Source organism: Stegostoma tigrinum, chromosome 28 (genome assembly GCF_030684315.1).
Source record: "Stegostoma tigrinum isolate sSteTig4 chromosome 28, sSteTig4.hap1, whole genome shotgun sequence".
In the NCBI taxonomy this organism is placed as follows: Eukaryota; Metazoa; Chordata; class Chondrichthyes; order Orectolobiformes; family Stegostomatidae; genus Stegostoma; species Stegostoma tigrinum.
This window is the reverse complement of record NC_081381.1, coordinates 35,805,023-35,876,785: the sequence shown is the minus strand read 5'-3', so window position 1 is coordinate 35,876,785 and position 71,763 is coordinate 35,805,023. Positions and strand designations below refer to the sequence as shown.

The 71,763-nt window shown below is 43.7% G+C and overlaps 2 protein-coding genes across 12 annotated transcripts; one reads left to right on the top strand and one right to left on the bottom strand.

Moving 5' to 3' along the window:
• Positions 1-19,154: 19,154 nt before the first annotated feature.
• On the top strand, positions 19,155-55,276 carry LOC125466676 (N-acetyllactosaminide alpha-1,3-galactosyltransferase-like). 11 transcript variants are annotated; one of them, XM_048561523.2, is made up of 5 exons: positions 19,157-19,351; positions 23,498-23,581; positions 33,823-33,918; positions 46,364-46,501; positions 51,543-55,276. In XM_048561523.2, the coding sequence occupies exons 2-5, from the start codon at positions 23,508-23,510 to the stop codon at positions 52,237-52,239; spliced, it is 1,005 nt and encodes a 334-aa protein (XP_048417480.1). In that variant the 5' UTR covers positions 19,157-19,351; positions 23,498-23,507; the 3' UTR covers positions 52,240-55,276. The 11 variants fall into 11 exon arrangements, with proteins under 11 accessions (XP_048417487.1, XP_048417481.1, XP_048417480.1 ...); XM_048561522.2 differs by having other exon boundaries at positions 19,157-19,457; XM_048561527.2 differs by having other exon boundaries at positions 19,158-19,351; positions 33,809-33,918.
• LOC125466640 (chymotrypsin-like elastase family member 2A) lies at positions 54,873-71,561 on the bottom strand. The gene is made up of 8 exons (XM_048561433.1): positions 71,522-71,561; positions 70,573-70,661; positions 66,901-66,998; positions 65,327-65,455; positions 64,341-64,477; positions 60,386-60,531; positions 60,140-60,289; positions 54,873-55,368 (listed from the first exon to the last, which is right to left on the bottom strand). The coding sequence occupies exons 1-8, from the start codon at positions 71,559-71,561 to the stop codon at positions 55,351-55,353; spliced, it is 807 nt and encodes a 268-aa protein (XP_048417390.1). The 3' UTR covers positions 54,873-55,350.
• Positions 71,562-71,763: the final 202 nt, after the last annotated feature.

The following is a 71,763-nucleotide window of genomic DNA, read 5'->3' as shown; positions in this document are numbered from 1 at the left end:
GATTTCTCTCCATAGATGCTGACAGACCTGCTGAAATTTTTCCAGCAATTTCTTGTTTTTTTCCTTAATTCTTTATATTCAGTGAGCAAGCATTGTTAAAATTATCTAAAATTATCAGGAAAACTGTGAAATAATTATTTTGGAAAGGAGACTCATTAAGGTTGAAATGACAGTATAACGTTTCTGATTAAAAGTGAGAAAATCAAAGGCAGAGACTTTTTAAACAAATATCAGTATTTTGAGGGTAGAGCTAATTTTTACTGTGCAACTGAATTTTTTTTAAAAAACATGAGTATTGTGGAGAAATCACTAAGATTACAAAGGGCTCTTGATCAGTTGGACTAATGGGCTTAGGAGTGCAAGATCGAGCTTAATTTTTCACAGAGGGCGGTTCATATTGGAATGAACTGCCCGAGGAAGTGGTAGATGCAGGTACAGTTACAATATTCAGAGTCATGACGTCAGAGAGATATAAGCACAGAAACAGACCCTTTGGGCTAACTCATCCAAGCTGAAAGGGCGGTATGGTGGCTCAGTGGTTAACCTGGGTTCAATTCCACCCTTGGGAGACTGTCTGTGTGGAGGTTGCACATTCTCCCTGTGTCTGCATAGGGGCGCTCTGGTTTCCTCCCACAGTCCAAAGATGAGCAGACTAGGTGCATTGGCCATGCTAAATTGCCCACAGTGTTCAGAGATGTGTAGATTAGGGAGATGGGTTGGGGTTGGATGCTCCAAGGATTGGTGCGGATTTGTTGGACCAAAGGGCCTGTTTCCAGACTGTAGGGATTCTATGATTCTGGCCAGATAGCCTAAATAAATCAAGTTGCATGTGGCCCATATCCCTCTAAACCCTTCCTATTCATATAACCATCCAGATGCCTTTTAAATAGTGTAATTGTATCAGTCTCCAACCCTTCCTCTGGCAGCTCATTCCATGCACACACCACCCCCTGCATGAAAAAGTTGCCCCTTAAGACCTTTTTAAATCTAGTTTTGGACTTCCCCATCCTGGGGAAAGTCCTTGACTATTCACCCTATCCTTGCCCCTCATGATTTTATAAACATCGGTAAGGTTACCCCTCAGGCTCTGATGCTCCAGGGAAAATAGCCCCAGTCTATTCAGCCTTTCCCAATTGCTTAAGCCCTTCAACCTTGGCAACATCCTTGTAAATCTTTTCTGAACCATTTCAAATTTCACAATATCCTTTGCATAACAAAGAGACCAGAATTGCATGCAGTATTCCAATAGTGGCCTGATCAATGCCCTGTACAGCTGCAACATGACCACCTAACTCCTGTACTCAATGCACTGACCCAATAAAGGCAAGCATAACAAATGTCTTCTTCACTATCCCATCTACCTGTGAACTTTACTTTGAAGGCACTATGAATTTGCATTCCAAAGTCTCTTTGTTCAACAACACTCCCCAGGACTCTACCATTAATTATGTAAGTCCTGCCCTGATTTGCCTTTCCAAAATACAGCACCTCACATTTATCTAAATTAATCTCCATTTGCTACTCCTCAGCCCATTGGTTCATCTGATCAAGATCCCGTTGTACTCTGAGATAGCCTTCTTGGCTGTCCATCACACCTCCAATTCTGATTTCTTCTGCAAACGTACTAGCTTTCTAACCATACCTCCTATGTTCATATCCAAACCGTTTATGTAAATGACAAAAAGCAGTGAACCCAGCACCAATCCTTATGGCACACCACTGGTCACAGACCTCCAGTCTGAAAAGCAACCCTCCATCACCACTTCTACTTACGAGCCAGATCTACATCAAATAACTATGTGATCTAATGTTGCTAACCAGTCTACCATAAGTAATCTGGTTGAATGCCTTACTGAAGTCTATATAGATCACGCCCACCGCTTTGGCCTTATCAATCTCATTGATACTTCTTTAAAAAACTCAATCAAGTTCAGGAGACATGATTTCCCACACACAAAACCATGTTGACTATCTCCAATAAGTCCTTGCCTTTCCAAATACATGCAAATCCTATCCCTCCAACAACTTGCCCCACTACTAATGTCAGGTTTATGGTCCATAGTTCCCTGGATTTTCTTTACCACCTTTCTTCAATAGTGGGACCACATTAGCCGACCTGACGCCCAACCTGCAGTCTTCTGGCACCTCACCTGTGGCTATCGATGATAAAAAATAACCCAGCAGAGGTCCTAGCAATCACTTCACTAGCTTCCCATAGTACTAGAGTATATCTGATCAGGTCCTGAGAATTTATCCACCTTTATACGTTTTAAAACATCCAGCACCTTCTCCTCTGTAGTATGGACATTTTTCAAGATGTTGCTAATTACTTCCCACTTTCTCTATATTTCATATCCTCCTCCACAGTAAACATGTAATAAAAATACTCATTTAGTATCTCCTGCAGTTCCACACAAAGGTGGCCTTGCTGATCATTAAGGAGCCCTGTTCTCTCCCCAGTTACCCTTTAGTCCTTAATGTATTTGTAGAATCCCTTTGGATTCTCCACAACCCTATTTGCCAAAGCTATTTCATGTCCAGTTTATGCCCTCCTGATTTCCCTCTTAAGTATACTTAGAGCATTCCGGATATACACCAAAACTGCAGCATTTCAGGGGGGCAGTTCACCACCACCTTCACAGGAGTAATTTAAGGATTGGAAATAAATGCTGGCCCATCTGATGATGCCTTCATTCTATGATTGAAGAAAATAAACCTAAGTGGGTTACAGAGTCAATGTTATCAATACATTTGGAAAGGGCAATAAATTGAATTGGAGGCTAGTTGCTCTATCACACTGAGCAGATACTGGTCTCAGACTTTCAAACTGCACATAGTTCATTCTTGGTCAAATGACCTCAAATGAAATTAATGTGACTCTGTGGTTATGACACCTCTGCTATGAGGCCTGTGGTATCCAGTGAGTAGCATCTAATGTAGAACAACAATTTCAAGGAAGTAGATCAGGTACATAAAATGTGAGAGCTGCAAGCATGTTATGAGCAACAGAAGAGGGAACAAGGGGTTCTTCAAGCTGAATCAGCAATCTCTGAGAAGTAGTCACGTGGATCTCATTAACTGTGGCAAGGGGTTGGAGCAGACACTAGAAGTAAGGGAAGAGCTATTGCCGAGCTGGACATCATGGTTATCATCACTTTAGGCCTAAAAGGTACAACCTGTTTCTGATAACACACTGCGGTGCTTCAGTCATTTCAAAACCTTGAACAACTGGGCAAAATGGCCTCCATAAAACACAGCACCTGAATACAATTGGCCTGATCTCTAGATGTCATTTTGGAAGAGAGCCACGTGCACTATCATTCCTCTGAGAGTTGAGCTGTGATGTAAAGCTGAATGTTTGTTTTTCTTGATTTGTTTTATGTTAACTCTTGTAACGGAGGATAGCCACAGTGTGGTTTGACAGTGTTCAAAATGCAGTTGCCCAGGATTTAAGGGGCGGTGATGGCATAGTGATATTGTAGGAATCCAGAGACACAGTTTATTTCACAGGAACCAAGGTTTGAAAGTCTAATGATAGCCAAAGAAATCATTGTTGTGAAAATGCATCTGGTTTGCTAATGCTTTTGAAGGAAGGAAAGCTGCTGACCCACATATGACTCCAGGCCCACAGCAATCTGCCCTCTGAAGTGGCTTAACTAGTTTGCTAAGCCCTCTGTAAGCCCCTCAACAAATGAGCTTGATTTTTCTAAACTATATTAAACCTTCTGACTTTTCTTAAACTGCAAAGGGGCATTACAGCTCAAAATTCTGGTTGAAGTTAAGTTTCAGGTATCTCTTTAAAATTCTTTTCAGAAAACAGATTCTGAATTTCCTGCTTAGGTATCCCGTTTAGCCTCAACTGAACTCTTCCTTCATGAAATTGTATTTCTACAATGGCGTAGGCTCTGTCATATCAATGCACAGAACAAAATAAGTCATAATTAACTAACTAAAAGGATTATTTGGGTCTAAATCAATCAATTACAAACTCATCGAATAAGGAAGATAAAACAAGCCAAATATAATTTAAAATGGAGTGGAAGTGAAGAAAATTCTGGGAGTTTTTGTGTCCTTATTTCTGACCCTGATTTGATTAGGATTTACCCACAGACAGTTGGATCTCTTCCGCTCTGGAGATTTGTGGAGAGGGGCCTTTTGATAAGAACCCATCCAGGGGTCTATATACTCAGTGGTGAAGAGAATCTGCATAGAAATCATATTGTTTTCATTAGCAGTCAGGGTGACTTGTTCAGTGATATAATTGTCCCACAGTACGCTTTGGCAGCTCCTGTATATGAGAAAATTGTGGGTTAAGGTGGCAGTTGATTAGAGTGCCAGGTAGGTAGGGTGGAACAAGGATTCCAGGTAGGTAAGGTGCCCCATAGGTAGGGTGCCAGGTAAATAATGGAGTATGTAGGATAAGGCAGGATTGGGTGTTTGGTGTCAGATTTAGTGGCAGATTGCAGGGCAAAATGTGTCAGGTCTGGTGGGGGGGGGCAAAGTCATGGGTGTGGCAGGAGTGGCCGAGTCAGTGAGGTAGGGGCAGTTGGTTCTGGAGCCATCAAGGCAGTGCCCAAGAAAGTTTGGGTTTGGGAATTGTGGTGGAGTGGGGAGGTGAGGGAACGTTAGGCCAATGGCCAGTGACCAAGAGTGTGTCAGAGCAGGGTGTCAACCCAGGACTGGGGGCAGGTGGGCGGTGTTGAATTCAGGGGTTGGTGGAATAGTATGCTGGCTGTGGGAGGTGTTGTTGCCTAGGGGCATGGGAATTTATTGGATGCGTTGCTGAAAGGGTGAATAGTGAGGAACAGGAAAGTCGATGTTTCGGGTTGGGACCCTTCATCATGACTGGGGAGGGGGAAGGGAGCTGGGAAATAAATAGATGGGGGAGGGGCGGGGCTGAAGTAGATAGGTGGGATGGTGATCGGTGGATGCAGGTAGGAGGAAGGGGTGATTGGTCAGTGGCAAGGATGGGGCAGATAGGTGGAGAAAAAATGGACAGGTTGTGTCAGGCCAAGGAGGCAGGGATGAGGGGGACGTTTTGACGTGGGATGAGGCTGGGGTGGGGACATTTTTAAACTGGTGAACTCTATGTTCAGGCCATTAGGTTGAATATATGGTGTTGCCAGTTTGCATGTGGAATCATTGTGGCACTGGCGGAGGCCCAGGATGGACATGTCATCAAGGGAGTAGGAGGGAGAGTTAAAATGGTTGGTAACTGGAAAATGTTGTTGATTATCACATACAGAGTGCAGGTGCTCTACAAAATGGTCCCTGAGTCTCTGCTTGGTCTCACTGATGTAGAGGTAGCACATTGGGAGCAATAGATACAATAGACCAGGCTGGAGGATGTACCACTGTTGGATTCGGACAGTTTATTTTGGGCAATGGATGGAGGTGAAGGGGGAGGTGTAGGGTTAGGGGTAGCACTTCCTGCGGATGCAGGGGAAGGTGCCGGGGTTGGTGGGATTGGTGGAAGTGAGGAGCAGACAAGGGAGTCATGGAGTGAGCAATCCCTACGAAAGGCAGATAGGGGTGGGGACAGAAATATCTCTTTGGTGGTGGGGTCGGATTGCAGGTGGCGGAAGTGGCGGAGAATGATAACGTTGAATCTGGAGGTTAGTGGGATAGTATGAGAGGACCACGCAGTCACCTTGGTCGCTGCCACTGACGCCCTTGATCACAACTCTTTCTCAGCCAAGATAACTTTCTATCCATCATCGAGGGCTTGTCTATTGTCACCTAATTCCTGTCTAACTTTCTTAACCATTAACACCTACCATGATAGACAATACTTGTACTCCTATCACAGGGTGCAGGCTGTATATATTTTTAAGCTTTTCCAATTCATTCCAAATTTTCATGCCTCCCTTTTTCATGGGAGGCAGTTCTTTGGACCATCTTTCTACCAGTTTGGGATTGGGAAACTTGTGGGCTTCCCATTGTTTATATTCAATTTTAACTATTCCCTTGTCATCCTTTATTTCTTTCCGCTTATGGGTCCTGGCCATAAATTAAATGGTTGGTCCTCTTCTTCAGACTCACTAGAACTGGGTCCAGGCCGTTCGCTTCCATTTCTCAGAACTCACACTTTACCCAGGACTTGGGGTGTCCCATAGCCAGCGTTCCAGTGTCTCATAGCCAGCATATAGGGGAATACTTGGCTATAGTGAAGGTGAACGATTTTTCATTACTGGAATTTTCTCCTTCTCAGCCAGTTTTTGCTTTGTCGTTTTAAGTTCTTTGCAAACGGCTTTCAATTGTTCCTTCACGATCATTAGATTTGTCTATGATTTCTTGTGACTGTATAAATTGTTGCATTGCACTTGGAGACCAACAGATGCATCTTTTATCTTTTAATCAGGTGGTTTTACCCCAAATGCTTTTAGTATCATCCATGGACCATTGTCCCATGGAGGTTCCATACTTCTGATGGTTTTCTGTCAAAGTTTTTGAGAGGTCAAGTTCTTGCTCAATGTATTTCTTTAATTTGCGGAGAACATCATGTTCAGAAAGGAGGGTCTGCCCTCATTTCACTGTAGAAGGTAATTTGGACTTAGACATTATGCTTGGATATTTATATGGACTTGGAGCCAATGGGACTCAATGACCAGTAGGCCAGAGATCCTACTCTCTTCCTGCCAATTACAGACATCTGTACCAACAATGGGCTCAAGGCGGAGATTGCAGACAGGTTACAGATCGTGTTAGACAAAGTGGGTCTGAGCTTTCACTATCTCCTGAGGACTTTTAGAATCGAGGAGCCCTTATCTCTCCAATGGGGTGTCGGGAGTCTTCAGTTTGCCAAAATTCATTCTTGTGGTCCTTTCGACTGTGCCAAGTTGTTTGGTTCCTAAGAAATAAGTGAGGAACGAGTCCGCGATCTTTTTAAATACAGTCTGCTCTGATATAACGCGTGTTTCTTCAGCGCAAATTGATTTTAATGAGGTTGAAGAATTGTAGAGCGTGATTTGTAGGACCCAAACTTTCCCTACCTGCATTGGCTACAACACGATTCCATCCCCATTGCTTTAAATGTCACAGTTATTGCACAATTTTCGTATAACCTGAGATTGCACAAGAACAGAAGTATTGTGTTATTTCAGAACCAATTGTATCCAGTTTTATTTCTCATTTGATGTCAATCAGTTGGTTACATGTTGCAAGCACTCCCACAACAGCTCTTTCTGTGTTTTTTTTATGCACTTTTTTTAGTCCATTGAGTGGTTAGCTGTTCATCACATCCTAACCATTAGGTTTAAGCCACAGTCTGCTATTGTGCTATATGCTCATATCTTGTTCAATCTGATTTCAGCTGGACTTGCAAGTTCTGTTTTTGTATTAGTATTTGCAATCTAACCCTTGTTACGCTGTAGCTTAATCACACAAATTTCGATATACCCCACAGCAGAGCAGTTGCTGTAATGCTCCCAGACAATACACCTTCTATGGTGCTTCTGTTAAAGTTGATGAAAGTCCTTATAGACATGCCAAATTTCCTGAGGAAGGAGAGGGGTAGTTGTGCCTTCTTGACTGTAGCATTTATGTGGGAAGTCCAGGACAGGTTGTCAGTTATCGTCACTCTTAGAAACTTGAGGCTCTCAACCCTCTCAACTTCCACTCCATTGATGTAGATGGGGGTGTGTTCTCCTCCTTTCTTTCTGAAGTCAACGACCAGCTCTTTAGTTTTGCCGACATTGAGGGAGAGGCTGTTTTCATCGCGCCACATCACCAAAATCATGCCTTTCTCTATTCTGAGGGGAGATAAAGGACTTGGTGATGTGGTGGACTAGATTCAAATTCCAGCTGTATTTATTTTGAAATACATCAAAATAAACAACAAAAAAAACTTTCAAGTAACTAAACAAAGAGGTGCCAATCACCCATAAATGACCACAATCTGTGGGCTCAAGGGATTTGCTATGTGCAACACAATGCATTTACCGCTTCCTTAAATGTCTTTAATGTTTATATCAGTATCACTTGTCCATTATAACTGGTAATAATTGTGCATGAACACTTCCTAAAGTTTTGACCCGAAGTTTACGGTTTAAAATTTGAATCCTTTATCCAATTGCCACTATTTTTCTGAGTGAAATTTATTTCTATTACATTTGCTTTCCTATATATCTTGGGGGAAGGCCAATAATATTAGGCAGGACCTGGGAAATGTGCATTGGCAGAGTGTCTGAGAGTAAACTCACATCTTTCATGTGGGAATTTTTTAAAAGCCAGTTGATTAGAGTTCAGGATCAGCTTGTTCCCGTGCAAATGAAGGACAAGGACGGCAAAGATTTGGGAATCTTGGTGAACAAAGAAATTGTGTGTTTAGTCAAAAAGTGAAAGGAGGCTGATATAATATTTAGGAAACTGAAGACACAGAAAGTCCTTGAAGAGCATAAAGATCACAGGCGAGAACTGAAACAATTAGTTAGGAGAGCTAAAAGGGGCCATGAAAGGTTCTTGGCAAACAGGATTAAGGAAAATCTGAGAGGATTTTCTAGGCAAATAAGGAGCAATAGTGTAGCTAGGAAGCGGGTATGTCCACTCAAGAACAAAGGAGGGAACTTATGTGAGGAGCAGGAGGAAGTTGGTGAAATACTTTTCATCTGTATTTGCAAAGGAGAAGGAGAAGGTGAGCCTAGAGATGGGTATTGTGATATTCTAGGGCAAGTTGATATAAAAATGGTATAGGGTGTTTTGAAAAGCATTAAGGCAGTCAAGTCCTCAGGACCTGATGGGATCTATCCCAGAATGCCGAGGGAGGCAAGGAAGGAAATTGTTGGGACCTTCTAGAAAATCTTTGTATCTTCTTTACGAGAGCGATCCCAGTAGCTAACATGTTCTGAGCATGAGTCTCTGAGACTGACCCATTACATCCTCTTGCCTGGTGTCATCTATAAGGGCAGGGTATGCCAGATCTGAGGCGAGCTGCTGGAACTGTGTAAAACTTTGGTTGGACCACAGCTGGGAAGATGGGATTGGATTCGAGGGGGTTCGTGGGAAATTTACGCTGGTGTTGCTGAAACTGGAGAATTTTTGTGACGAGGAGGAACAGAAAGACCGAATTAATTTTCTTCAGAACACGGGAGGTGGAAGGGAGATTTAATTGCAGAGTATAAAATTACAAAGGGGTCTGGAAATATTTTCACTTGGTTGCGGCACGCATAACAAAGGGCCAAAAAGGAAGAAGGTTTTGAAGGAATTTGAGGAGAAATGTGGTGATGCAGGTCTGAAACTCACTACCTGAAAATGAGGTAGAAGCACAGCTCCCCACAATCATTAATACATTTTGGAGACACACTTAAAATGCTGAAACTTAAATGGCTACAGACCAAGAGTTTTGGTCTGAATGGCTGCCTGTTGGCCAATGGGCAAAATGGCCTGTCTGAGTGCTGTAGAAGTTCCAAGATTATTGGTCAAATAAACCATACCTGCTCAGGCAAGATTTAAGTATATCCTCTCTCTTAAGGTCTGACTAATATAGACAGAGAACAGACTCAAACCTTCTGAGCGTAGAAGGGTCTGACAATATCAGTGCCTCCCCCACTCCAATTGTTCACACTGACCCTCCCTCCTTCTCTCACTTTGACCTCCAACCCCCTTCACGCTGCCACCTGCCAATCACTCATGCTAACACTCAAATCACACACTGACTCTTCCCCTCACATTGACCACCCTCTCACACTGACAGCCCACCGCACTGATGCCTTGCTAATCACTCTCATTTGACCTGCCAATCACACACTGACCCTCACTCTTCACAGTGACCCCGGTTAGAGCTGCCCATGGCTGAAGCTAACAAAAAAATGGCTGAAAGTGTACTTCCGTTGACTTAAAATGGCGGAGGAAAAGTTTTAGCTGAAACAGCACCTTACACGGTAAGCTGTTTCAAGTGAAGCTGTTAGTTAGAGTAATTAGGTGTCTTCAGAGAGGGAGTAAATCCAAGGTAAAGATAATACAAAAAAGGTCCTGTGAAAAAAATGCAGTGAGCTCCGATAAATAGAAACAAGATGCAGCTGCTGTTCGCTTTGATGAGGACCATCATGAGAAAAGCTTTTAGAAGCCTCCATTTTGGCAAATTCAAAGTCTGGTATTGGTCACTAGATGAAGAAAAGGACGTGACCTATATCATTTAAGGCCCCCAGGTAATTGTAGCCACAGGTGATATATATATTAAATGGAGTTTTAAGTAATGGATATAGATTCCTGTGTAGATATTTCGTCTAAGGTAGGTTGAAGACCCCTTGTTTTTGACAGGGGAGTACTGAATAACTGGCACAGAAGGTGAACCTTGGAATGTAATTGAATCAGATCTATTGTGAAGGCTGGCGGATAAGTGATAAGATGATGTAGAATTTGTTAGGTGCAATCGGGAAGATTTATTGGAACGTGTAGACAGTCCAACTGGGAAGGGACTGTATTAGACCATGTGTTGGGGAATGAGCCGGGCCAGATGATTGAAATTTCAGTGAGGGAACATTGTGGGAACAGTAATCATAATTCCTAAGTTTTAAGATAGTTATGGATAAGCATAAGACTTGTCCTCAAGTGAAAGTGCTAAAATTGGGTGAAGGCTAGTTACAAGAGTATTCGGCAGGAACTGCAGAAATTAGATTGGGGGTAAATCCACATCTGACATGTGGAAGTCTTTTAAAGGCCAGTAGATCAGAACTCTGGACCAGCATGTCCCTGTGAGGATGAAAGATAGGCAAGATCTAGGAACCCTGGATGATATGAGATATCAAAAGTTTAATTAAAAAGAAGAAAGAAGCATATGTAAGGCTTAGGAAACTGAAATTAGATGAGACCCTTGAGGAGTATAAAGAAGTTTACTAGGGAATAAGAAGGGGTAAAAGGGGCCATGAAGTGTCCTTGACAAGTAGGATTCAGGAGAATCCCAAGGTATTATATACATATATTAGGAGCCTGAAGGTAGTTAGAGAAAGATTAGGTCCACTTAAGGACAAAGGAGGAAATTTATATGTGGAGCCAGAGGAAGTGGGTGAAGTACTTAACTTTACAATAGTATTCACTAAGGAGAAGGATGTGGAAGAGGGTAAGATTAAGGAGTAACATGTTGATATTCCAGGACATGTGCCTATTAAGAAGGAAGAAGTCTTGGGTGTTTTGAAAAACCTTACAAGCACCTGAAGGGATATATCCCAGGATAGTGAAGGAAGAAAGCGAAGAGATTGTTGTGGCCTTGACGGAGATCTTTGTATCCGCTTTAGCCACAGGTGAGGTTCTATAAGACTGCAAAACAGCCAATGTTATTCCTTTGTTCAAGAACTGCAACAAGGATAATGCAGGAAATTGCAGACTGGTGAGCCTTACATCAACGATAGGAAAATTATTGGCAAAGATTCTCAGGGACAGGGTTTACTCACATTTGGAGAAGAGTGGTCTTGTTAGGGATTGTCAGCATGGCTTTGTAGGATAAAGTCTTCTCTTACAAATAGGCTTGAGTCTTTTTTGAGGAACTGATTAAGGTGATGGAGGGTATGGCAATGGATGTTGGCTATATGGACTTTACTGATGCATTTAACAAGATCCCTCATGGTAGTGTGGCTCAGAAGGCTAAGTCACATGGAAACCACAGTGAATTGGTAAGTTGGGTACAAAATTGGCTCAATTGTAGAAGACAGACGGTAGTTACGGAGGGGTGTTTTTCTGATTGGAGGTCTGTGACCAGTGATGTTCCTTAATGATCAATGTTGGGGTCTCTGTAAATTGTAATATGCATAAATGGTTTTGATGAATATATAAGTGGTCTGATTAGATAAGTAAGTTTGCAGACGACATGAAAATTGGTGGACAGTGCTGAAGATTGTCAAATTACAGCAGTATAGGTTAGTTGGAAAGTTGGGCAAAGAAACAGCAGATGGGGTTTAATCTCGATGAGTGTGGAGTGATGCATTTTGAGAAGTCAAATGCAAGGGGAAAGTAAAAAGTAAATGGCAGGATCCTTAGGAGTATTGATTGACAGAGTGATCTTGGGGTGCAAGTCCATGGATCACTGAAAGTGGCAACGCAAGTGGATAACGTGGTAAAGAAGGTGTCTGGCATGCTTGCCTTCATTGGTTGGGGCATTGAGCATTAAAGTTGGCCAGTCGTGTTGCATATGTACAAAATTTTAGCTGGAGTATTGTGTGCAATTCTAGTCACCACAGTGTAGGAAGGATGTGGAGGCTTTGGAGAGAATGCAAAAGATGTTTATGTGGATGTTGCCTGGATTGAAGTGTATTAGCTACAAGGAGAGGTTGGACAAACTTGGATTGTTTTTGCCAGAGCATTGGAGGCTGGGGGGGGGGGGGGGGGGGCGTGACCTGATAAAAGCCTATAAAATTATGAGATTCATTAATAGGGTGGACAGTAAGAATCTTTCTCCCAGAGTGGAAGTGTCAAATATTAGAGGATGTGGGTTTCAGGAAAAAGGGAGAAGGTTTAAAGGAGATATGCACGGCAGGTATGTTAGACAGGGAGAGGTGGGTGCCTGGAATGCATGGCCACGGTAGGTTGTGGATGCAGAAAGCATAGTAGACATTTAAGAGGCATTTAGGCAGGCGCATGAACAGGCAGGGTTGGAGGGATATGGACCATGTGCAGGCAGATGGGATTAGTTTAGAACAGAATCATGTTCAGCACAGACATGATGGGCCAAAGGGCCTGTTCTTGCGCTGTACTTTTCTATATCCTGCAGTAAGAAGGGAGGATAGCTTGGAAGTGTTGTCAAATGAGGCTGAGTGTGATGAGGTTAGGAAGAAAAAGGTGAAGTTGCATAGTAAGGAATATATTACAGGACCCCAAACTGTCAGCAGATATGTAGCCAATTTATTAAGGTAAATAAAAAGAAAAATAGGGTAATTATACTAGGTGATTTCACCTTCCTCAGTATCAAACAAAACAATCATAATAAGACTACATCTGTGTGGGTTTCCTCTGGGTGTTTTGGTTTCCTCCCACAGTCCAAAGAGGTGCAGGTTAGACAGATTGGCCATGCTAAATTACTCATAATGTCGAGAGGCATGCAGGCTAGCTAGGTTAGCCATGGGATATGCAAGGGTGCAGGGATCGGGTAGGGAGCTGGGTCTGGGTGGGATGCTATTTGTAGGGTCAGTGTGGACTCGATAGACCGAACAGCCTGCTTCGACACTGTAGGGAACCTATGATTCTAACTCAGAAGGGTTTAGCCGGTGCAGATTTCTTGAACTGAATGCAGGAGAGTTTCTTTTCCATTGACATGTAGATGGTCCAGGAAGGAGCAATGCAGTGCTGAACCTAAGTCTGGTGAACGAAACTGGACAGATGTTCAAAGTGACAGTGAGAGAGCATTTCAGTGGTCATGACCACATCACTATGCATTTTAAGTTTGTAATGAAAGAAGGTAAAGGCAGTTTGCAGAAAAACATTGTCTTGGATTTCGATGTGGTAGATTTTATTAAAATAAGGCAGGATCTTGCCAAAGTAGACTGGAAATAGCTACTTGAGATTGAACATGTTGCAGTTCAAAGAGTTATACGGAAGTACTCAGTGGTCTACAGTGAGTCTATTGTCAATGACAGGGAAATGATTGGAGAAAATAGTGAAGGAGAAAATAAATCACCATTTAGACAGGCAAGGTTTGAACAGGAATAGTCAGCATAGTTTTGTCAGAAGGGGGTCACGCCTAATAAATCTCATGGAATTTTCCATCGAGGTGACCAAGTGTTTAGTTGGGGGTAGGGCAATTGATGTAGTTTATATGGATTTCAGCAAGGCTTTTGACAAGTTCCCATGCGGGAAACTGATAAAGAAAGTAAAACCAATGTGATACAAGGGAACTTAACAAAACGGATTTAAAATTATTTTAGTAACAAGAGATAGGGGGTTGTGATCGAAAGCTGTTTGTGTGACTGGGACCCAGTGTACAGTGGTATACCTCAGGGATCAGTGCTGGTTCCCTCATTGCTTGTGATATTCATCAATGATGTTAATCAGAATGTTGAAGGGATGTGTGGTTGACAGTGAGAAGGAAGGTCATAGATTACAAAATGATGAAAACAATTTGGTCAACTGGACAGATCAGTGGCAGATGGAATTTATCCCTGGTAAATGTGAGACATTCTCCCAAGTGCATCACCTCAATGAATGGCAGGACACAAGGAAGCTCAGTGGAACAAAGGGATCTTGTGCTGCTTGTCCACAGATCCCCAAAGGTGGGAGGACAGGTTAATGGGTAGTTAAGAAAGCAGATGGGACGTTTGTCTTTATTAGTTGTAGCAATGATTATAAGAGCAGGGAGGTTATGTTGGAGTGGTACAGAACTTGCATTAGGCCGCACCTGGAGTATTGTATGTATTTTTGGTCTGCACAGCACAGGAACGATGTGGTTGCTGACTTGCTCGCTGAGCTGCTAAGTTTGTTTGCAAACATTTCGTCCCCGCGTTAGTTAACATCATCAGTGTGCCTCTGCTGAAGTGTCAGGGCTCTGTCTCACTCACTATTTATGTGTCTCGGTTTGCTAGGGTGGGTGGCATCACTTCCGTGTTTGTTTCTTAGTGTTTGGTATCGGGTGTCCAGCTCTACATGTTAGTTAACGGAGTTCCGGTTTGAGTGCCAGGCCTCTTGGCATTCTTGTGTGTGTCTTTGGTTGGTTTATCCTATGATGGCTACATTGTCCCAGTCCCTCTCTGTCCCTGTGTTCTGAAATGAGTGATAGTTGGTCATGTCTCTTGCTAGCTGTTTGGTGCTCATGAATCCTGATGGCTAGTTTTCTTTCAGTTTTCCCCATGTAATGTTTCTGGCAGTCCTTGCATGGTATCTTGTAAAATAACTTTGGTTCTGCCACCTGTGGTTGTCAGATCCTTTATTTTTGTTGGCAGCTGTTGTAGTGTAGCTGTCGAATGGTGGACTACCATGATTCCTTGGGTAGGGGTGGTGGATGTGGGTATTGGGATGATTGCTACTGTAACTAGGTACCTGACCCGCATGGGTGGCCCTACTGTGTATGCTGGTCTGAAGCTCACCATTTGCCATTACATCCAGGAAGGGGAAGGATGTGATTGCACTGGAGGAGATGCAGGAGAGATTCACCAGGATGTTGCCTGGGATGGAGCATTTTAGTGATGAAGGAGAGACTGGTGAAGTTTGGGGTGCTTTCTTCAGGGCAGAAAAGACTGAAGTGGCACCCAATAAAGACACTTCAGAGGAACAGATCCAATGAAAAATGGAACCATAATGTCCTGTAGTTGGAGAGGCTAATTTCACATCAGCAGAAACCACATCATATGAATTATTCTCAAGATTGTACATAATGTGAAGTAGAAGAAAGCAGCTCTGTGAAAAAGATATATTTTGTTTTCCAGTTCCAAAACCACGCAAGAGATGGGATTTAAAAACAACTGCACCAAGGTGGTGGAGTGCTTAGCTGTAGTTCTAGTTCTATGGAGCTGGTGTGTGTCCTGACAGTCACAGGTGAAGAATGTCCACTGGGTACTCACAAATTTGAAGATAAAAGACAAAGTCACATTGATTGATGGAGCCAAGTCGCAAGTCATTGAATTCACTATTAAAAAGAAAATACAACAACTCAGTTTGGCCAACTTGCAGACCTACAAACTCTAGATCAACGGTGGCTAGGGCTGGGTGGCCTTGAGAAATGCAGCGTTGTAGGTATATGTTGGGAGGTGCGTCTGGATGGGATGCTTTTCATTGTAAACTCAATGGGCCAAATGGCTTCCACACAGTAGGGATTCTATGATTCCATACCTCTATAATAACCACTAGATACCCGTTTCCAGATATGAAAAGACAAAGTCTTCTTTCAAAATTTGGGCCATCTTTAGCAGCTACCTAACGGAACTGAAAGGGTCCACATTTATGATGATAAGGGCTGCTTTTATTCCCCAAAAATATGCCTGTTTCATAAAATTTCTAAAAGTACTTTTTGTGACTTGAATTTTCACAGAACAGAAGGTAGAAAATGTGTCAGTTTCTTCCCATTCTTTACGTTAATCATTGTATTTACAATTATAATTAACATTTACAATGTCCATTATGCATGGTCAAGTGAACTTGTGCCCAAATTTGGACATTCTAAATTGATCCATAGCTGGAGAAATCGACCCCAAAAGAAAAGTGGCCAAACAAAATTAAACAGCAGCCAGCTACTGTCAGCCACAGAGAGTAGTGGAAACTAAGACTTAAAGAAAGATTCGGGGGAACCAGCTACAACCAGCCCGAAGGTTGTGTGTTGGTCAGTGTCATTCAGACTTTCTGGCATCTTGACTGCCTGAGCATGTGCACTTTGCATCTCCCTGACCTGGTAACAGTAAAGGCTGTTGGCACAAATACCATTGGATAAGTTGAACTCTCCTCATGACCCCATTGGCCAAAAGCCACAGGTCACTCAGGAAAATTAGGAATGAGGGGGATAAAAACATACACCTGGAAGTCCACACCACAGTGAAGACGCAAGTCAAGACCCTCGTTGGAAGACCATGTGGCAACTCAAGAAGTTCCAGGAGAAGCATGCCTTAAACCTCAGCAAGGCTAGTGGTAGGCAGCCACACAGAGCAGCTGAGAGGTAGAGAATGGGAGAAGGTGAAGCAGGAACCAGAGAAGGGAGAGACAAAGGAGCAGAGGGACCAGGTGAATGTGATACATTTAGGACAGTTTCAGCCCCACAGTGACAGAGTCTACCAGGAGACACAGTGAGCAGTCAGTGATGGGGATGTGGAGCAAAAAGTTGTAGATGAACTGACTGAGAAATACAAAACCCTACAGGCTGCGCTCAGAGTTCTGTTGCAGGTAAAGAAAACAGAGCATGCCCGTGGACCATTCGCAGTGCCAGTGCAAGATTGAAAATTTAAAGTCCCAATTCTGTGCAAATGGAGTAGTGGGAACTGAAGATGCTGGAGAATTTGAGATAACAAGGTGTAGAACTGGATGAACACAGCGGGCCAAGCAACATGAGAGGAGCAGGAAAGCTGACGTGTTGGGCCTAGACCCTTCTTCAAAAATGGAGGAGGGGAAGGTGGTTCTGAAATAAATAAGGAGAAGGGGGAGGCGACAGAAGATGGAGAGAGGAAAGATTGATGGAGAGGAGACAGGCAGGTCAAAGAGGCAGGGATGCAGCCAGTAAAAGTGAGTGTAGGTGGGGAGGTAGGGAGGGGATAGGTCAGTCAAGGCAGGAAGGACAGGTCAAGGGGACGGGATAAGGCCAGTAGGTAGGGGATGGGGGTGGGGCTTGAGTTGGAAGGAGAGGACAGGTGGGAAGAAGGACAGGTTAGGGAGGCAGGGACAAGCTGGGCTGGTTTGGGATGCAGTGGGGGGAGGGAAGATTTTGAAGCTTGTGAAGTCCACATTGATACCATTGGGCTGCAGGGTTCCCAAGCGGAATATGAGTTGCCGTTCCTGAACCTTTGATGGCATCATTGTGGCACTGCAGGAGGCCCAGGATGGACATGTTGTCTAAGGAATGCGAGCGGGTGTTGAAATGGTTCGTGACTGGGAGGTGCAGTTGTTTATTGTAAACTGAGGGGTTCCGCTTGATTTCCCTGATGTAGGGAAGGCCACAATGGGCACAGCGGATGCAGTATACCACATTGGCGGATGTGCAGGTGAACAGCTGCTTGATGTGGAAAGTCTTCTTGGGGCCTGAGATGCGGATGAGTGGGGAGGTGGAGGGGCAGGTGTAGTGCTTCCTGCAGTCGCAGAGAAAAGTGCCGGGTGTTGTGGGGCTGGAGGGGGTGTGTGGAGCAGACAGGAAGTCCCAGAGAGAGTGGTCCCTCCAGAAAGCAGATAAGGATGGGGAGGGAAAAATGTCTTTGGTGGTGGGGTCGGATTGCAAATGACGGAAGTGTCGGAGGATGATGCATTGGATCCGGAGGTTGGTGGGGTGGTACGTGAGGATGAGGGAAGTTCTGTTTTGTTGTTATTGCGGGGAAGGTGTGTGAGGGATGAGTTGCAGGAAATGCGGGAGACACGGTCGAGGGTGTTCTCAATCACTGCCGGGGGGGAAGTTGCAGTCCTTGAAAAATGAGGACATCTGAGATGTACTGGAGTGGAATGCCTCATCGTGGGAGCAGGTGTGGTGGATGTGAAGGAATTGGGCACAGGGGATGGCATTTTTGCAGGAAGATTGGGAAGAGGTGTATTCTAGGTAGCTGTGGGAAAGCGAGCCAACTCCCCAAAGGCTGGCCCTATGCCTTTGTGCAGGGCTTCCCAAAACAGCGATTGAGGGTCAAAGTGGGAGTGCCAACTTCAACAACTGACTCCAATCATCCTCATTGAGGGGTTGTTGACAATTTCTAAGCCTTGAAACGGGGTCATAGATGGTAAAGGCCCAAAAAGCACTGCTTTAGTTTGTTCCCCAATAGTCGTTCTGGACCTAGGAATCAATCAGTCTGTGATTCTCAGATGTGGAAAACTCTTTGCACTAGAAGACCAGCAGATTTTGGGCCTTAAGCAATGGGACAATTAGAATCCGGGAGATTGGTGTAAAGGATGAATGGATTAAGCTCTGAGGTGAAGTTTAAATCATTTCTGGTGCTGGTGAACAGCCATACTGGACTGGACGCATTAAATATTTTTCTCTGCACTAGATCTGTTGAGTTTCTTCAGCACTTTGTTTTTATTTCAAATACCTCCACACACATACACATACCTGAGCCAGCTGACAGAACCTGAAACAGGTATACATAACAACGTAGATAATAAAGTGTGAGGCTGGATGAACACAGCAGGCCAAGCAGCATCTTAGCAGCACAAAAGCTGGTGTTTCGGGCCAAGACCCTTTTTCTGATGAAGGGTCTAGGCCCGAAACGTCAGCTTTTCTCCTAAGATGCTGCTTGGCCTGCTGTGTTCATCCAGCTCCACGCTTTGTTATCTCGGATTCTCCAGCATCTGCAGTTCCCATTATCTCTCATACATAACAACGTAGTTACTTTTAACAATAGTTAGAATTGGGGTGAAATTTACCAGACGTAACTTTATTTTTCAATCACGATGTCGACGTTTTTATAGACGAACAAAACTCCAAAAAAACACTTTTTCTGAAGAAGGGTCCAGGCCCGAAATGTCAGCTTTCCTGCTTCTCTGATGCTGCTTCGCCTGCTGTGTTCATCCAGCCTCACACCGTGTTAAACTCACAACATAATCCTTTCTTTAAAAAAAACTAGACTTCGTTGCTGATCTGTATTCGCTGTTGTTAGTTCCTTCCACAAAGATTGAACCATCTGGTCGTAACAGCCGTAGGCTGAACAGTGTATCTAACAGGTCGGTGAGGTTTTGTTTTGATTAGCTCTCCGAGGTGGACGAGCTCGCAATACAACTTCCACTTCAAGCCCGCATGATTGGCGCTATCAGTTCAGTAAGTAGAGCGGCTGCAAGGAAGACAGTTCTCATACCAAGAGACATCTGTATTTTTGTTAAATAAAACTCCCATTAATGGCACTAAGGTGGTTCTCCTGTGTAAAGTGAGTATTTTGTTTTGAATTTTTTTTAAGCTTTTTGGAATGAAGAACTGATTAAAAAAGACTAATTTTTGTCTGTGTATCACGATATGTGTCATTGTTTTAAAGATTACGCTGAAAATTAACTTTAAACATGTTACAAGAGGGACTGAGCATTTTATTTCAAAAGTATAGGAGAAATTAGTTTTGTGAATTTTCTGCAGGGTATAATTTTTTTTTCCTTGCAAATATCGAGTAGTTTGGGAGGAATCAGAAGGAAGGACACTGGCTATTTTTTTAAACTAAGGTTCGGTGTTGGAATGATTAAAAATTTGCTTTGATGGCACTAACATTCATTGCTTGTCGTCACATTCTTCTCTACTGAAAGTCTTTTTTTTAACAAAAAGACTATCAAGTTACACAGGTATCTGACCGGACTGACTCCTTTTTTTCCTGGTAGGAGAGTATAATATAAAGTGAACTGTGTACCCGCCATTGATGAAATGAAGGTTGCTGTTCATAATTTGCAGTAAATCGAGTTTATCAATCCTGTTTCTTTGTTAAACTGTTTTAGTTAATTTGGATCACAGTGGTGGAGAACTATTTCATATATGGGATTTTGGATGTTTCAAAAACTCTCCCCTTTTTAACATCTGTGAAAGAGTTATTCTCACCATCTTACAACGCACATTTTATTTTGCCGCTTTGCCTAACTCACACACCAACACCTACTTCCCTTAATTGTCCCAGCTTTGTTCGTGCTGTGTCGTTTTTGTTATCTGTGAATTCATGCAAGGCATTGCGCTTGAGGTTTTCTACTTGTTGCATTTTGGTGCAACAAACAAGGGTAACGCTTATAAAATTAGTGGTAGGGCCTTTGGTAGTGTTGTTGAATAGAGGGACCTGGGGAGCAAGTACATAATTCTTTTAAGTTTGTGGTCACATATGGACAGGGTGTTTGAAAAGGCCTTTGGCATTCTCACCTTCATTGCTCAGTCCTTTGAGTGTAGGAGTTGGGACATCACATTGAAGTTGTACAGGATGTTGGTGAGGCCTCATCTGGAGTACTGTGTCCAGTTCTGGTCTCGCAGTTACAGGGAGGATATTATTAAGCTGGAGAAGGCTCAGAAACAATTTACTAGGATGTTGCCAGGTATGGAAGGCTTGAGTTATAAGGATGGGCTGGGACTTTTTTTCACTGGAACATAGGAAGTTGAGAGGAGACCTGATAGAAATTTATAAAATCATGAGACATAGGTAGAGTTGATAGAAGTTGTCTTTTTCCCTAAGTTGAGGAATTTCAAGACCAGGGAACACATTTTTAAGGTGAGAAGAAAGAGATTTTAAAGAAGACATGAGGCATTCTTTTTACACAGAAGGCAGTATGCTTGTGGAATGAACTTGCTGAGGTAATGGTTGTTGTGGGTATAATTACTGGCCTTGAAAGGTTTTATTAGTAGGTCCTACATTGAAATTTGCAATTACTGAGGTAGTTGGAGAACTTTACTTCAGTTTGAATTATTCTCTTCAATTTGTAATTGAAATGAGCAACGGTTGGCTTTTACCTCTGCTTTATGCTCAAGGAAAGTTTTCAAAGAATAGTTACCAAAACCTGAAAAGAAATTGTTGAGTATCACTGCTGTTAGCAGATTGAGGCTTTAGACTGCATTTTCTCAATTCTGGTGTTGAATCCATGAGTTTGAAATCTGGTAAAGCACCTTTTCCAGTTACAGCACTTGATGAGTGGCAGCTCTGTGATAGGAGAGACCCAGAAAATTGGAAGGAGATCCTTGGCAGCACTCATTTGCAGTTCTTGACTAAAGAATGGACTTTTACTTTTTCCAGAGGGAGGCTGAATTTTTCCTAAAGCTGCTTGACAAAACAAAACCTGCTAAATGTTCTGTGACTGATGGCCGTTGCTAGTTGAACCTCCACCTCCGCCATTGTCATGCAATGAACTTACTGCCCACTACAGAGGGATCTCAAATTGAAAGTAGTGTATGGAGTGTTCTGGAGGATAGGGAGACGTGATCCAAGTCTGGCATCAAATTCTAACCATACTGCCTGACTAGCTCCAATTATTTACTGCTTTGATTTTTCTGCTAACTTTTGTTTTTCGAAAAGAATCTTGTTTTTTGGTGTTCATGTGAAAATTGTGAGGCTGCATTTTTGTCCCCAGTTACTGTTGAGGATTTTCAGAGTTGCTGTTTTTTATGTTGCCACGGTAATTGGTCTGTTGGGGGTGGCCCTTGTACTGCTTTGTTCAAAAGGCTTCTACATAAGTAGTGCAGTGACTCACTGATTTACTCAGAGATTCATTAACCTTTTATATCTCTGGTACCTGCCAAGTAAGTTCGGTCTCTGGGACCAGTTTTTTTGTTTGTTTATAAATCCCTCCCATTTATGAAGATAGTAAACACCAGTAGAGCGACAGTCCAAAGTTACAATGTGAACATGTCAGTCTAATAATTAATTCCATGCAACTGAATTGTTTGTGCCAGAACTTATGTTCTATGGGAAAGTGATCATGTCTTTTATGCCTCAGATATCAATGGTAGAGGTGGAATCCTTCATCTTCAGCCAAAGGGTCTATAGAAATAGTGATAGCTGTTCACACCCTTCCTTTGCTATTCCAAAGTATGGTCTATGAGCACAGCCAGGTGCCCTCAATTGCCAATGGAGACTTATCACAGCTCTCCCTATTTCTAACGTCTGTTTGTGTGTGCATTGCTCCTCTTGGTCCACCATTTGTGATATTTGATAGAGTGGAAACTTTTTTTCGGGAGCTTTGTTTTCGTTTTCAGAGGTTCCGCTTTTCTTTTCATTTTTACAAACTCACTTGTTAGCTGTTGTAGTCAGGTAATGTTTTAGTGTTGATGAGGGGAATTTGGACAGAAGCAGAATTAGAAGAATTCATCAATATCCTCAATTACCAATTCTCTATTCAACTTCAAGCCACAGCTCACCTGGAAACTGCTAATTTTCTATGCACTATGATATTTCATTTTAATACAGAACAACAGGCATACACTTTTCTCAGAATAACTAACATACGTAACTAAGCCATTACTCTAAACATACATTTTTCAGACTCCAATCACAGTTGTGGAGTGTTGGACCTTTTATAGAGGTTTATAAAATCGTGAGGGGCATAGATAGGGTGAATAGTCAAGGCGTTTTTCCCCTAAGCTGAGGGAGTCTAAAACTCGCGGGCATAGGTTTAAGGTGTGAGGAGAAAGATTTGAAAGGGACCGAAGGAGCAACATTTTCACGCAGAGGGTGAAATAAACTGCCAGAAGAGGTGTTGGAGGCTGGTACATTGGCAACATTTAAAAGGCATCTGGATGGGTAGATGAATATGAAGGGTTTAGAGCGATATGAGCCAATTGCTGGCAAATAGAACTAGATTAATTTAGGATATCTGGTCGACGTGGACAATTTAGACTGAAGGGTCTGTTTCCATGCTCTATATCTCGAGAGCTCTATGACTCCATCTGCCGTGTCCAGGCTTCCATTGGCCACTTCATGTAATTAAAAAGTGTGTTGCAGGAATTAATCAAAGTCCAACTATGATTACCCTTAGCAGAGGACATCTTCATATAGTATACCAGGTCATGTGTGGGCTCATGAGATTCTGACTGGGATCTAAAAATGGAACCAGAAACCACTCCCCCTGAAAGTACACCACCACAAAACAGCAAAATGCTGTCACTTCGCTTTTCTAGCAACAGCTGTGGACTCTCCCATTCAGCCTCCGTTGCAGTGGCCCAGTACAAGCCTAGGCTGTTTTGGGGGCTGGTGAATGCATCAGTGCAGATAAAGGATGCGATGTGAGCCACCTGATGAGTCTGCTGTGAGGATAATAGCTGGCGCAGACATAATGGGCTTGTTCTGTCCGGTAACTTTTCCATGGTTCAATGATTCTGCCTTGGTTCAATATCTAGAGTAAATAGATTTTAGATGGCATGATTTGTGGGGAAGACAGCAGCAAAGGTGGGATACGCTGAAGAAGCTGTGCCTAAGACTCACGTAGATCTCTGACTCTGGCTGTTTTATTTATTCAGGTACCTGGTGATGAAATGGAAATTCATTTTGTTATTCTTCATGATCTTCATCATCAATCCAGAATTGGGCCTTATATTCTTCAGGTAGTCTCTTCCTCCTCCTGTGCCAGGAGTGCTGTGTTAATAGCTTGTGAACCGAAAAAGAATCTAACTTTTTGATATTTTTCCACTATGATCAGAAGGCGGTAGAGGTGTTCTTTCTGGGCCTTTGCACTCCTGGGTTAGGGTAATAGTTTTTGTGACTCTTCTAATCACTATTCAGTGACAGCTTTTGGAAAATACTGTTAAGACTGGTGTCAGCTGAGATTCTGTCACTGTAAAATCAATCATTTGATATTTGCTTCATATGAGCAGGTAAGTGGGCAAATGGTCTCATTTTGTAGCAAAGTCTACCAAAGAAAAGTAATACATTGTTAACTTATTTCAAATAATTTTTCTCTCGCATGCTCAATCATTCTTGAAGAAATAATCAGGTGCATTCAAATGCCAAAAATATATCGTGGACTATTTCTAATAGAAGCAATTAGAACATAGAACAGTATAGCACAATAAAGGCCCTTTAGTTCATGATGATGTGCTGACCTATTATCCTGCTCTAAGATCAAACGAACCTGCGTACCCTTTATTTTGCTATTGTCCAGTTGCCTACCTAAGAGACACTTAAATGTCCCTAATGTGTCTGACTCTACTACCACTGCTGGCAGAGCATTCCATGAACCCACCACTCTGTGTAAAGAACCTACCTCTGACATCTTCCCTAGACCTTCCTCCAATTAAAATTGTGCCCCCTTGTAATGGTCACTTCCGCCCTGGGAAGAAGTCTCTGGCCACTCTATCTATGCCTCTTGTCAGCTTGTATGCCTCTACCAAGTCACCTCTCATCCTTCTTATCTCCAATGTGAAAAGCCCTAGCTCCCTCAACCTTTCCTCATAAGACTTGCCCTCCAGTCCAGGCAGCATCCTGGTAAATCTCCTCTGCACACTCTCTAAAGCTTCCACATTCTTCCTGTAATGCGACGACCAGAACTGAACACAATATTCCAGTGTGGTCTAACCAGTGTTTAATAGAGCTGCAGCATAACCTCATGGCTCTTTAACTCAGTTCCCCAGCCAATGAAAGCCAACACACCATATGCCTTCTTTATAAACTTATCAACTTAGGTGGCAACTTTCAGGGATCTATTGACGTGGACCCCAAGATCCCTCTGTTCCTCTACACTGCCAAGAATTCTGCCATTAACCCTGTATTCTGCATTCAAATTTGACCTTCCAAAATGAATCACTTCATATTTTTCCGGGTTGAATTCCATCTCCCACTTCTTTGTCCAGCTCTGAGTCCCATCAATGACCTCTTGCAACCTACAACAGTCCTTCACGCTGTCCACAACTCCGCAAACCCTTCCACTTCCTCATCCAAGTCATTTATAAAGATCACAAAGAGCAAGGGTCCCAGATCATCACGGTCACTGAGTCAGGCAAAATACGTTCATCTACTGTCATCCTCTGTCTTCTATTGGTTAGCCAATTCCTGTATCCAGACAGCCAAACTTCCAACATTCACTGCTTGACCTTCTTCAATGTGTTTTGTCACATCCTCAAAGACTTCAGTCAGACTTATGAGGCATGAACTACCCCTCATAAAACCATGCTCGCTATCTCTAATCAAACTATGCTTTTCCAAATAATCATAAATACTATCTGTCGGAATCCTTTCCAATAACTTGCCCATGACAGAAGAAAGACTGACCAGTCAGTAATTCCCAGAATTAGCCCTATTCCCTTTCTTGACCAAGGAAATAACATTTGCCACCCTCCAATCATCTGGTACTACTCCAGTGGACAGTGAGGATGCAAAGGTCATTGCCCAAGGTGCAGCAATCTTTTCCCTTGCTTCCCGTAGAACCATGGGTATATCACATCTGGCCCAGGGGACTAATCTGTTCTCATGTTTTTCAAAATTTCTAGCACGTTCTGCTTCCTAAGATCAACCTGTTTGAGCATATCTGCCTATTTCAAGCTGTCCTCACAAACGTCGAGGTCCCTCTCACTGATGAATGCTGAAGCAAAGTATTCATTAAGGACCTCCCCTACCACCTCCGATTCCAGGCACAAATTCCCTCCACTACCCCTAACTAGCCCTACCCTTATTCTGGCTATCCTCTTGTTCCTGACATAGGTATAGAACGCCTTGGGGTTTTCCTTAATCCTACCCATCAAACTTTCTCATGCCCACTTCTAGCTCTCCTAAGTCCATTCTTCAATTCCTTCCTGGCTACCTTGCAACCCTCGAGAGACCTGTCCGATCCTTGCTTCCTCGACCTTAAGTAAGCTTCCTCTTCCTCTTGACTAAATGTTCCACATGTCTTGTCATCCAAGGTTCCTTCACCTTACCAGCTCTTTCCTTGCCTCAGTGAGACAAACCTATCCTGCACTTGCAGCAAGTGCTGTCTAAACAACTTTCACATTTCTGCCGTGCATTTCCTTGAGAACATCTCTTCCTAGTTTATGCTCCATAGGTCTTGCCTAATAGCTTTGTAATTTCCCCTCCTCCAATTAAATACTTTCCCATACTGTCTGCTTCTATCCCTCTCCATGACTATAGTAAAGGTCAGGGAGTTGTGATCACTATCACTGAATTGCTTTGCTGCCGAGAGATCTGACACCTGGCCTGGTTCGTTGCCGAGCACCAAATCCAATATGCACCCCCCTGTAGTTGGATCATCTACACACTGAGTCAGGAATCCTTCTTGGACACACCTGACAAAATCTGCTCCATCCAAACTACTTGCACTAAGGAGATTCCAATCTATATGAGGGCAGTTGAAGTTGCCCATGACAACAACCCTATTACTTCTGCACCTTTCCTCAATCGCTTCCTCTGTCTCTGTTGCTACTGGGGGGTCTATAGAAAACTCCCAATAAAGTGGCTGCTTTCCTGTTTCTGACTTCCACCCATAGTGACTCAGTAGACAAACCCTCCTCGATGACCTCCCTTTCTGCAACTGTGATACCATCACTGCTTAGCATGCCACTCCTCCACCTCTTTTACCTCCCTTCCTATTTCTTTTGAAACATCTATACTCCGGAACATCCAACAACCATTCGTGCCCGTGTTATCTAGGTCTCTGCAATGGCCACAACATCGTAGGTCCAAGTATTAATCCATACTCTAAGTCATCACCCTTATTCATGACACTTGCGTTAAAGTAGACACATTTCAACCCATCACACCTGACTGCAACTTGGCCCTATCAACTGTCTATCTTTCCTTACAAGCTCTGTGTATGTTGTGTCTGCCTGTACACCAGCTACCCCATTCCCTGATCCTTAGATCTAGTTCCCATTCCCCACCAAACTAGGAGCTCCAGCAAACCTCCCCTGCTGCCCACCCCACCCCAGATATTGGTGCCCCTCCAGATCAGATGCAAACCGTCCTTCTTGTACAGGTCCTATCGTCCCCAGAAGGTAACCCAATGATCACATATCTGAAACCCTCAACCCTACATCACCTCTGTAGCCACGTCCTCAGCTGCACTCGCTGTCTATACCTAGCCTCACTGGTCCATGGCACCGGTAGTAATCCTGAGATTACTACTCCGCTCGTCCTGCCTTTTAGCTTCCTATATTCACTTTTCAGGCCCTCATCCCTTTTCCAAGTTATGCCATTGTGCCAGATTTCTTTGACACTGATATCTGTCAGGGTGTTTCCAGACACTGAGAGCAGTTATCAGTCAACCATATTGTTACTGTTTTTGGAAGCACACAAGATCTAACCATACATACCCATGAGTACATGTAGGGCTGCTGTCTGAAATATGACCTGCAGCCCTTCAGTTGTCTATCCTTCCCACACCAATCTTTCAATCACATCCATTGCTTTCCTGATCTGACTGTTTCTCTGCCAGTTAGCATATGACTTGGGTTATGGTCCTGAGATTGGAAGCTAGGAACTTCATGAGTGGCAAGTTTCCTTTGCAGGACCTCCTTCAGTCTGTCATTGATCGCAACAGGGTAAAGCTGTCCTCTGCCTGTGTTCCTTTTAACTTGCTCAGGGATGTTCTATACTTTGCACGTGGTTGCCAATACACTTAGAACTGAATCTAGGGTGCTAAATGCCGCTGCCCCCATCCATTCCTTCCCCACTAGGGGCAAGTGTCAAAGCAAACAGGTGGGCATGTAATTCTTCTGGTAATGTTGGCACCATCCCAGGGCTAGCTGTTTTTCCTGGAGGTGGAGTCAGGGACAGAAGGGCTCTCCTCCTGCGAGTGGGAGGTAACCAGTTTGGTTAAGTAAAAGGCCAGTTACCAGTGGCCTCAGGACAAGGTCAGGCAAATGAATGCAACCTGTCAATGGCAAATCAGACAAGGCCAGCTTTGAAACCACTGCTGTGGTCATTCATTCATTGAAAGTTTTAAAAGTACTGTGGGATTGCCTCAGGATGGAGATGTCACAGTCTTTCCCTTGGCTGTGAAGGTGGGGCATCTAACTGCTACAGCTGCAGGATGGTTTTGTGTTGAGCCTGCAAGTTTAAGAGGCCACTTGTTATTGTTAATTGGATAATAAGTGTGCTGTCTGGCCACTTATTGTCCAGTTAAGAGGAAATCCATGTTGGCAACCACACCCAGTGAAGTGCAGATTCTCCTATTGATTATGACCCAGAGTCCTATTGTGATATGAGGAGATTCATCTTGATGTAACTGGTGTGAGTCTAATATTTGCAAGGGAGAAGACACCAGCCTGGAATGAGTCTGTGAAGACACTATACTAAGGCTATCACATATAGTCTCGTGTATGGGTGTAAATAAAGGAATGTATGGTACGTAAGGAGTTAACAAGCCTGGCTTTGAGATAAAGATATACAGACACCCACAAAATGAGATACTTCAGACTTGCATTTAAAATATGTAGTCAATGCTGGGATATTTGTTGATTGGACAGTCTTCAGTACAATTTGTGCCACCTCATACTGAACAGCCTGCCCCAAAATGTAGCATGACCTGGACAACATTTAGGGTAGGCTTGACAAGTAAAATTTCATACCATGCTAGTGTCAGGCAATCACCATGTCCAGCCAGAGACAAATTTATAATCTTCTCTTGATGTTCAATGGTGTTAGCATCACTGAATCCCTCTCTATCAACAGACCGTGAGTTATTGACCAGAAATTGAACTGGACCAACCATAGACTGTAGCTGCAAGAGTAGGTCAGAGGCTAAGAATTCAGATGAGTAATATATCTTTTTGTTTCCCAAAGCTTTTATACAGTCTACACAGTACCAATCAGGAATGTTATGGAATACTCTCCACTTGATTGGATGAGTGCAGCTTCAACACCATTGAAGTCAAAGCATCCCATTTGTTGACACCCCATTGACAACTTCTACATTCACTCCCTCCACCATTGACGCTCAGTAACAGCAGTATGTACCGTTAGCAAAATGCACTGCAACAATTCACCAAGGCTCCTTTGTCACCTTCCAAACCCATCTTTAAAAAGCAAAATGTTAGCTGGGAGAGGACACTGACTGTAAGTGCTGCTGCTCTTACTTTTTGATATTTTTTCAGTATTTCTTGCCTGACTTTCTTTGAGCTGTATCATTGATTGTATAGGTTTTTGCTTTGTTTTTGGAACTTTTCTTTAAAAAAAATCAAAAACAGCAATATTTTGAACAGGAGGAACGAGAGAGAGCGAGAAACAAGGTTTTGGGAGAGTGACCGCATGGAGAGGTCAGAGAACAGCTCTTAAAATCAGTGAGAATGTATTTTCTCATTCAAGAACAGATTCACAGTTTTGGATGGTTAGGAATCCTTCTGGGTAGAAGGAGACCAATTTCCTGGTGGGGGGGATTTGCTCGTGCTACTCAGGGGGCTTTAAACTAGAAAAGAGGTGAGGTAGAATGAAAAGAGATGTCTGAGGCTGGTATAGTAGAGAAGAGGAGCAAGTTAAATGGTGAAGGCAGGGTAAGACTGATAACTTGAACTGCATTTATTTTAATACAGGAGGCCTGATGGGTAAGACAGATGCAATGGGGCATTGTTGGGAACATGGGACTGAGATATCACAGCTATTACAAAATCATGGCTTGGGAAGAGCAGGACTGGCAGCTTAAAGCTTCAGTGTGTAGATGCTGTAGGAAGGATTGAAGGTGGAGGGGAATGCAAGAGAAGAGGGGGAGTGATGTTTTTAGTTAAGGATAACATTATGGCTGTATTGGGGAGGATATTCCTGGGAGAATGTTCTGTGAGGTTACATAGGTGGATGTGCAAAATAAGAAAGGGTGGATCACCTTATTGAGATTGCACTATAGACCCCCTCAGTAGTCAGTGGGAAATTGAGAAGGAAATATGTAAGGAGATCTCCATTGTCTGTAAGAAAAATATGGTGGTTATGGCAGGGGATTTTAACTTTACAAACATAACACTATGGCGGTTCTCATCTAAGGGATTGGATGGAGAGGAATTTAAGTGTGTACAAGAAAATGTTCTTATTCAGAATGTGGATGTACCTACTAGAGAAGGAGCAAAACGTGACCTTCTCTTGTGAAATAAGACCAGGCAAGTGACTGAGGTGTCACTGGGGGAGCACTTTTGGATCAATGATCTCTTAGTTTTAAAATAGTTATGGAAAAGCATAGACCTGATCTAAAAGTTAGAGTTCTAAATCTGTGGAAGGCCAATTTTGATGGTCTTAGGCAAAAACTTTCAAAAGTTGATTGGGAGAGGCTATTTGCAGATAAAGGGGTGGGTTGAAAATGGAAACTCTTTTGAAAATGAGATAATGAGAGTTCAGAGACTGTTAGTGCAAAGGGCAAAACTGAAAGGTGTAGGGAATGCTGAATGATGAGAGAGTTTGAGGCTCTGCTCATGAAATAGGAGGCATATGTCACATGTAGACAGTGGGGACCAAGTGAATCCCGAGAAGAGTATAAGGGCAGTCGGAGTATATGCAAAAGGGAAGTCAGGAGGGCAAAAAGGAGATATGAGATGGCTTTGGCAATTAGGGTGAAGGAGAATCCAGAAGAGATTATACAAGTACATTAAGGACAAAAGAGTAACTAGGAAGAGAATAGGGCCCCTTTAAGGGAGGTGGCTGAGATATTAAATGAGTATTTTGTGTCAGTGCTTACCATGGAGAAGGATATGGAAGCTAGGGAACTTGAAAGTAAATAGTGCTAACTTGGAAATATGCCCATATTACAGAGGAGGAGGTACTGGAGGTCTTGAAATGCATAAAGGTGGATAATTCCTCAGGATTTGATCAGGTGTGTCCCAGAACTTTGTAGGAAACTAGGGAAAAGATTGCTGGGCCCCTTGCTGAGATATTTGTATGATGGCCACAAGTGAAGTGCCAGAAGACTGGAGGTTGCCTATGTTGTGCCGTTATGTAAGAAAGGTGGTAAGGAAAGGCCATGGAATTATGTAAGCCTGATGTTAGTGGTGGGTAAGCTGTTGGAGGGGAATCTGAACTACAGGAATCCCGTTCATTTGGAAAGGCAAGGAATGATTAGGTCTAGTCAGTGTGGTTTTGTGCAAGGGAAATCATGTCTCACTAACTTGATTGAGTTTTTTTGAAGAAGTGATAAAGAAGATTGATGAAGGCAGAGCAGTAGATTTTGTCTCTATGGACCTTGGCAAGGCATTTGCCAAGTTTCCGCATGGTGGACTGGTTAGCAAGGTTGGATAACATGGAATCCAGGAGGAGCTAGCCAATTGGATGCAAAATTGGCTTGAAGGTAGGGGACAGAGGTGGGGGTTTGTTTTTCAGACATGAAGGCCTGTGACCAATAGTGTGCTTCAAAGATCACTGCTGGGTCCACTGCTTTTCTTTGCTTATGTAAATGATTTGGATGTGAATATAGGAGGAATAGGAACTAAGTTTGCAGATGGTGCCAAAATTGGAGATGTAGTGGACAGTGAAGAAGGTTACCTCTGAGTTCAATGTGACCTTGATCAGATGGGCAATAGGCTGAGAAGTGGCAGATGAAGTTTAATTTAGATAAATGTGAAGTGTTGCATTTTGATAAGGCAAATCAGGGCAAGATTTATACACCTAATGATAAGGTCCTGGAGAGTGTTGCTGAACAAAGGGACTTAGTGGTGCAGGTGCACTGTTCCTTGAAAGTGGAGTTACAGGTGAAGAAGGCATTTGGCATGCTTGCCTTTGGTCAGTGCGTTGGGTAGCAGAGTTGGGCATTCATGTAGCAGCTGTACAGGACATTGCTGAGGCTACTTTTAGAATACTGTGTTCAATTCTGGCCTCCTTGCTATATAGGAAGGATGTTGTTAAACTTTAAAGGATTCAGAAAAGATTTGCAAAGATGTTGCTGGGATTGGAGGGTTTGAGCTATTAGGAGAGCCTAAGTAGACTGGGGCTATTTTTTCTGGAGTGTCAACAGTTAAGGGATGACCTTGTAGAGGCTTATAAAATCATGAGATGTGTAGATGGGGTGAATAGCCAAGGTTTTTTTCCCCCCAGGGTAGGAGAGTCCAAAACGAGAGGGTGTAAGTTTAAGATGAGAGGGGCCAGATATAAAATGTGCCTGAGGGGCAACTTTTTTTCACACAGAGAGTGGTGTATGTATGGAATGAGCAGCCAGAGGAAGTGGTAGAGGCAAATACAATGATGACATTTAAAAGGTATCTGGATATATATGTGAATAGAAATAGGAATGTGGGAAATGATGGCAAATGGGACTAGATCAGGTAAAATATCAGGTCTGAATGGACAAGTAGACCAAAAGGTCTGGTTCTGTGCTGTATGACACTGACTATGACTCTACCACGTAGAAGAGCAAGGGCAGCAGACATATGGAAATACCACCAAGTTCCTGTCCAAGCCACACATCATTCTGACTTGGAAATGTATCAACTTCACAATCACTGATCAATATCTTGGAACACCTGCCTTAATAGCACCATCGGTGCTATTAATAACATGGATTGCAGTGGTTTAATAAGGTGGCTGATCATCACCTTCCCAGGGCAATTACAGATGGGCATCAAATGGCAGTCTAGCCATTTATCCATATCCTATGAAATAATTAACAATATAGTTACCCTATGACTCTCTTTTTTTGTTTTAAAAATAAAACTTGGACAATGAGCGGATTATATAGATCACTGAACCCATGGCAAAAATGTTGCTCTTTGCCCACAGATACAGACCGATTTCTATTTGTATGGCATTTTGAAGTGCTCTACTTCTGACCCTGAGGTTTCATGATGAGAATGATCTCCCAAAGTTAGCAAATCCCATGGTGACTGTTTTGCATTCAACTATAAATGAATGCATCATTTTAAATGGATGTGCAATGTTGGCCCAAATTAATTAACAGCTTAGGTGATGTGATTGAAGCTACACTTCCAAACTCTCTAAAGATGGCATTGTCAGCACGTGCAGATTCAAATGTTTGATCCCCTCCTTCCCTTTGGATTACTGTACTTTATTATCATTTATAGAATCCATTATTTTGATCTTCTGTTTCATTTGTCTCGGATAATGTAAACCTTATGTTTTTAGCATGTTATTTTACAGTGTTATCACAATTACCTAGATGTGTACTGATGCCTCCAGCTCTTGTTTAGTCCAGTTTGATCCCTACTAATAGATTAGACAGCACCTGCCATTAACCTTATCTATACTGCTCATAATTTTATAAACATCTGTGAGGTCACCTGACTTTATCATGTCAGCCAGACCAGCTAAAGATGGTAGCTTTCCTTCTCTAATGGCTATTAGTGAACCAGATGGATGTTTATAACAATTGATAATTTGTTGTTGCCATCACCTAAGAATAACTTTCCATTCCGAATGTTCTTTTTTTCTTTCATTTAAATTTAAATGCCACCTGCCACCATGGTGGGAATTGAAGCCATGTTTCTGACAGACTGTAGTGATATTACCACTGTCCTCCTGCATATGACAGAAGGTATTTTTAATCAACTTGTTCAGATGTCTTATGACAAGGCTCTGGAGCAGGTGGGACCTGAACTTGGACCTCCTGGCCTGAAGGGAGAGAGATTACTACTACTGTGCCTCAAGAGTCCTGGTGATGGTAGAATAGACTGACTAATTCAATTAATTGACCAGCGTTTTCTGGCATCAACTTGTAAGTGATTGGGAGGAACCCTGTCAAGTGGGTGATGGCCTGTCAAGAATTTGTAAATAGGTCACCCCTGGACATAATTCCTTCTTTGTCAGATTGCAGTAGCTCAGCTAGAAAAGTGCTTAACCTGGTTAAAGTTGCTTTCAAACGTTTCAGCTGTGTCTACTGATCACTTACTGTATTTCAGCCCTAATTGTGTATTCAGTAATCTGCTTTCAGGTTTTTGGAAGGGCTTCTTCCTATGGATGTGTGCCATTTGCCCAAAGGATTTAAATTAAAACCGGGAAACCATGTGGATAACTACCTGGATTATTGGTATGGTACTTTTCTAAACTTCTGTTAATCCATATTAAAACTTGACCATGTTTGATTTTCTATTTTATACAAATTAGCAATGTTCTCAAGCACTTTATTTCTCACTCTTCTTGAAAGCACAGAATCTCACTGGTGTTTTCACAATGGTGTTGGCAACTCTTCATTATTTGGTCCTTGTGTTATTCAGTTGTTCATTTCTTTTTGCATTGTGTATTAGTGACTCATGGTTTGACTAACCGCGCACACAACCTGGGTCTGGTGCCTGAGAAACTGAAGTTCAGCTGGAAGCTCTAGACATGAAGGTAGACAATTCAGAAGCACAGCAAATAAAATTGCATACAGAAAAGCTGCTGTATCATCTGTACATATCTCTGAGGCATAAAATGCAACAATCTTTATTTGCATTCAGCCTAGTTAGTGAGACGATCCACTGTACAGATGAGGTAAAGGGATGACTGGCATCTTGATTCTGTTCTTAACTTGAAATTGCAACTAGATTGGAAAAAGAACTACAACAAATTATTCCATACTCTTAGCTCAGGAATGTTAGCAATTAGGGCAATAGAATCAATTGCTCTGAAGCTCTATATTCCCATCATTTGGGACTTTTGAAAAGAGTGAAAGTGATAAGCTTATTAGTCAGTGATTATGTATAATTATTCTGTGCATGTTAAACTCATTTATGAAGTCAACAGCATGTGAACAGACCTGTCAGCTCAACCCTCCCATGCCAACTAGACACATTTGCACCTTTCCTGTCCTTAGCAGATAGGGGAAGCCCTAAATGAGTTTTTTGCTTCGGTTTTCACCAAGGAAAGGGACCTTGTTGTGAATGAGAACTTTGAGCAGGAAAACAGGCTTGAACAGATCAAGATTGAGGAAGTTGATGTGCTGGAAATTTTGGCATACGTTAAGATTGATAAGTCCCCAGGGCCAGACCAGATTCATCCTAGGTTGCTCCGGGAAGCGAGAAAGGGGGTTGCTAAGCCACTGGCAAAGATCTTTGCTCCCTCACTCTCCACGGGAGTCGTACCGGAAGATTGGAGGGAGGCAAATGTTGTTCCTCTTTTCAAGAAAGGGAATAGGGAAATCCCTGGAAATTATAGACCATTCAGTCTTACGTCTGTGGTCAGCAAGGTTTTGGAAAGAATTCTGAGGGATAAGATTTATGATTTTTTGGAAAAGCATAGCATGATTAAAGGCAGTCAGCATGGCTTTGTGAGGGGCAGGTCATGCCTTACAAATCTTATTGAGTTCTTTGAGGAAGTCACGAGACAGGTTGACGAGGGTCAAGCAGTGGATGTGGTGTACATGGACTTCAGCAAGGCATTTGATAAGGTTCCCCACGGCAGGCTCATTCATAAAGTCAGGAGTTATGGGATACAGGGTGATTTGGCTGTTTGGATTCAGAATTGGTTGGCTGACAGGAGGCAGAGAGTGGTTGTAGATGGTAAGTATTCTGCCTGGAGGTCACTGCTGAGTAGTGTCCTGCAGGGCTCTGTTCTTGGGCCTCTGCTCTTTGTAGTTTTTATAAATGACTTGGATGAGGAGGTTGAGGGGTGGGTTAGTATGTTCACTGATGACACAAAGGTTGGAGGTGCCGTTGATAGTATCGAGGGCTACTGCAGGCTTCCGCGAGACATTGACAGAATGCAGAGCTGGGCTGAGAAATGGCAGATGGAGTTCAGCCTGGATAAATGCGAAGTGATGCATCTTGGAAGGTCGAACTTAAATGCTGAATGTAGGATTAAAGGCAGGATTCTCGGCAGTGTGGAGGAACAGCGGGATCTTGGTGTTCAAGTGCATAGCTCCCTCAAAGTTGCCACCCAGGTGGATAAGGTTGTTAAGAAAGCATATGGTGTTTTGCTTTCATTAACAGGGTGATCGAGTTGAAGAGCCGTGAGGTTATGCTGCAGCTCTACAAAACCCTGGTGTGAATATTGTGTCCAGTTCTGGTCGCCCTATTATAGAAAGATGTGGAGGCTTCGGAGAGGGTGCAAAGGAGGTTTACCAGGATGCTGCCTGGACTGGAGGGCTTGTCTTACGAGGAGAGGTTGACTGAGCTCAGACTTTTCTCTCTGGAGAGAAGGAGGAAGAGAGGTGACCTGATTGAGGTGTACAAGGTAATGAGAGGCATGGATAAAGTCAATAGCCAGAGACTTTTCCCCAGGGCTGGATTGACTGCCATGAGGGGTGATAGTTTTACGGTGTTAGGAGGAAGGTATAGAGGAGACATCAGAGGGAGGTTCTTCACCCAGAGAGTTGTGAGCGCATGGAATAGTTTACCAGTGGTAGTTGTGGAAGCGGAGTCATTAGTGACATTTAAGCGACTGCTGGACATGCACATGGACAGCAGTGAAATGAGGGGAATGTAGGTTAGGTTATTTTATTTTTGGATTAGGATTATTCCACGGCATCGTGGGCCGAAGGGCCTGTACTGTGCTGTACTTTTCTATGTTCTCTGTTCTATGTTCTTATCCCTGTCTGAATGTCTTTTAAATGTTATAATTGTACTTGCCTCTATCACTTCCTCTGGCAGCTCATTCCATATACACACCATCCCCTGTGTTAAAGAGTCATAGAGCTGTGCAGCATGGAAACAGACCCTTCAGTCTAACTCGTCCGTGCTGACCAGATATCCTAAACTAATTTACTACTATTTGCCAGCTTTTGGCCCATATCCCTCTAAACCCTTCCTATTCATGTGCCCATCCACATGCTCTTTAAATGTTGTAATTGTACCAGCCTCCTCTACTTCCTCTGGCAGCTCATTCAATACATGCATCTTCTGTGTGAAAAGGTTGCCCCTTGGGTTTGTTCTGAATCTTTCCCCTCTCTCCTTAAACCTTATGCCGTCCAGTTTTGGACTCCCCTACTCTGGGGAGGAAGACCTTGGCTATTCACCCTATCTATGTCCCTCATGATTTTATAAACCTCTATAAGGTCACCCCTCAGCCTCCAATGCTCCAGGGGAAATAGCCCCAGTCTGTTCAGCCTCTTCCTATAGCTCAAACTGTCCAACCCTGGCAACATCCTTGTACATCTTTTATGAACCCTTTCAAGTTTCACAACCTCCTTCCTATCGCAGGGAAATCAGAATTGTCTGAGCATTCGTATCAAAATGCAACGATATTATCAGCATTACTCCCCAGTAGCAATGTTTCTCCTTTCCTAGCTCAGAGTCAACCTCCCTTTGTTTGTAGAACTTAAATTCTTTCTGTCTGGGCTCCTTCTTCATCTATGTGTTCACTCGTTTTCACCCTCATCTTCTATTATCAGTATTAGTACCAACCTTTCCTAACTACTATCCATTCTGAAGAAAGTTCACTGGACTTGAAATATTAATTATGTTTCTCACTACACAGATGCTGCCAGACCTGCTGAGTTTCTCCAGCAATTGCTATTTCAGAAGTTCAGCATTTGCAGTTCTTTGCTTTTGTTTTACTACAATCTGTCAAACCAGACGTCATTCTGTGATTTGACTTATCCACTTTTCCCATCAGCTGGGATCATAACAAAGTGGGGCCTGTCTGAGCTTGAGGTTTATTGAATTTAAGAAGATCTGTGACTCTTGAAAAGACGTAGTTTCATAAAGCTGCTGGACATAAGCTACATCACAGCACTCCTGTTTTATTATGCAGCTGGCTTTTGAAAAGGGCTTTGAATGTTGCTAAGACTTTTCTGGGAGTGGAAAGTGATTTAAAATCTTTTAATGCTAAATGAGAGAGTTAGCTGATAAATTGAAAGTATAAATGAGTAGGATTTGGTCAGAGTGAGATGGTTTAAGTATCTGACACAAAGAAAATAATATGCTTCCACTGTAATAAGACTGGGCATACTAAAACCAATTGTTGCAAGTTAAATGAGAGACTGATTTCTGAAGTTTCCTTGAGCATTCCTAATGCAATAAAGGGGGGATTGGGAAAGGAAATAATTATTAAAATTCTATCTGTAGTACAGTGGACTATAGTGCCTTAGAATCTACTGAGAGAAATGACTCATGATAAACCAGTCCTTCAGTGATTACTGATAGAGAATACGATGATTTGTAAGTATCTTCAATAGCTTTCTAGGAGAGAGTGTAAAATTTCATTGAAGTTTTTAAGCAGCCCATGTTGTCACCCTAATTACTGGAAGGTCATCTTTCTAATTCCTTCTAAGGAACCTTCGAAGTGACTGACAGAAACTGTCTCAAACTCCTGGATCTGTTTGTGTGAATAGATCAGGGTTAAACATCTTCAGCTATTGAGAATGTGCAGCCCATAGAACAACATCCTAATGAACTCAATCCAGAGAAATTAGTTCACGTCAGAGGAGATGATAAGCTTGCGAGTTTTGAGAAGATTTGTAGCTCAGGTCGAGGTTCTGGATGTGAGTTTGCTCGCTGAGCTGGAAGGTTAGTTTTCAGACGTTTCGTCACCATTCTAGGTAATATCATCAGTGAGCCTCCGACGAAGCGCTGGTGTTATGTCCCGCTTTCTATTTATCTGTTTAGGCTTCCTTGGGCTGGTGATGTCATTTCCTGCGTTGGTGATGCCATTTCCTGTTCTTTTTCTCAGGGGATGGTAGATTGGCTCCAAATCAATGTGTTTGTTGATGGAGTTCCGGTTGGAATGCCATGCTTCTAGGAATTCTCATGCGTGTCTCTGTTTGGCTTGTCCTAGGATGGATGTGTTGTCCCAATCAACCATAACCACTCTCCCCTACATCAAAGACATTTCCGAAATGACTGCCAGACTACTCGGACCTCTTGGCATCAGGGTAGCCCACAAACCCACCAACACACTAAAACAGCAGCTAATGAACTTAAAAGACCCTATACAGACAACAAATAAAACGAATGTCATCTACAAAATACCTTGCAAGAACTGTGACAAACACTACATTGGACAAACTGGCAGAAAGCTAGCCACCAGGGTACATGAACATCAACTAGCCACAAAACGACATGACCCACTGTCACTAGTATCCTTACACACAGATGAGGAAGGACACCACTTTGATTGGGACAACACATCCATCCTAGGACAAGCCAAACAGAGACATGCATGAGAATTCCTAGAAGCATGGCATTCCAACCGGAACTCCATCAACAAACAAATTGATTTGGAGCCAATCTACCATCCCCTGAGAAAAAGAACAGGAAATGGCATCACCAACACAGGAAATGACATCACCAACCCAAGGAAGCCTAACCAGACAAATAGAAAGCGGGGCATAACACCAGCGCTTCATCAGAGGCTCACTGTTGATGTTACCTAGAATGGTGACAAAACATCTGGGAACAAACCTTCAAAGCTCAGTGAACCAGCTTACGTCTGGAACAAAATAAAGACCCACTCTCTTGTGGACTGAGAGGACGAGAGTGCTGTCTTGGAGGTGAAAGGAGGACGTCGGGTTGGCTGTGCACCCTTGCAACCAGTGGATCTTAATGCTGGCTTCGACCTAACGCTGGTTCAGGGGAGCAGCCAACCTGCAACGATGGCTGCGGCAAGTGCTCGTGCCCCAGGTCAGGGGGTCCGGAACACCATCCGTGTTTCCGTAAAGAAGGTGGATGAAGGTGCACCTGTGGACTGCACCTTCTTCGTGAAGAGTGTCCTGTTGGACTGTTGTGGGTTTGCTGCTGCGGACATTTACTGCCTGCAGGATTTCCTCGGAGGAGGTTTTTACGATGTGACCTTCAGGAGTGCCAAGCTTTGCGAGCGCTTCTTGGAGGTTTTCAAGGAGAAAGGAGGTGAGGGCCCCCTCTCTGTATTGACCGCTGTCCCGCTGTTTGTGATGCCAGCGCAGAGGAGCCGTATGGTGACTGTACACATGTACAACCCACATGTGCCAGCAGTTGATGCCCTGACCTTCCTTGGAAGGTACGTGAAGGTGGAAGGGGACCTAACTGACATCATGGACCCCTTTGGCATCTGGACCAGTAAGAGGCAGGTCAAGGTGAAGCTGAGGATGGGCGCGGACGGGAATGTCGTACACCCACCGTCCAGCTTCGCGATCGGCGGGAGCAAGGGCTACCTGACCTACGCAGGGCAACCTAAAGTCTGCCATGCCTGTGGTAGGTCAGGTCACGTAGCAGCTGACTGCAAAGCCACCATCTGCAGGAACTGCAGGGAGGAGGGACACCTTGCAAAGGATTGCCCACGAGAGAAAAGCTGCAACCTTTGTGGGGAAGAGGGCCACCTCTATAGGGCATGCCCGCAGCAGGGGACCACCTACGCCCAGGTTGCCGGCAGGGGCAATGCGGGGCCAGCCCCCCCCCGGAGGAGAGGAAGGCACCAAGGCCCAGAGAACGTCGAGGAGCTTAAGAGGGAGTGCGCCGGTCGGAGAACCGTGAAACCCCTCTTTGAGTCTCCGGGTGACAGGTGGGAGACGGTGAAGGAGAACATCAAGAGGTTCTTTGTCCTCAAGGGTGTTCGGAAGGCGAGAGAGAGGCGGGGAAAGCTGTCGCGACTCCAGAAAAGGGTGCAGAACCTGCTCCTTCTGCAGTTGATGGGGGTCGATGTCACGGAGGACCTCCGCGAGGTGAGGGGCCAGCAAGCCTCGCTCTTCACCGCGGAGGCCTCCAGGATAATCTTCCGGTCCAGGGTCCGCTCCGTGGAGCAGGACGAGACGTGCTCACGTTTCTTCTTTCAGAAGGTGCACAAAGAGAGCTCTGTGCCGGCTGAAGGAGGACGACGGCTCGGTGACGTCATCTCAGCCCGACGTTTTGAGGATCAGCAGATCCTTCTATGCCGGACTGTACGACACGAAGCCCACGGACAGCACGGCCTCCGAGTCGTTCCTGTCGTCTATCACGGAGGTCTTAGACGACGGCACGAGGGAGTGGCTGGACCGGCCGATATCCCTGGACGAGCTGACCAGAGCCCTCAAGTCCTTCGAGAGGAATAGGACTCCTGGAAGCGACGGCTTACCGGTCGAGCTTTATTCCGCTCTGTGGGACCTGGTCGGACAGAACCTGCTGGAGGTGTACGATAGTGCGCTTCGGGCAGGGCATGTGCAAGTCCATGAGGAAGGGCATCATCACCCTCATTTACAAGAGGAAGGGGGAGAGGGAAGAAATTAAGAATTGGCGTCCCATTTCACTATTGATCGTGGACTACAAAATCCTGGTCAAGGTCATAGCCAACCGGGTCAGGTCTGTCCTGGAGTCAGTGATTCACCCTGACCAAACCTGTGCTGTGCTGGACAGGAAGATCGCTGAGAGCCTCGCGCTCATCAGGGATACATTCGCCTACGTACACGACAGGCGGGTGGACACCTGCCTCGTCAGCCTGGACCAGGAGAAGGCCTTCAACAGGGTCTCTCATGCTTACATGAGGGACGTCCTGTCCAAATTGGGGTTCGGGGAGGGCATCCGCAATTGGATCCGGCTGCTCTACGCCAACATCATTAGCACAGTCTCGATCAACGGGTGGGAATCAGACAGTTTTCCTGTTAGATCTGGAGTCAGGCAGGGCTGCCCGCTCTCTCCTGCCTTGTTCGTGTGCTGTGTGGAGCCCTTCGCCGCCTCCATCAGGAAGGACGTGAGCCTGAAGGGCATGACTATCCCAGGCAGCGGAGGCCTTCAGGTCAAGACCTCCCTGTACATGGACGATGTCGCCATCTTCTGCACCGATCGTCGGTCAGTGAGTAGACTATTGGACATCTGAGGCCAGTTTGAACTGGCCTCGGGTGCCAAAGTCAATAGGGGTAAGAGCGAGGTCATGTTCTTCGGGAACTGGGACGACTGCTCCTTCATCCCCTTCACTGTCAGGACAGACTACCTGAAGGTGCTGGGTGTTTGGTTTGGTGGAGCTGGGGCGTGCACTAAGACTTGGGAGGAGCGTATCACCAAATTGAAGCAGAAGCTGGGCAGGTGGACGCTCCGGTCCCACTCCATCGCGGGTAAGAACCTGGTTGTCAGGTGGAAGGGGCTTTTGGTACTGTTGTATGTGGCGCAGGCCTGGCCTATTCCCTGGACCTGCGCCGCTGCAGTCGCCTGGGCCATCTTCCACTTCATTTGGGGGTCGAGGATGGACCCGGTCCACAGGGACACCATGTACAAAGACCTGGAAAATGGGGGAAAGGGCGTACCGAACGCCACCCTCGCCCTGACGGCTACCTTTGTGTGCGGCTGCATCAAGCTGTGCGTAGATCCTCAGTACGCAAACACCAAGTGTCACTACTTACTGAGGTTCCACCTGTCCCCGGTGTTGCGAAGGATGGGCCTGGCCTCGTTGCCGCGGAACGCTCCGAGTAGTTGGACTGTTCCGTACCACCTGTCCTTTGTGGAGAAATTTTTGAAAGGAAACACCTTTGACCACAAGGCCTTCAGGCAGTGGTCAGCACGTAGTATCCTCGGGACCCTTCGGGAAAAGGAGAGGGTGGATCCCGTCGTGTGGTTCCCCACGCAGACTGCCAAAGTTGTTTAGCAGAATGCCTCATCGCCAGAACTTTCAAACAAGCACAAGGACATTGCTTGGCTGGCGGTGAGAGGGGCTCTGCCAGTGAGATCCTTTATGCATGCCCGGAATCTCTGCACCACCGCATGCTGCCCTCGAGGTGGCTGCGGGGGGGACGAGACTGTCGATCACCTCCTTCTGGAGTGTGCCTATGCGCAGGAGGTCTGGAGGGGGATGCAGTGGTATTTGTCGAGGTTCGTCCCGAGCAGGTCTGTGACGCGGGACTCCGTGCTCTACGGGCTGTTTCTGGGGATGCACACCGAGACCAACATCAACTGCGCCTGGAGGACCATCAATGCGGTGAAAGACGCTCTTTGGTCTGCCCGCAACTTGCTGGTCTGCCAGCTGAAAGAACTGACCCCAACTGAGTGTTGCAGACTGGCGCACTCCAAGGTCCAGGACTACGTGCTGAGGGACGCGCTAAAACTTGGGGCAGCCGCCGCCAAGGCGCGGTGGGAAAAGACCACCGTATGAAACCCCTCGTCCAGAATAGTAAAAAGGGCCCTATCTGGTAACTGGGCCCAGCTGGCGCCTTCCCCAACTGGTCAGGGGGCCAACGGGGACTGTGCGGGGTGACGACTGCCGGGGTATTTTCTTTGCTTTGTTTTTTTCTCGTTCTTTGTTTTTTTCCTTTAGTTGTTGTACGTACCCCCTGGGTAACCCGGAGCGGCTTGCATGACTGGGTAGGTGTATAAATATGTTTTATTTTTTTGTACATCTTACGAATAAAGTATATTTTTTCAAATTAAAAAAAAAGTGACGAAACGTCTGAAAACGAACCTTCCAGCTCAGCGAGCAAACTCACATCCAGATGATAAGCTTATCTGAGGCTATTCCTCTTAGTTGAAACCAGAACTAGGGGGCATAGCAACAAAATAAGGGGGAGCAGATTTAAGACTGAGTTGAGGAGGAACTTCTTCACCCAAAGGGTTGTGAATCTGTGGAACTTCTTGCTCAGTGAAGCAGTATAGGCTACCTTGTTGAATGCTTTAAAGGCAAAGATAGATTTTTGAGCTGTGAAGGAATTAAGGGCTATAGTGAACGGGTGGGTAAATGGAGCTGAGTTAACCAAAAAAAAACCAACCGTGATCTCATTGAATGGCGGAGCAGCCTCAATGGGCCAGAAGTCCTACTCCTGCTTCTACTTCTTATGTTTTTATGAGGTAATAAGTTCATGATGGACAGCGATAGTATTTGTCTGAAACATAATACTGAAACACCCCTAACATGACAGTGCTGAAACCAGATGGGTCACAATGACTCTGCGTTTATTATCACAAAGCGAGCACAGTGACCATATACTCCCTGCAATTCGAAGATTCCATTGAAAGAAATGGACAAACCAGTTTTTTTTCCTCAAAAATTGACTTGGCGATGTGAATTGCCAAATTCCATTGAGTGATTGCAACCAATGAAATATCAGCATTTGTCATGTTGGATTGGCTTTATCACCGTTTAATCATGCCATTTGAAATGAAATGTCAACCAGAAATGTTTAATTATTAACTATTGAAGTTATTGAAAAATTTTTATAACAGTTTTGTTTATATGGATGATGGGCTTGTGTTCACCCAAACCTGGAAAGAACATTTGCACCATTTAAAAGAATTTTGATTAGCAGCAGAGTCAATTTGGTCATAAATCTGTTGTAAAATGAATTTACCAAGGCTATAGTGACTTAATTGGACTACGCTGTAGGACAAATAGCACTAACCGAAGCAAAATAAGGGCTAACTTAGATTTTTCAATGCCTGAGACAAGATGTGAAGTTCTGCATATTTTGGAATGAATGAATTTTATTGGGATGAGACTATTGCATTTTTTTAAAAAACTCAGAGGTAATTTGAGGCCTCCTTGAGAAGCAACAGACCATTGTTCCCTCTTGCTCTTTCTTTGTAACTCACTGAGCAAAATGTGAGCTGAAAACCCAGCAGAAGCCACCTTTACTGAGCAGGGAGTGTTCCTAAAGAGGGTTTTTCTTGGCTGACAACCTACTGTCTAAAGCAAAAGCAATTCAGTAACTACAACCGTGTTAGGGGCAGCAGCATGTGTATGTGTGTATGAATTATTTGTTCTTGGAATTGTAGACACCTCTTTTTGCGTAGTCCACATTGTCAGTAATATTTTAATTCCTTGTTTGCAGCTTATTTTTGGTACTAAACCAATTGTTTTTTTTGATTCAGAATTGAAATGGGAAAAGTATTTTTGAAAGATTGTTACACTTTTTAAAAACTAGATATCTGACACTTGTAAGTGCTGTTTACACAGCTGATGGTTCAAGCAGAGGGGGAGCCTTACTACAAAAGAGCCAGAGCCAGGGAGCAGTTTATGAATGAAGGTTCAGCCAGCAACAATAGCTGATTGGTTTGGTCTGTAGGGTGGGGCCAGTAGTTGATGACAAAAGCCTTCTGCCCACCAACAACCGTGTGATTGGTTACTAGGTAGTTAGACAGCTTTTTGGTATAAATGTTTTGTGAGAAACATCGGACCTCCCAAAACAGAAGAAAGTACCCATTTCTTTGCAATGAAAACCACCTCTTTCTTGAAGAACGTCAGGTTATTTTCCCTCATCAGTCACTGTAAATTGTGTCTCTTGGCCAGTAGGTCAGAAACATGATAAACAACAAATGCTGGCGATCATAGTGGGTCAGACAACATTCATGGAGAGACAGCCAGCTGATGTTTCAAGTCTAGGTGACTCTTCAACTCTGATGAAGAGTCATCTAGACTTGAAACATCAGCTTGCTCTCTCTCCATGGATGTTGTCTGACCCACTGTGATCGCCAGCAATTGTTGTTTTCAGTACAGATTCCAGCATCTGAAGTAATTTGCTCCTAGAAACTTGATAAACATGAACCAGTCACCCTGTACCTTCTGTAAACAAGTACCTGATGAAGGAAGGTAGAGGACAAACCAAAAGGACCTTGTCAATGAACTCTCTGAGCAGGCACCATTGACCACCTTCAACCTGTATCTGAAAGACCAGTAAATTGGGGAATTCTGTGTACCTTTTAAACTTTTTTTTGTATTTTTGTAAAATTCAGGAATAGATTAGATTCCCTACAATGTGGAAACAGGCCCTTCGGCCCAACAAGTCGACACTGCCCCTCGAAGCATCCCACTCAGACCCATCCCCCTATAACCCACACACCCCTGAACACTATGGGCAATTTAGCATGGCCAATCCACCTAACCTGCACATCTTTGGATTGTGGGAGGAAACTGGAGCACCTGGAGGAAACCCATGCAGACATGGGGAGAATATGCAAACTCCACACAGGCAGTTGCCCGAGGGTGGAATCAAACCCAGGTCCCTGGCGCTGTGAGGCTGCAGTGCTAACCACTGAACCACCGTGCCTCCTAAATAGCAAAAGTTGTTTTCCAGTATACTACCCCCTTTGAGGTGTAACATCTATTGATGACTAAAGAGCCTCTGCTGAATTGTTCTTAGTACTTAATGTGGTACCGTCTGAGACCCCTCTAATCGGACATGCCATCAACATGGTACATTTGGAATTTGTATTGATGAGGTGAGATGTGGAAGTAGGAAATGAAAACAATGACCCGTTCAACCTCAGTTGTAACAATAGTCGAACATGGGATTAAATTTCACTACCAATGATCATGCTCTCTCCATTTGCTTATTTTTATTGCACCTATACAGTTATACCTTCTTTTCCTTTTAAATTTTTGTCTCTCATAGTCTGATGGTTCCAAACAGATCATTTCATTCTTGCTGTAACTTGCCCTTTCAGCATTGCAAACTTCTTGGCCTTCTTTCTCTTTTATTCTTTCCTCAAACATCCAAAAGTTTCCATCCTCCTCGCAATGAAACGTGGTTTCCTGTTGTTACTTTGTGCCTTCTCAGTTAGAGTGGCTGGGAGTACCCAAGAGCAGCCATACTCTAGGGGGCGTCGGTGTCTGCTCAAGAAGAAGCTAGGATGTTACAGGCAAGAAGCAGAATCATCTTCATGTTTTTTAAAAAATTTTTTTCTCTTTAGGAGCAGAACTGATGTGCAGACCTGTACAAATTGGAAAGCACCAATCATTTGGGATGGGACCTTTAACCCAGAGTTCTATGATGCAACATACGAGAAACGAAATATTGTTATTGGTCTCACGGTCTTTGCAGTTGGCAAGTATGTTGTTGTAATTTGGGTTGTGTTATATTCCATTATCAAATTCTACCTTTCCTGTAAAACATTGCAGTGTTAGAACCTTTGTCATAATCAGGTTGAGCTACTAGCAAAGCGCTTTCAGAGATGGAGTGAATATTTGGCTGCTGAGAATACAGCGTATTTATTTTACTTTGCAGACTTCATTACATCAGAAAAGTTGCCCATAATTTTCAAGTTCTGACAAAGGTCATTAAGCTTGTGTATCAAATCTCTCACTCCAGAGATGGTACCTGGCCCATTGAGTATTCCCAGCATCTTCTGTTTTTAATTTTTATTTTAAATTTCAATTTACAATATTGGCCACACGTTTGAATTTTTTTTGTACAGCAGTGAAGTGTAAACCATATCACTCGGATACAGTTCCCATTATCCCTGTAAAAGACAAGGGGTCAGTTTAACTCAGTTGGTTGGATGGATGGTTTATAAAGCAGTTTGCCAACAGCATGGGTTCAATTCCCATCACCAGCTCTGGTTACTATGAAGGACTGTTCTTCTCAGCCTCTCCCCTTGCCTGGGGTATGGTGGCCTTCAAGTCAACTCACCACCAATCATTGCTGTCACTCTCTAACAAGGAGCCCCGTTTGTGCTTTTGTTTCAATAATTCTCATTTCACATCTTTTGGAAGTTTAAGGTTTTACGTTCTGAGCAAGATGCATTCATAGGACATTGAAGGCAATACTGTAAGTTGATAGATGTAACATTACTCCAATTAAATTCATTTTTTTATTGTATACTGTTTCAACCTCCAGACCATTGGAAGGGTATCCAAGCTTTGGAGAGAGTAACTGCGCATTCTGTAAAATATAGCTGTCTATGGGGAAATACAGATGAATGGAGTTCTAACAGTCCCAGTGTAGATGCCAACACTTTGAAATGTTGGGACAAGTGGGCTACAATGCAGTGCTTCAGTGTTGCACTCCCTAATGCTGTTATAGAGAACAGGTCAGAACTGTACCCTTAAAATAACATTATCCAGCCCCTGTAGTGCCCATGGGCTCTGAAGGATCCACCTTTCCCTATGCTGAGAGTCTGTCTGGTTGTCAGTGGTAGACCACTGGAGAGCCTTAACAAGAAGAGGCACTTGCCTTACGTGACAAGATGTAGCTTATTTTGTGATAACAAAAGGTAAAATTAACATTAATTTAGCATAATGACAGTGTTCAGGAACTAGGAGACATCTGTTTCCATCAGGATCTTGTGCAAAGTTAGCTGATCCTTCACCTAAGGACTGTGTGCCAATATCAGATTGGATTAGCTAATGCAATGTTATTATTCAGTCTGTCAAAACAATTACCTTTATTCAACAGTAATGAGCTAAAGAACAAAACAACTTGTGTTTGCATAGTATCTTTTAACATTCTGATGAACCAAAGAGCTCTGAGTGCAACAAAGTTGTTACTTCTTGAAGTGTCGTTGTGTTGGGCAAACAGTCTGAACAGTGCAAAGTCTGGCTGAGAGCTACTGAAATGATTGTCTGGGTTAAGAATGATTAAAGCTGTTATAGCTTTGGTCAACCACGAACAAAAGTGCTGCATTCCAGAACTAAGGTGAAGCTAACTGCCCTTGACATCAAGTCACGTTTCATTGAGATTGGCATCAAGGGGCCCCGGTAAAACTGGTGTCAGTGGGAAAATTCTCTGCTTGTTGCATTCACAGTGCAAAGGAAGAGATGGTTGTGGTTGTGTTGGAGGTCAGTCATCTCTATTCTCGGACATCTGTGCAGAAGTTCCTCAAGACCCAAACCGCTTCAGCTGCTTCATCAATGACCATCCTTCCCTCACTTCTGCCCTTATGATGATTGCATGATTTGCACTGTCTCAGATACTGAGGCAGGCCATCTTCAAATACAGGAAGGCCTGGACAAAATCCAAGTTTAGCCTGAAAAGTGGCAAGTAACATTTGTATCATACAAATGCAAATGTCCAATCTCCAATTACAGACAATCTAAGCACTGCCCCATGACATTCAAGAACATTACCATTGCTGAATTTCCTCAATATTAACTTCGTTGGGGTTATCGTTTGACCAGAAACTAACCTAAATTAGCCATAAAAATACAGTGGTTGCAAGAGTGGGTCAGAAGCTAGGAATACTGCAAGTAACTAGCTTCCAGACTCCCCAGAGCCTGTCCACCACCTACAAGAGACAAATCAGAAGTTTGATGGCATACTTCCCATTTGCCTGGATGAGTGCGGTTCCAGCAACACTCGATGACAACATCCAGGACAAAGCAGTCCCCTTGATTGGAAACACATCCACAAACATCCCTCCCTCCAATATTGATGCTTGGCAGCGGCAGTGTGTACTATCTACAAAATGCACTATAGAAATTCAGCAAAATGCTTAGACAGAATCTTGCAAACCCATAACCATTTCCATCTCGAAGGACAAGGCTATATTAGAACGCCACGACAGAAAAGTGCCCCTCTAAGTCATTTGCTGCTAGATCACAGTCATAAAATCCTGGAATTCCCTTCCTAAAGGCATTGTGGGTCTACATACAACACATGGATTGTAGCAGTTCAAGAAGACAAGGATAGTGAGAGAAAGTTCTCTGATTTCTTCTGTTCTTGTTTTGACCGGGGCCTATTTAATGATGAATAGTAGAGGATTCGCCATAAAGTATCCACAAAAGAGGCAATGAGATAATGCAAAGGTCTATTCCATGATCATAAGGCAACTAAATTTGGTCAGAATACTTATAACTCGAGGGAGCAGGGGTGAGATTTGGGGTCAGCAGTGATTACAGGGGTACCATTATGAGTCTGGAACTTGTTAGAAATATTAAATACGAATCAACTCTTTACAGTTTATTTACCACATAGACTGAAGAATTGGTTGATCTGAGATAACAAGGTGTAGAGCTGGGGTAACAAAGTGTGAAGCTGGATGAACACAGCAGGCCAAGCAGCATCTAAAGAGCACAAAAGCTGACGTTTCGGGCCTGGACCCTTCATCAGAAAAGCGGGGTGGGGAGAGGGTTCTGAAATGAATTGGGAGAGAGGGGGAGGCAGATCGAAGATGGACAGAGGAGAAGATCGGTGGAGAGGAAACAGACAAGTTAAAGGGGTGGGGATAGAGCCTGCAGAGGTGAGTGTAGGTGGGGTGGTAGGGAGGGGATAGTCCGGGGACGACAGACAGGTTAAGGGGGCAGGATGAGCTTAGTAGGTAAGAAATGGAGGTGCGGCTTGAGCTGGGGAGGGGGTATAGGTGAGAGGAAGAATGGGGTTAGGGAGGCGGGGATGGGCTGGGCTGGTTTTGGGATGCAGTGGGGGGGAGGGGAGATTTTGAAGTTTGTGAAACCCACATTGATGTCATTGGGCTGCAGGGTTCGCAAGCGGAATATGAGTTGCTGTTCCTGCAACCTTCGGGTGGCATCGTTGTGGCACTGCAGGAGGCCCAGGATGGACATGTCGTCTGGGGAATGGGAGGGGGAGTTGAAATGGTTCGCAACTGGGAGGTGCAGTTATTTATTGCAAACTGCGCGTCGGTGTTCTGCAAAGTGGTCCCCAAGCCTCTGCTTGGTTTCCCCGATGTAGAGGAGGCCACAATAGGGACAGCAGATGCAGTATACCACATTGGCAGATGTGCAGGTGAACATCTGCTTAATGTGGAAAGTCTTCTTGGGGCCTGGGATGGGGGTGAGGGAGGTGATGTGGGGGCAAGTGTAGCACTTCCTGCGGTTGTAGGGGAAAGTGCCGGGTGTGGTGGGATTGGAGGGAAGTGTGGAGCGGACAAGGGAGTCCCAGAGAGAGTGATCCCTCTGGAAATCAGTCACAAAAGATGACGTTTTGGGCCTGGACCTTTCGTCAGAAAAGGGCACTAAAGCTGACTGCCTTAAGGTGTAGAGCTGGATGATCACAGCAGGTCAAGCAACATCAGAGGAGCAGGAAGGCTGATGTTTTGGGCCTAGACCTTTCTTCAGAAAATGTTGATTGGTTGAACTCCTGTTTTTAAACACAAAACCAGCAGTCTCTTGACTTTTGACCAAAATTTCCAAATTCTTTCTACTTACCACTCTCTCATCACTAACCTTCAACTTGCTGTGGTGTAAATCTGCTGTGTAGAATCTTAGAAAAGCAAGCTATTGAAGGTGGCCGTTCAGTTCCTGATGTCTACAAATGTACTCTTGGGACCTTTTCTGGGCATGGTTGGTGGGAAAAGTCTCCAACTTGGCAACTTAGCAACTGTGAAACAATAGGAGATGGTGAATTTCAAACTCCTTGAAAGCATCACTGATATGAAAGTCAGTTTTTGTTTTGACTAAAATTTTAATCTTCTTCACTTTTTTCCGTGATTGCATACATCACGGCTTTCCAGTCTTTTTATCTGCTCTGACCTGTATTGAGGAATAATCCTGTCAAATTGCTAATCATTCAATCCCTACAATGCAGAAACAGGCCATTTGGCCTATCCATTTCACACCAACCGACTGAAAAGCATCCCACCCAGAGTTGCCCCCCCCCCCCCCCCCCCCCCCCCCGCCCCTCCGTATCCCTGTAATCGTGCATTTCCCATGGTTAATTCACCTAGCCTGCACATCTTTGGACGTACGGGCGATTTAGAATGGCTAATCCACGTGAAGGCACATCTTTGGACTGTGGGAAGAAACCAGAGCACCAGGAGGAAACCCTTCCAGATATGAGGAGAATGTGCATATCCCCCACCGACAGTCACCTGAGGGTGGAATTGAACCTGGGTCCCTGACGCTGTGAGGCAGCAGTGCTAACCACAGCCGCCATGCTGCCCATGATGGCAGATTATCTGTTCACTGACTCAGGCTTTATCCATACCCTGGCAATCCCAGTATTAAAATATCTAGTTCCCCGGGTGATGCAGCGAACACTACCTCATGCATTGAGATCCCCCATTGCTTTGTATTTCACAGTTCTTGAAGAGTTGAGATATAACTGGGGTTGGATTGGTGGGGGATTGGTTTGTCGTCTGGGATGTTGAAGAGGAAGTGTGCTTCTAAGAGAAAGTGTTCTTCTGTATATTTCAGGTACCTGGACCTGTACTTGGAGACTTTCTTGGCATCGGCTGATGAACATTTCATGCCTGGATTCTCGGTCATATATTATATATTCGTAGATGACTTGCCAAAGTTGGAAAGACTGAATCTGCAGCCGAATGCAAGACGCAAGATCAAGAGCTTCCAGGTGAAAACGCACAAGCGTTGGCAGGACATTTCAATGTCTCGCATGGAGACGATCAGCAAGCTGATTGAGGATCACGTCAAGCACGAAGCCAGTTATGTATTCTGCTTTGATGTGGATCAGCGATTCCAAGGACGCTTCGGAACGGAGACTCTCAGTGAGTCGGTGGCCGTCCTGCATGCCTGGTACTACCGGAGGCCAAAGTTCATGTACAGTTACGACCGCAACCCCCAATCCACAGCTTACCTGGGCGGCAGGGGGGATTTCTATTACCATGCTGCTGTGTTTGGTGGGACTTGGCAGAGCGTGCGGAACCTGACGGAAAGCTGCTCCCGCGGAATCCTGCAGGACAACCAGAAAAACGTGGAGGCCACTTGGCATGATGAGAGCCACCTCAACAAGTACTTCTGGCTGCACAAACCCACCAAGGTCCTGTCACCAGAATACTGCTGGGACCGGAAGATCGGATTCCGGCGAGACATCCATGTGGTCCGGATGTTGTGGGCCGCAAAAGAGTATGATATCAGTCGTCAAACTGACTGAGCATTTAGAAAGGAATCTCTGTTGCTCTTAGTTTTTTTAAAAGAAACTATATGGATCCCTTGAGATCAGGGAGTGATGAGGAGGCAGTGTATTTGCCCTGTTCTGTCTCTCTCCCAAACAGGTACAGTATGGGCTTGGTACACGATGATGCTGATTCCCAAAATGTGCCTTAATTCTGCAATCTCAGAAGATGATTTATTTTAATCAATGTGATAATCGCCCCTTTTAAACAAGAGCTGGGTCACTGGTGATGCCTTATGGATCGGCTGACACTGCCCTGTTCTACCCCTATGTGCCCCCATTCCCCCACCAAACAAAGGTTGGTAGTCAGATTGTCATCTATTGTGGGCTCTGCCTTTACACCCTGAGGATGAAAAGATACAGTTGGGAGTGGATGGTTATTCAGGATTATAGATAGAGTCCAGGAGCTGATCAAGATGCAGCCTGGAATTGAAAGACATGTTTAGAAAGTGTGTGGCACAAGACAGCCACTTGGGGAAAGCTTTGCATTAGAAACAACAACCTGGAGCCTCATTAAGGAGCTGATATCCAGCAACCGCCCATTTAAGGAACGCATGCATTTTACTGATAATGACTGACTGATCTTTTCACGCAATGATCAGCTGATTTTGTGAGTAAGCTAGCTGCTCCTGAGGAATATTACGTTTACTGATCGCTGTTTGAAACACATTGAGATGCTGCAAGCAATAAAAAGGAAACAGGACAAGGGTCTTTCAGCTGACTGTTGAAGCCAAGCTTCTTGAAATCAACTGCCAAACTCCATGCTACAGTCATTACCTAATGTAACAACTGCAGTGTCCTACTGTCATTGTGCACTCCAGACTGATCCATTTATCTTTTAAATTTTTACTTTTGTAATTTGCTTCTTATTTCTGTTCGTATGTGTTTTGCATTCATTCCTTCTTGTTTGTAGTAACTAATAAATTGGCTGTTCCAACATGAAGATGTCCAAGGATGTTGCCAGGGTTGGAGGGTTTGAGCTTTGGCTAGAGACTGCATAGGTTGGGGCTGTTTTTCCCTGGAGCATCAGAGGCTGAAGAGTGACCTTATAGAAGTTTATAAAATCACGAGGGGCGTGGATAGGGTGAGTAGTTGAGGTCTTTTTCCTGGGGGTTGGTGGGGTGCGGGGAGCGGGTTTGGGGAGTCCAAAACTAGAGGGCATAGGTTGAAGATGAAGGGTGAAAGATGTAAAAGGGACCTAAGTTGCAACTTTTTTTTTATGCAGAAGCTGGTGCGTGTATGGAATGAGCTACCAGAGCGGGTGGTAGAGTCTGGGCACAACTGCAATATTGAAAGGAATCTGACTGTATAACTGAAGAAAACTTTATTTTGAAAGAAGCCAATTTAACCAGGTCATTTGGGTCTGGTAGGAAAGTACCCACAAGGGAAGGGATTCATTTTTAAATTAACTTTATTGTGAGGGGGTGGTTGTCGTCAGTTGTATCAGGAAAGGGAGCCAGGTCTCACCTGGAAGCTTAACAGTTTTGGGTATCCTGTCTGAGAATGGAATAAATTGGAGAATCTCAACTGAGAACTGGTTGCTGAAAATGTTAAAATGATGGAGAATTCAGAGATAGTAGAAACTACAGATGCTGGAGAGTCTGTGATAACAAGGTGTAGGGTCTAGGCCCAAAACATCAGCTTTCCTGCTGCTCTGATGCTGCTTGGCCTGCTGTGATCATCCAGCTCTACACCTTGTTATCTCAGAGAATTCAGACTTAAGTTTTGAGTAAGAGATACAGAGGGGAGGGAGGAAGGATGTTTTTGTGAAAAAAGCCTGGAAATGAATATGATCAATTATTTCAAACAGAAATTGGATGGCCTCTTAAGAGAATGAAACTTCCAAAGTTCCAGCAATAGAAGATGGGACTGATGGGATTGCACCAATATGAGTTGGTATGAAAGCAATGGGCCAAATGCCCTCCCACAGCGCTGTACTAGCTGTATGTCTCATGATAAACATCTAGAAATGCACATGAATCTTCAGAGGAGAACAGAATCCAGAAATTCTCGGTTTATTTACAGCAGCACAATATAATATAGCCTATAGGTAATTACATTGATAGAATCCACAGAGAAATTAATATTTAAGTAATCACGATACACTTAAACACATTGATACCTGGCAAAATGATGCTACCAAAAGTAAGTTGAGGGTTTATTATTGTTTATGGGATTGGGAGTTGCTCGCTGGGCCAGCAACTACTGCCCATCTCTAGTTGCCCTGGAGAGGGTGGTGGTGAGCTGCCGCCTTGAACTGCTGCAGTCCAGATGTAGTCACCCATGATGCTTTTGGGCAGGAGTTCCGAGTTTTTGACCCAGCCACACTGTAGGAATGGTAATTGTGTTCCTAAGTCTGGATAGTGTGAGATTTGGAGGGAATCTTTCACGTACCTAGGTTCCCACGAGATTGGATTTCCTTGTGCTTCTAAATGATCATGGGTTTGAAAGGTACTGCCAAAGCAGCCTTGGTGAGCCACTGCAGTGCATCATGTGGGTGGTATATGTTGCTGCTACTGTGTGTTTGTGCTGGAAAGAGTGAACTTTCAGATAGGTGGGTGGATGTGGTACCAGTCAAGCAGTGGGCTTCTTCTTGAATGGTGCTAAGCTTCCTGAGTTAAAGTACAGATTGGCTGTGATCTAATTGAATGATAGCATAGATGCAGGAACTGAATGGCCTGCTTCTGTCTAGCACTTCATATCTATTTTCCTCATGGAGAAGTGCCTAATTTGTGATGCTTGATAATATGATCTATACAGATTAATGAAGTTTCTCATCCATGTGGCTGATAAGCTCTGTGTATGTCAAAGCATTCAATCAAGTTACTGACTATAAAGTTAAAAGACATTTGGATAAATATAACGCTTGAAGGGATATGGGCCAAGCACAGCCAGTAGTACTCGTTCAGTTTGGGATTATAATTTTTGTGGACTGGTCGGACCGAAGGGTCTGTTTCCATGCTGTACAACTCTGTAACTCCATAAAGAATGTCATAATTAAAGGCCTCGAGGCAAAGTCTTGTTTTAGAATATATTTATTTTATGAATTGCATCCATTTACAATCTTCCAAAGCTTCAATGTGGTTCCCTTTAGTTGTTCATCATTTTCTGTAAAGTAATAAAATGTTATTCTAATGACAATTTGAAGAATAAATCGCTTATCAAAAGGTTGATACTAAAAAATTAATAACAGTTGTGTAACTCATGTCAAAAAACTGCTTTCCCTGTCACAGATATGGATTTGACTGGCAGGTTATCAATGAAATTAAAATACGGAATAAAATGTATCTCCAAATAAGAACAGTTTAAATATTTAGTTTCAGTGAAACGAAAAGAAGCTGAAGGAGCAACACTTTTCTTTTTTAATTGGACTGTCTTTGGTTGGTTAGCTCGGTTGGCTGGTTTGTTAGACAGTGTGATGCCAACAGTGTGGGTTCAATTCCCACACTGACTGAGGTTACCATGAAGGATTCTCCTTCTCAATCCCTCTCTTCATCTGACGTGTGGTGATCCTCAGATTAAACCACTGCTAGTCATCTCCCATTAGAGAGCAGCTGTATATTCCTCGAGGACAATGGCTACTTTATCTTTTCACAAAACAAAGAGTTTGATCATTTCAGAGTAGAACCACTGTTTCCATTTTTTCTGAGTGGGAATTACTAGTAATGTTTTTGTTTGTAACTTTTCAGTTGAGGAAATCCCACCTTTTGACTTGATACCTGACTCCTTACCATCTCTGTCTTAACATAGAACATTACAGCACAGTACAGGCCCTTTGGCCCTCGATGTTGTGCCGACTTGTCATACCGATCTGAAGCCCATCTAACCTACACTATTCCATGTACGTCCATATGCTTGTCCAATGATGACGTAAATGTACTTAAAGTTGGCGAATCTACTACTGTTGCAGGCAAAGCATTCCATTCCCTTACTACTCTCTGAGTAAAGAAACTACCTCTGACATCTGTCCTATATCTTTCACCCCTCAATTTAAAGCTATGCCCCCTCGTGCTTGCCGTCACCATCCTAGGAAAAAGTCTCTCCCTATCCACCCTATCTAACGCGCTGATGATTTTATATGTCTCAATTAAGTCACCTCTCAACCTTCTTCTCTCTAATGAGAACAGCCTCAAGTCCCTCAGCCTTTCCTCGTAAGACCTTCCCTCCATACCAGGCAACATCCTAGTAAATCTCCTCTGCACCCTTTCCAAAGCTTCCACATCCTTCTTATTATGCGGTGACCAGAACTGTACACAATAGTCCAAGTGCGGCCGCACCAGAGTTTTGTACAGCCGCAGCATAACCTCTTGGTTCCGGAACTTGATCCCTCTATTAATAAAAGCTAAAACACTGTATGCCTTCTTAACAGCCCTGTCAACCTGGGTGGCAACTTTCAATGATCTGTGTATATGGACACCGAGATCTCTCTGCTCATCTACACTGCTAAGAATCTTACCATTAGCCCAGTACTTTTCCTTCCGGTTACTCCTACCAAAGTGCATCACCTCACACTTGTCTGCATTAAACTCCATTTGCCACCTCTCAGCCCAGCTCTGCAGCTTATCTATGTCTCTCTGCAACCTACAGCATCCTTCGTCACTATCCACAACTCCACCGACCTTAGTGTCGTCTGCAAATTTACTAACCCATCTTTCTACGCCCCCATCCAGGTCATTTATAAAAATGACAAACAGCAGTGGACCTAACACCGACCCTTGCGGTACACCACTAGTGACTGGTCTCCAGGATGAACATTTCCCATCAACTACCACCCTCTGTCTTCTTTCAGCAAGCCAATTTCCAATCCAAACTGCTATATCTCCCACAATTCCATTCCTCCGCATTTTGTACAATAGCCTACTGTGGGGAATCTTATCGAATGCCTTGCTGAAATCCATATACACCACATCTACGGTTTACTGTCATCTACCTGTTTGGTCACCTTCTCAAAGAACTCAATAAGGTTTGTGAGGCACGACCTACCCTTCACAAAACCGTGCTGACTATCCCTAATCAATTTATTCTTTTCTAGATGATTATAAATCCTATCCCTTATAACCTTTTCCAACACTTTACCAACAACTGAGGTAAGGCTCACTGGTCTATAATTACCAGGGTTGCCTCTACTCCCCTTCTTGAACAGGGGAACCACGTTTGCTGTCCTCCAGTCGTCTGGCACTATTCCTGTAGACAATGACGAGTTAAAGATCAATGCCAAAGGCTCGGCAATCTCCTCCCTGGTTTCCCAGAGGATCCTAGGATAAATTCCATTCGGCCCAGGGGACTTAACGATCTTCACCCTCTGCAGGATTTCTAATACCTCTTCCTTGTGAACCTCAATCCCACCTAGTCTAGTAGCCTGTATCTCAGTATTCTCTTTGACAACATTGTCGTTTTCTAGAGTGAATACTGTTGAAAAATATTCATTTAGTGCTTCCCCTATCTCCTCTGACTCCACACACAACTTACCACTACTATCCTTGATTGGCCCTAATTTTACTTCCGTCATTCTTTTATTCCTTAAATACCTATAGAAAGCCTCAGGGTTTACCCTGATCCTATCCACCAACAACTTCTCATGTCTCCTCCTGGCTCTTCTGAGCTCTCTCTTTACGTTTTTCCTGGCTACATTGTAGCCCTCAAGCGCCGTAACTGAGCCTTCACATCTCATCCTAACATAAGCCTTCTTCTTCCTCTTGACCAGAGATTCCACCTCCTTCATAAACCATGACTCCCGCGCTGTACAGCTTCCTCCTTGCCTGACAGGTCATTACTTATCTAGGACACACAGGAGCTTTTCCTTGAATAAGCTCCACATTTCTACCGTGCCCATCCCCTGCAGTTTCCTTCCCCATCCTATGCTCCCTAAATCTTACCTAATCTCATCATAATTGCCTTCCCCCTAGCTATAACTCTTGCCCAGTGGTATACACCTATCCCTTTCCATCACTAAAGTAAATATAGCAGAATTGTGATCACTATCACCAAAGTGCTCACCTACTTCCAAATCTAACACCTGGCTGCCTCATTACCCAGTACCAAATCTAATGTGGCTTTGCCCCTTGTTGGCCTATCTACATACTGTGTCAGGAAGCCCTCCTGCACACACTGGACAAAAACTGACCCATCTATAGTACTCGAACTATAGTGTTCCCAGTCAATATTTGGAAAGTTGAAGACCCCATGACAACTGCCCTGTCTCTCTCACTCCTGTCGAGAATCATCTTTGCTATCCTTTCCTCTACATCTCTGGAACTATTCAGAGGCCTGTAGAAAACTCCCAACAGGGTGACCTCTCCTTTCCTGTTTCTCACCTCAGCCCATACTACCTCAGTTGACGAGTCCCCAAACATCCTTTCTGCAACTGTAATGCTGTCCTTGACCAACAATGCCACACCTCCCCCCTTTTACCATCTTCTCTGTTCTTACTGAAATCTTGTGAAATCACCCCTTTTGCCTTTTGACCTTGTCTGCCTTCCACCCTATAATTGGGCAGCATGATGGCTCAATGGTTAGTCCTGCTGCCTTACAGCACCAGGGACCCGGGTTTGATTCCAGCCATGGGTGACTGTGTGGAGTTTGCATGCGACGGTGTGGGTTTCCTCCAGTTTCCTCCCATACTAAAAAGACGTGCAGGTTAAGTGGATTGGCCATGGTATATGTGGGGTTATGGGGATAGTGTGTGGGACTAAGGCCGGAATGGGATGGCCTTCTGAGGGTCAGTGAAGACTTGTTGGGCTGAATGGCCTCGTTCTGCACTGCAGGGTGTCTATGATTCTATCACAGACTTTCCTTTTTGTTCTTCCTCCCCTGTCCCCTTCCTCTGTATGTGCATATGATCTGTTACGTTTCACCCTGAATCATTAACTCTGTGTTTCTTTCCTCACAGATGCTTTCAGACTTGCTGAACGTTTCAAGTGTTTGCTGTTTTTTTTGCAGATTCTCACGGGCTGCAGTATTTTGATTTTTGATAATATCTGGTTGGGTCAAAGATTAGATGCTGTAATGGTAGTTGTAAATGGCTATGTGATCAAATGTGCAAAGAGCAAGGCTGTTAGGATAGAGTGGAGAAATGGGACAGACTGGCTTTTTCTACAAAGAATTGAAATGGACTCCTTCAAATGGCCTCTTCCTCTTCTGTCATGGGAACTTGCTGCAAGTCCAGATAAACTAATGATCATTACAACGTTCCCCTGTTCCAGCCATTGACAGCAATGACTTGCATTTATATAGAATCTTAAAACAAGCAAACTGCCCCATGACATATCACAGATCAAAGTTTGATACTCAGCCACGTAAGGATATAATGGGTCAAGTGGCTGAAAATTTGTTCAGAGGTAGGTTTTATCAAGCATAGGCAATGGAGAGATTTTAGAAGGGAATTCTAGAGCTTCAAACCTTGTTTGCATTAGAATGGTTACCAATAGCACAAATGGAAATCGTGGAATGACAAAAATTGAAGGAATGTTGATCTGGGAGACTTGTAGCACTAGAGGGAATGACGGATTTTGGGATTGGCCTAGCTGGATGGAAAAGTCATATTTGCACTTTGACCTTAAAGATAGGAATTTTTATAAATAAGATGTGGGATTCTCAAACACCCTAGGTTGTTTAAACAAATAGATATCACAATCAGCCACAGAGTGGGTTAGCAATTCAGAATTGTTGACGAAGTACAAATATTCACTACTTTAGTGATCTTCAATATTTCTGAGTAAAGGCAAAATATTGGAAATCTGAACAAAGCACAGAAACTCAATAGGCCTTACAGTATCTGTGCAGAGAGAGAGAGAGCCAATTTTTCAAGTCCAGTATGACTTCTTCAGAATTGGAATACAGTGTTCTAATCACTGATAGAGGATATTTGTGGCGTGTATACCTCAGTAAGCCAGTCATTGTAGGCAGACACACGGGTAAAGACAGTTGGCTTCTTCTGGTGGCTGCAGAGGGCAGACCCAAAGCTGACGATGCCGTGCACTTCCCAGATTCCATTAGCATTCTGGCAGTTCAAGGGCCCACCAGAGTCTCCCTGGGCAAGGAATAGAAGCAGAGATTAGTCGTTGGCGAGACATGGAAAGGCTCAAATGATTGCAATCCTTGAGCAAGTTTGGGTTGGTCAACTAACATTGCATCCTGAGACCACTCCATCTCCACCGGCACACACCATTGACTCCTTTGCTATCCACCCCCACCAGTCAGGCAGAGAGCAAGTGGCGTGATCCACGACAGGAAGAAGGGCTTGTTGCAGGATGTCAGAGACAGAACCGCCAGCTGCAAGAAAACAAACTCCAATGTTACTCAGGTATGCAGGTGAGATTTGCTCATTAACTTGCTGGTTGCATTTGAACACAGTAATGTGTTGAGTGCCTGCTGCCAGATTGTATTCCCACTCACCTGAGCCCAAAGAAGATTTGGATGCATTCAAAACTGGGAGTAGTACCTGCTAATTTGTAGGTATCACAGTTAGCTCTGCTGCCTCACAGCCCCAGGGACAATTCGAGTTCGATTCCAGCCTCAGGCGATGTCTGTGTGGAGTTTGTACACTGCGCACATTCTGCATGTGTTTCCTCCAGGTGCTCTGCTTCTCTCTTTCAGTCCAAAGCTGTGCAGGTTAGGTGCATTGGCCATGCTAAATTGTCCATAGTGCCCAGGGATGTGTAGGGTAGGTGGGTTAGCCATGGAAAATGTGGTGTCACAGGGATAGGGTGGGGGAATGTGGGTCTGGGTGGGATGCTGTTTGGTGGGTTGGTGCAGACTTGATGATGGGCTGAAAGGCCTGCTTCCACTGTGCATGGATTCTATAATGCTGTAGGATTGTCCATTCAGCTAAAGCCAGTTTGGTGATGCTATGGTCAGATGCTAATCTGCCCAGAGTTTGCAGATCCCAGCTCAGATTATGGACGAAGATTCTTCAGTGGGAGTCTGCCTTGCCAGGAAAAGGGCAAAGCGAGAAAGTCAGTTGAAGTTACTGTTTTCAACTGCTAGAAAAGAAGCATCTATGTAGACAGTGCATGAATGCTTCATCATACGTGGCCACGATGCACCACCACACCCAAAAGAATGGACTCACCCACAGCATGTGTGCATTTCTGGACAGTGACCTGTAACTTGTCACAAACTAGGTTGCAGAACAAAGTGGAGATTGAAGGTAATGGAAATAACAGAGTGAGGGATGAAGGTAGAATAAGTATTCAATAGTTTTATGGACGTTGGGAGAGATCCTCAGCCAGTTTAGAGCCCAGGGAGTGAAGGTGGCAACCCATTATTCTGCCAGTATACTAGTATTTATCACTAAAGGCTACTGGAACATTGTGAGATGGTACATACAACAGCCATGGCATCCACTATGTGTGGAAAAATGGGGCTGAGTTTTTCCTACCCATAGATTGGCAGGAATGGAAGCAAGGAAGTTGGTAAAGTATCTCGGTGTCACACGCGAGACAGCCCCTGATGCTGTCCAACTGCTGACAACATTGGCAGCCCACCTTCTATGCACCAGTTGGCAATTTGCATAACTAAAGCTGCAATTAAGGGCCATTAAGCAAGGCCATTTTGCCAAGAACAAGGTGACCATCTGCCATGAGAGAAAGCCAGCAACTTCATGAAGTCTCCATGGGTCAAGGAGGGTCTGAAGATCAGGAAGACAGGCACTAGGGTACCAGTGACGTGTCTCCCCACCTCCTCCCCCCTCCCCAACCATTGTATTTCAAGTCTGACCTCTGCCCCCCCCCCCCCCCACCCCCACCCCAGTTATATTTCAACTCTGACCTTCTACCTGATTTTTAGATTATTAGTTGGGATGTGATGTTGAGATGCCACCTCTCACAGTGATGCTCCTGAGGTTTTGCATTTTCCAGCTTTGTGACTGTGCAGTCTTCCCAATGACCTTAATTCGTTGGTGAATATGGAAGCAACTAGTTAGGCAGTCCCTGCCAGTAAAATCACTGGGTTAGTTCCACTGCCAGCAGCTGTGGGTTCAGGGCCCCCATTTGGTCTCACAATTGGGTTTCCCAAACCTAGGATTAAATGTAGTCCTCACACTTCCTGAATAATACTATCAGATTCTTGGATATTGGGCAGCAAGGGTTCCTTCCAAATGCCAGAGTCATAGGTTCTGCATCTAGGAACGAACAGTACCCCTGAACCCTGTGTTGTGTGGCAGACCTGACATCTGTAATACCCTTCGGATGTGCGAAATCTAATACTGTTGTTCAAGGGCTTCAGGACCCTGGAGCTACTAATGATGATATTACGGAGTTGCATCTATGTAGACAGTGCATGAATGCCTCATCATACCTGGCCACGATGCACCGCCACACCCAAAAGAATGGGCTCACCCACAGCATTTGAGTATAAATGGTACAGAGCAGATGGGTTTAGAACTCTCTGAAAACAACAATCGCTGCAAGAATCTTTAGTGGAAGACTCCTATCAATACATGGGCTGGAGATAGATTAGTTCTTACCCGATATAATTATAGGATCAGAACCTGTTCTATCTGTGGTTACTGTGTACAGCAATATTTAGTATGAATAAATAGCATTACTTTGAAGTCCTAAGCCTAAAGAATTTGCCTTCTCCTCAGCCAATCTGAGATTAATTCATAACGTAGCATCAAACCACATGACAAAAGAAAGTCAATAATGCAAGTCAAGCACATTGTACTCAGGAAGTCAATCCCTTTCGATAGATCCTTAACCATCATGTAACATTTTTATAATTGATCACTTCTCCGGTCATATTAATGTTCAATGACATGGGAAGAATTATTGTCATGAGATGGATGTGTGGTCTTAAAAAATCTCTCAAAACCACATATCATTTTATACCAGAATGTCAAGATTTCTCCAATAAAATGGGCCATGTCCAACATTCTGCGTCTGGGTGTACAGGCCCCCATTGTCCCCTACCCCACCACTCCATCACCAAGCAGAACTGTCCAATCACACTCTGGCTGTAAACAATCTCCTGCCTTCACAAGAGATACCAAGCATTGAGTCCAGTAGGTTAACCATTTGCATTCATACTCAGTCCTTACAGTATCGGTTCCCACATCTCAGCAATTAAGACAGTGCACGACCCCAGACATGTCAAGCTTTCCAGCTTCGCTGCCTCATAGATGATAAATTTTACATCATCATTGCTTTGAATTTGCATGTATTCCAAATTGCTTATCCTAACAAGTTGTAGCATTGTTGCTTTGTTCATCAATGAAGCAGCATCTACAGAAACTCCAGATCAACAAATTTCAAATTGCTTTTCTAGCACTTTTTCAAAACTTCTGTGTGTTCTTTTTCTTTCTCGCCTTTGTTTTCTGAGTGCTTAGTGGAGGCCTTTCATCTTTAGTTTCAATTTTTCCCTTTATTCTTTTATTCATGGTATGTTATCATTGCTAGTTTATTTTTGCTCTTTAGTGGAATTATTCAATTTGTGCTCTGTAAATGAACTTGCTGTTGTGCTGGTTGCTGTAAAATACACTAATTTGACCATAAGTCCAGCTTGCCCTTCATTTATTGACTGGCACGATGGCATCCGCAGGTTGCAAGACATTAGTGAAAATCTCCGTGCAACCATTAGCCATTTTATGGCCTTAATCAATTCTCACAAGGAATCAAGGGCTACGGGGAGAGTGCAGGGAAGTGGAGTTGAAATGCCCATCAGCCATGATTTAAATGGTGGAGTGGACTCGATGGGCCGAATGGCCTTACTTCCACTCCTATGTCTTATGGTCTTATGGTCTTAAAATGAAGCCCTCAAATTGATTTTCAGATGCACTGGGATGTGGTACTAAGCAAACTAGGTGTATGTTTCGTTCTACAATCCCTGTTAAGTTGGTTAAGCCCCATCTCTAGAGTACCAATTGGCAAATAAGATTTGACTTCAGTGGGTCAGATCGACAAAATTCAAATGGGACAAGTTAGTGTGTTGACAATATAACTGCAAAGAATGTGGGACACATACATGGCCCATTGACTCTAGAATCTTGCTTTAATGCTGTGAAGCACATTGCGCTATGAAATATTCTTCATTCTGAAATGACATAAGAGGTGGACTCTCCATATCTTGACAGACCAACTTACCCTTTAAGAGGCCCCAGCCAGTGATATAGCAGCTATAGTTATTGGATAGAAGACTTCCTGGAGCAGGGATACATCCCAACTCAATTTTGTCATCTAAAACAACTGGTGCTGCAAGTTTGACGAGAGCAATATCGTATCTGGAAATGAGAAAGAAAACAAGTGTCAGGTTGTGCTGTCTCCACATACCATTGCTGTTCATTGAAGAGGTGAGTATGGCAATGTTAAATAACGAATGCTTATTTGCTGACTTTTCTCATTCTGGATTGTTTACAATTGATTTGTTGATGCATTTATTCGCAAATTATGGAATCTTCCAGGACAGAAGGAGCTCATTCAGCCCAAAATGCCGCCTTTTGAGAAAGCTATTCAATTAGCTTCACTTCCGAGCTCTTCCTGAACAGCCCTGGAATGCAATCCTCTTCAAACCCACCAAGCACAGTTTGCTTTCCCACCTTCAAAAAGCGGCCCCACATCAGATCCCTCTGTTCCTGCACATCTACTGAAACTGGACACTTAACTCCATGCTTTTGTAGCAAATAGGTTGTGGGTCAGCATGTGTTTAGGTGAAGAGAGTTTGTATATTTTCTGCTTTTGAGTTCTAATATGTTTTTCCTTTTCAATCACGCCCCTGGCTAGTATCAATGTGAGAAACAAAGCCCATTGTGTAAATCCCTCGCTGTCATGAGTGGCTGTTGAAGTAAACAATTGAGGTCCCTTTCTTCTTGGCTAGAAGGGGGCTCGGAATTCAAAGTCTCAGTTATGATAAATTCTGGAAAGTCAAAATGTTGGGCATGGCATAAGGGCTGACTCTGCCTTAGCCCTTCCAAGGTCTGAAAGAATGTAAATGCTCATTGTGTCGGAACAGGGGAATGAAATATAGCCACGTACTGGCAGTGACTGTGGAACTATACCCTCACAAAAGCAAGCAACCTCAGAAGAGGGGCAACCCTTTATTTTAACGAAGCATCTTTCACTTTCATACTGACCCATTGGCTGCGAAGATCATGCTGAACTTTTCATGGCGGATGGTCTTCTCAACGGCAGCAAAAACAGACCCTGGCTCATTGGCTGAAAGGACCTGTTTGCCAAGAGCCACTCTGTAGGTATTCTTCTTGCTGTGAGTAAAAACCAGAGGTGGTTAAAATACTGAAGGGCATCACAGCACACCATAATGTGAAAAAGAAACTCACTCATCTCTTAGTTGACATGAAGTGGGGTCTGGATGAGACAAGCAATCATTGCTAGGACCTGGAAAAATACTGTTTGTCCATTTGAATTTGCACTTCAATCAATAAGACCTTCTGTTTCACCATTCCCCACTATCTCCATACTCCTTAATTACTCTAGCACCCAAAACTATATTGACCCCTGTCTTGAAAATATCCAACACACTGGCAGGGTGCTAAGGTGGAAAAATTTAAAGGTTCCAAGCCTTTGAATGAGAATTCTCTGCCTTTCAGTCTAAGTAGTTTATCCATTAGTCTGAAACTGCCTCCTTGTGAGACAGATTTTTTAGACAGTGCAATAACTTATTCAATTTCTACCATTGCAAACCCCTCAATAATTTTATACATTTCAATTGGATCACCTTTTGCTCTTCTAAACTTTGAGGAATACATGTCATCCAATTTACTCAATCACTCATTTAGCGGTATCCCCTCCTGACAGGAGCCAGTCTAATGAGCCTTCAGTGCACTCCTCCTGGGGTGAGGATGTTGTTCCTGGAGTAGGGAGCTAAAGAATTTGGTTCATATTGATGAACTGAAAGCTCACCCAAAATCTGGAATTGGGAATGAGAATTGGAAAAAGATGGGAACTGGATCCTTGACTGAGTCTCAGAGTGGGAACTGCACATAGATCAATGGACTGGATCTGGGATTATTTGAGTGAAGTTTACGACAAGAATTGAGCCTGGATGGTGGTCAGTGGCAAGACAGCAGTGCAGGGATCGAGAGAGATTGAGCCCAGTGTCGGGGAAGAGATGGAGTCCACATAGGGAAAGCCTGGGATAGAGTGACTGTGAACCCATGGCTCATGAAGGGCTGTAATTTGGAACTTTTAACTTTATTTACTGCTTCATACTGACAAGAACTGTAATGTTGAACTTTTAGCTTATTTCTTTACTTCTTCCACTTTTTGTACCCAGGTACCTTGTACCAAAATGGCGCTGTGAATGGTGAAATTGTATACTTTTCACTGTACGTGAGTACACATGACAATAAAACCTAAAACTAGTTCTAATTGCAGCACTAATGTGGAGTAAATTTGGTCCTTCTGAAACGGTTGTTAAATGACTGTTGAGCTGGAGGCCTTGTTCAGGCAGAGCGGCTACAAACGAAAATATGAGGCCAACAGTACAATTGGGTTACATTTGTTAGATTAGGCAGAGGAGAGCTTTATTTTGTATATGCTACAGCTGACTTCTGAGTGCCTGCCATTGCGGAAATAGGGAAATCCTCTAACAGTCCCATCCTTCACTTTAAACAGCATTAAATTTACTGAAAGATGAAATCACTTTAAGATGCAGTAATACTTGTTTTTAAATAAACCAGTAACTTACCTAATGCAGTGTGCAGCTGTCATAACCCATTGTGGATCAATTAAAGTTCCTCCACAAGTGTGGAACCAGCTATCTCCCCTAGAAACTTGGAGAGAAATCTGCAAAAAAATCAAATATTGCACCTTTAAAAACATTTAGCAGGGGAATCCTGCTTTAGGTTTGGTAAATTTGAGGTCACTCAAAAATATTACTGCTTATGGCCTAACTTTCATTCATCCATCCCCTCAATTGGCTCAGGATCATGGTTAAAAATATCCTGATCGTTTACAAACGATGGTACATCATTAATGTATCAGTGTCATGGTATTCCACATCTGTTCTCAGCCAACACTCAAAATAACAATAACTACTTACATTTATATGTCACCTTGAACATATGAAATGCCTTGGAATGCTTTATTAGGAGTGGTATCAGACAAACTTTGGAACTGAGCTACACAATGGATCACAACCACCTAAATGTAGGGTGGCACACAGTGGGTCAGTAGTTACCACTGGTGAGATTTGCACATTAACTGCCTGGTTTCGTTCAAATGCATTAATGTGTTGAGTGCCTGTTGCCAGATCACCTTCACCCTCACCTAAGTAAGGATTTGGGGGCACTCAAAATTGGGCATAGTACCTATTGATTTGTGGGTGGCATATTGGCTCAGTGGTTAGAACTGCTGCCTCACAGCACCAGGCATCTGGGTTTGATTCCATTCTTGGGTGACAGTGTAGACTTTGCACATTCTCCCCATGTCTGTGTGGGTTTCCTCTGGTTTTCTCCCATAGTCAAAAATGTACAGGTTATATGGATTGCCCATGCATATAGTGTCAAAGGATGTGCAGACTAGGTGCATTAGCCATGAGCTGTGTAAGGTTACTGGGCTAGGGTAGGAGAATTAGGCTGGGTGGGATGCTGTTTGGAGGGTCAGTGTAGACTTGATGGACTGTGTGGCCTGCTTCCACGCTGAAGGGGTTCTACTAATGGTATTTTTCTCATTGTAACATGGTGAGAAATATATTAATGTCAATTATGCATCAAAAAGTCTCCACATCATATGCTGTGCTGGAAAACGTTAGATTATTTTCTACTTCCTGACAAGACTTGAACAATGAAATAAAGCAAAGAACTGTAATGCTGAAGATCTGAAAAAAAAAGAACAGATTTTCTGGAAAAACTCAGTGGGGCTGGCAGCATGTTTGGAAAGAACGCAGAGTTAATATTTTGAGTCTAGTGAACCTTCTTCTGTCTGAAGACTGGACTGGACTCAAAATGTTTACTCTGCTTTCTCTTCACAGATGCTGCAAACCTGCTGAACTTGTCCAACAATTTCTGTTTTTGCGCAAGGCTTGGAGTACCCAGACAAGGTTGATAATTGGCAAGTATCATTTGTGCATGTAGGCACCAGACATTGACCATTTTCTCTATGAGAAAATGTAACTGCTACAAAAATGTTAGATAGTACTGGGGAATTGAGTTTTAAAGGATTGTAGAAAAGGGAATTTATTTCATGTTTTATGTACATGCCTGGAATTCTTCCTTCAACGGAGATTATAATTCACTTTGGACATTGGAGTCTTTGTTAACGAGACTGCCTAGGAGTCGCGTGACTGGTGCTAACTATTTGCTTGTATACCTGACAGGGATTGGATTTTGAATTGTAGAAAGTGCATATTTTATCTGGCTGAATTGGAAAAATGTTAAGAATCAATTGATTTGGAGGAAATCCAACAAAGAACCAGCTGAGTTAGTATGCTTTCCTCTAAGAACAGGCTGCATAGTGGCCACTCCCATTTCTGGAAAGCGATCCCTCCACGTCAGTGCAAGGCAAAACCTATTTGCTCCTTTGAAACAGGTGATAGGAAGAATATCTCAAGATTGTAGTACCTGAGCAAGCTGTCACTGCAAGGTGTCAGAGATAGTTGTGTGCAATTAGTGGCTTCGAGCCATAGTCATGCAGGATATAAACAGACCCTTCGGCCCAACTCATCTGCGCCAATTAGATATCATAAACTAATCTAGACCCATTTGCCAGCGTTTGGCCCATATCTCTTTTAAACCCTTCCAATTCATGTGCCCATCCAAACGCCTTTTAAATGATGTAATTCTACATGATTCTACCACTTCTTGTGGCAGCTTGCTCCATTCACACACCACCCTCTGAGTGAAAAAGTTGCCCCTCAGATCCCTTTTAAATCTTTCGCCTTTCACTTTAAACCTATGCTGTCCAGTTTTGGACTCCATTATGCTGGGGAAAATTCCTTGGCGTTTCACCCTATCCATGCCCCTCCTGATTTAGAAACCTCTATAAGATCACCCTTCAGCCTCTGACACTCCAGAAAAAAAAACACCTCAACCTATTCAGCCTCTTCCTTTAACTCAAACCCTCCAATCCCTTGGCCACATGTGCCTGGACATCACAGCAACAGACTTTGGAATATTCTACACGTTATCCTTTGAGAATAACCCAATGGAGAGAGTGTTTTATTTTTCATTTTCAGAAAGCTAATTGCTGCAGGGAAGTCTATTATTTTCCACTTTTCCTAAAAATTGTGCATTTGTGCCTGCCTGTGAGTGTTTTTGGGAGATATTCAGAGAGATAAGCATTTATAAACCTATATTATTTACTGTTTATGCCAACTAAGAGTTGCATTTTATTTAATAGGTTTTGTTTGATGATAGAGCCATCGGTGTATTTATTAGGTAACCTGATTTGATTTTTTAAAATCTTGATATAGTAAAGATATTAAAATAGTTATCTTGGTAGCTAGAAAATGTTTTAGTTTATACAACAGTGCACTCCTCTAGCCTCAGTCATAACAAGGTTCGAATGTATTTCCATCGCTGAACTATTCCTTATCGACGCCCAGGGAATTCCTGTTGACCACAGCGTGGTCTAGATCTGCCTTATAAATATTGTGGCTAATAAAAACAGGTCAGATGTTAGGAACTACAGCGACACACCACAATTCTTTGACAGCATCTTCCAAATCCCTGACCTCTACCACATAAAGCGACAAGGGCAGAAGATATATGGGAACACCTCCAACGCACTGGGTTGCAATCCTGGAACTCTCACTCAAGCTGCTCCTTGAAGATGCGGTACTTACACAAGGTAGACAGCAGCAGTTCAAGAAGGCAGGTCATCACTGCCTTCTCAAGAGCAAGGGGTGATGGGTAAAAGATACTGGCCAAGCCAGCGACGCCCAAATCCCATGAATGAACAAATGTTAAAAAAAAAAGCCTGGACTAATAACAATTCCTCATTCCATCATATTTGCTGACATGGTTCAATAGGCATTTGGCACTATCCAATAACCATGTTTTATGCCAAGACTCAGGGTTGAAAGCCGTTGAATGAAGGCTGCATATTTTGGATGAGTCCAAAAGTTTCCTTGCCTAACAATGATATGTGAACTCCTCTGATAATGATCAGTAGTTGTGAGGAATTGGCAATCTGTTTTATAGTCCCCGATCCTCCTTTCATGTTTATAAGCCTGGCTGAGTTGAGCCAACTCCTAACTGTAGGCTGAATGACCTTGGTCTTTATGATGCAATTGCAGAAAGTAAGGTACATTTAACAAGTAAAATGTGAGAGGAGCTCCAAAATTTAACTGTGGCATCCCTACTATCTGTTTCATTAAGTATTTGAATATAAGAACAATTTGGTTTAAGAGTTTACATACCTGCCATGGCCAGCTGTGAGGTCTTGCATTTACACCCCCAACCACCCTCGACAGTATAGGTTGGTAGGAAGGGGTGCCACAACCATAGACTGAAAAACAAAGCATTGTGTCAACCTCAACTGTTTTGAATTTTGTCCCTATTTCTTCTCCCCCTCTCTTTTTCAGAGATATTAAGCTTATGTGACATATCTAACATTGCACAACTAATTTAACACATACCTGGAATTAAGCTCATGGGGCAGCATGTGGCTCAGTGATTAGCACTGCAGCCTCACAGCACCAGGGACCTGGGTTTGATTCCAGCCTCAGGCAACTGTCTGTGTGGAGTTTGCACATTCTTCCTGTGTCTGTGTGGGTTTCCTCCGGGTGCTCCGGTTTCCTCCCCCAGACCAAAGATGTGCGGGGTTAGCCAAATTGACTGTGCTGAATTGCCCCCTGGTATCCTGGGATGTGCAGGCTTGGTGAATTACTCATGAGAAATGCAGGGGTAGGGGTGTAGGTCTGGGGAGGTTGCTCTTCGGAGGGTTGGTGTGGACCCAATGGGCTGAACAGCCTGCTTCCACACTGCGGGGATTCTATGAAGCTCACTGTGTTTCAGTACCTCAGGCACTGAGGTTACGCACATAAGTCACTGGGGATGTCTATCCATTTGCCAAGCTGTGCTTAAAGATTGTGGAATTTCAAACATATTAACACTGGAAAATGTTTGTTCTTCGCTATGAGTTGTTTTTCAGTATTAATTTGTAATTTAACCCAGGAAAGTTTATTCTTTTCCCCCTTGCCCTGTCGGTTAAAGCTTAGAAATTGGTAGTTCATCTTGCTTCCACGTGGTTAGAGTTGACACATAGCTGGCACTGGACAGCTCCCTGCTCCTTATTGCTTCTAAAGGGATCTTAAGAAAAAATCTCCTACAATCCTGAAGAAGTTTAGTACTAAAATTGGAACTCACCGGTTGCGACAAGTAGAGCAGCCAAAACAAATCGTATCATGTTTGCAAACAACTGGGGCATCTGAACAAATTCAGTGATTTTATTTATAGCTGGTGACCATGTGACTACACTTTACCCCTAATTGTGAGAAGGGACAGCATTCATTAGGAGTGTGTGTCCTTGTAAAGTATTTATTGATTCTGCAATTTTTCTTCTTTATCTTAAACAAACTTCACCATTGGTGCAATCATAGAATTCCCAC

Bases quoted from the DNA above. Each gene is read 5' to 3' on its own strand.
- LOC125466676 (XM_048561522.2), top strand. From the start codon at position 19,429: ATGGCACTAAGGTGGTTCTCCTGTGTAAA. The intron at 19,458-23,497 runs GTGAGTATTTTG...TTATTTATTCAG, and splicing joins AGGTGGTTCTCCTGTGTAAA to GTACCTGGTGATGAAATGGA. The intron at 46,502-51,542 runs GTATGTTGTTGT...TGTATATTTCAG, and splicing joins ACGGTCTTTGCAGTTGGCAA to GTACCTGGACCTGTACTTGG.
- LOC125466640 (XM_048561433.1), bottom strand. From the start codon at position 71,561: ATGATACGATTTGTTTTGGCTGCTCTACTTGTCGCAACCG. The intron at 70,662-71,521 runs GTGAGTTCCAAT...TTTGTTTTTCAG, and splicing joins TGCTCTACTTGTCGCAACCG to TCTATGGTTGTGGCACCCCT. The intron at 64,478-65,326 runs GTCAGTATGAAA...TCTCATTTCCAG, and splicing joins ATGATCTTCGCAGCCAATGG to ATACGATATTGCTCTCGTCA.